The 58294-nt window shown below is 35.7% G+C and overlaps 3 protein-coding genes across 4 annotated transcripts; 2 read left to right on the top strand and 1 right to left on the bottom strand.

The window, feature by feature from the left end:
- Positions 1-2929: 2929 nt before the first annotated feature.
- On the bottom strand, positions 2930-6799 carry IQD21 (IQ-domain 21). The gene is made up of 5 exons (XM_039049332.2): positions 6467-6799; positions 6209-6312; positions 4407-4703; positions 3775-4146; positions 2930-3674 (listed from the first exon to the last, which is right to left on the bottom strand). The coding sequence occupies exons 2-5, from the start codon at positions 6299-6301 to the stop codon at positions 3045-3047; spliced, it is 1392 nt and encodes a 463-aa protein (XP_038905260.1). The 5' UTR covers positions 6302-6312; positions 6467-6799; the 3' UTR covers positions 2930-3044.
- A 10566-nt stretch (positions 6800-17365) lies between these two features.
- Positions 17366-21511, top strand: LOC120070655 (protein DEFECTIVE IN MERISTEM SILENCING 3-like). Of its 2 annotated transcripts, none has more exons than XM_039022499.2 (8): positions 17366-17554; positions 17996-18220; positions 18310-18424; positions 18510-18753; positions 19689-19880; positions 20007-20327; positions 20460-20676; positions 21149-21511. In XM_039022499.2, the coding sequence occupies exons 2-8, from the start codon at positions 18125-18127 to the stop codon at positions 21188-21190; spliced, it is 1227 nt and encodes a 408-aa protein (XP_038878427.1). In that variant the 5' UTR covers positions 17366-17554; positions 17996-18124; the 3' UTR covers positions 21191-21511. The 2 variants fall into 2 exon arrangements, with proteins under 2 accessions (XP_038878427.1, XP_038878420.1); XM_039022492.2 differs by having other exon boundaries at positions 17506-17841.
- A 1456-nt stretch (positions 21512-22967) lies between these two features.
- LOC120071824 (tyrosine sulfotransferase-like protein) lies at positions 22968-25123 on the top strand. Its single transcript, XM_039024214.2, has 2 exons — positions 22968-23229; positions 24509-25123. Exon 2 carries the CDS (start codon positions 24526-24528, stop codon positions 24916-24918), a length of 393 nt encoding a protein of 130 aa, XP_038880142.1. The 5' UTR covers positions 22968-23229; positions 24509-24525; the 3' UTR covers positions 24919-25123.
- The last annotated feature ends 33171 nt before the right edge of the window (positions 25124-58294 follow it).

The following is a 58294-nucleotide window of genomic DNA, read 5'->3' as shown; positions in this document are numbered from 1 at the left end:
CTAAAGGAATTAAATGTGTCATAGTTTTTTACGTACGAAGTAAGTATATGTTCGCAATGTTTTGACATGGAGCATATTTTTTCAAACTTTATGATTGAAATCTGATTGGTTGAAGGTTGTTAACCTATTGAATGATGAGACAATCAACCTATATCACCAGAGTTATGAATTGAGAGTTGTCTACTTTTCTCATTTTCGTTGTTATCATAATGTTATGGTGCACTCTCTGGTCAGAAAGACTTTGAATGAATAAGAATTTTTCTTTCTCCTTACCCTAAGTGGCTCCCCACTCTAGTGACTTTAAGACGTTATTTGGTAGGCCGTTTGTGTTTGTTATCTATTTCGGTCACTTTCTTTTCTTAAAAAAAATAAATAAAATAAACTAGTGGTTTAGGTACCGATTACCATAAAAGGTTGATGGTTCACTCCTCACCTCACGATTGTTAAACTCAAACAAAAAGAATTTTAGGTAAAATCATTGTTTAAATCTGAATATGTGTTGTATCATAAAAGAGATAAAGAAGTTGATCTTTTTTTATTATTATTAGTTTAGCAACATGTGAGAGTTGATATCATTTTGAAGATTCCTTTGAATTTAAAACTTGTGATATAGTGATATGGCATTATAAGAAATCTGTAATGTATCTAGTCAAGAGTGGATATAAATGATTTCAGAAATCCAGAATATGTGTTCATTCCTCCGATTCAAATATTTGGAAGTTTAAAGTGCCTACTAAAATACGGCATTACTTGTGAAGAGCCGGAAGAATATTCTTCCTACAAAGCTTGATCTATTGAAGAAGAGAATGGAGATTACTCCCTAGTGTCCATTATACTCTGTTGATTTTGAAAGCATTGACCATATATTATTTATTTGTTCTCGGGCTAGGTCCATCTAGAAAACTTTATCTTCTTGTAATCTTCTCTTTTCTGACTTCAATGGTAGCTTTGTAGATAGATGGCTTGAGATTAGTTCACGATGTAAGGATGATGAATTAAGTCTATTTGTCATTGGTTGTTGGACTATTTGATCTAATCGAAATAATTTTATTCATAAGGAGAAGCTGGCTCCATGTGAAGTTAAATGTAAATGGATTCTCCAATATTGAGCAAAATATCTTTTTGCTCGAAGTAGGAAGTTCTCAAATTATGATAATTTCTTGAATCTACATGTCAAATCATCTTCTCGTCAGATACCTCCTTATCAAGGATGGTTCAAAGTCAATATCGATGCATCTTGGAAATCTCCTCAAATTCTTATTGGTTTTGGCATTTCAATTCGAAATTCACCAGGGGTATTAATAACTATAGAAGCTGTCATATTGGATATGCTTTTTCCAGAGGTCTTAGTTGAAATTAGAGCGATTTTTAAAGGCATCAAAACTGTAAATTGATCATTCCCCTTCAGAAACTTGCAGTAAAATCTGATTGTAAAAGAGCCATTGATTTAATTTTGAAGAAACATGAAATGTGGGGTGAGGAAGCTTACTGGTTGGAGGAAATCTGGGTGCTTTCTAAATCTTTTGCTAAAATCTCTTTTATCCATGTAAGTAGAGATTGTAATAGAGTTGCAGATGAAATAGCTAAGGGTGCTAGAGATAATGTTTTTTCGGTTTATGGATGTTGATTTTTCTTCTTTAATTCTTTATTTGGTTGTAAAGAATTTGTATTCATTATTTGTCCATGTGACTTAATAAAATTCCTTTTTTTTTTTTTCCAAAAAACGCAACATGTGTAAGTTGAAATGATTTGAACCTCTAACCTTTTCGTCAAAACTCGAGGATATGTATTTAAATCACTTAAATTATATTCCGTTAAAGAATAATTAAACATGGTAGCTTCAAGAATGCAATAAACATTTTATTTATTGAAATATGTTGAAATTAGTCATATCAATAAGGAAGAAAAATCTATAAAATTACCATAGAGGATGGAAAAGCAATCCTTGTATATATCAACATAGTTGCACACACAAAATAACAAGCAACCTAAAAACCACTAATGCTAGGGTGGGGAACAACTCTTATACTCTCAACTATATTTATAAATGGATATTTAGAAAGAAAAGAAAAATAAAGGAATACTTGATTCCTCCTTAAGAATAAACAAAGAATAATTGTCCTAAAAAGAGAAAAATGTATATATATATAAAAGCTAGAAGCAAAAGAAAAAACAAACAGACCAACTACTATTTAACAAAAAAAAATATCGTTCCATATCAAAGAGCAATTTAGGAGAGAATGCCAAAGTCATAATAACAAGGGTTGTTTTGTTTTCCTCTGAAAAAATTGTGACAAAAATACTGAAAATTAACAATATTCTAACAAAAATAATATCTATAATGAGACCATAATTTCACCATCAAAATTTTCTTTCTCGATGACCTCTAGCACATCAGATTCCACCTCCAACTTTATCACTCTCAAGCCCTCGAACAGGGCTTCGAGTTCCGGTAGTTAAATTTTGTTGGTATCGAAACTACATGTCGGATTGGAGTTTGGATGGTGTCCTCTTACAGCTCAGCGACACTAAAGCAGTGGTCGATGGAGGGGCCTTAAAATGGGGACAACTTTCAACGTTTTGGGCTACTTCTTGTCGGATATGGCCCATGTCGGCCCATCACCATGTGGGTTTAGGATTGGGTCCACCAACATGCCTTTGCCCAGCTCCTGGCCCAGTATAATGATAATATCTACAAAACTCAACCTTTTATTAAAAAAAATTACAATTTCAAAATTATTTCCTGTCACATTATTATTATTATTATTTTATCTATAACTAATTTGGAAAATACCTTCGATATGACATGAGTCAGATTCACATGTGGAAAGTTTAAGGAAAAGTGGCTTTTTATAAACCATACTGATATTTATTTTAATTATCTTCTGATTTGTTCCCAACTTAAAGACAAAAATTATAATAAAAAATATTTGGGCCATTAAAATTATGTTATCAAATTTAAAGACAAAAATTAATAAATAGCAATGTATGAACAAGCAAAGTTTGATAATCACTTATTAAACAAACAAGAGTATTGAACTCAATTAAGCAAAACCAGCCCTCCAATTATTGACACCAAGGGGTGGGAGTGCCCAATCTTCACCTCCTGGGTTGTCTGGGCCACAGCCCATCATCTGTATAGGAGACAAGCGAGGCCCATTATTGTTCATTGGGCTTGGGCTTCTTTGGCCTTGATAGGTAATGGTTCCTCCACCCGAACTCGATGAGTCACAACCCGACCCAAAAACCGATCCCCTTCTTATTGATTTGTTCCATTTCGGTCCTTGGTGTTTGACTAGGCCTTGGCTTCTCACCTTGGCCTTCGCGGACTGGGTTGGAGCCATGTAGCTTGGAACATTTTTGGAGATCGATTGTCGAGACGAGTATGGCCCTACTCGTCCTAAATCGATAGAGTCCAAATTTAGTTGGGCCAAAGCAATGGGGTTCATTTCTACGGTCTTTTCCGACATGTCGTCTGTAGCTGTGGTGGTGGTAGTGGGTGTAATATAAGACTCACGTATTGTGGAATGACGAACATTATATGGTTGAGAAGACATCCAATGCTCAAGCCAATTCCAACCGTATTCAACTTTGTCGTGCCTAAACCTTGAATCATTCATATCTTCGCCCAATTGTAAAATTCCTTCTTCTTCTTGTCTTCGTTGATGTTGTTGCTATAGAAAGAACACATCTAAGATATCAAAAGCTCAAATGAAAAAGAAATATATATATATATATATATATATATATATATATTTATGTTTATAGACAAACCTGACATGAATATGCATAAGCAAGAGCTCTTTCCCTTTTCATTAAGGCATCGCGTTTTCTTGAAGAATTTTCTTTGATTTTCTCTATACTTAACACCCTACCATCCCAACCTTCCATCTCATATTTCTTTAGGTTGTTTTTCAATAACTTTTCTTCTTCGTCTTCTTCTTCGTCGTCATCTTCATCTTCTACGAGTCTTTTATGATAGCTTTGGTTGGCCAATTGCAACCTACGGGCACGAACTCTTGCTTGTACCCGCACCAACGCTTGCATACAACGCATTGTCATTTGTGCTTGTTTTCGAACATTGTGGCCTCGGACCAATGCTTGTAACCTCACTAAACCCTTTAAAGCACGGAGGGCTCGTCGAGCCTATAACAACATATAATGCATGCTCCCTCACATTATATATATATATATATATATTTTAGTTCAACCAACACGTGAAAGTAAGTGGGTTTTAAGATATAATGTCTTAACCAATTAAGTTATGTTTGAATTATGTTGGAATGACTACTATTACTAGTAAATATCATCACTTCAAAAGATAAATAAAAATATTTTATTTTATCAAGTTACTCAAATATTTTCTTAATAAAGTTATAGAATTTAAAAAATCCCATCACACTTACCAAGTAGCCTCTGTAATTAGCTTGAATAAGAGTTGCTGCTCTATCTTCTCTAGATTGCCACCCATAGCCAGCCAAACGAACTACCTTTGCTGCTGCCTCAGCTGCTGCAACTGCAGCTTCTGCGGCCGCCGCAGTCGCTGCTGCAACGACAATAGCATGATCTCGACCTTCGATCCTTGGTGTTGATTGAACGCTCTCGCCATTCGTTATTTCTGTCGAAATCTCTGTGGAAAATTGTTCAAATGATATAACCTCAGGAGCATTGTTCTGCCATTTTTCCACATTCACACTTTCCTTCTGCAAAATTTTGTTCAGATAGGTTTTTAATCATCTGGGTAAATTACACTTTTTGACCAAAATAAAGCATTTATGAAATATTGGACACTTATTGTTCAAATTTAAAACTTATGGAAATTTGACATTAAACTCAAACTTCAAGACCATAAATATGATTTATTCTTTTTTATTTAAACAAATGCCTTAAAAAAATGTTAACATATTATCATACAATATGTATATAACGTTGTAGTTCAACAATATACAATATGTAAGAGGAGAGAAGTAAACTTCTAACCTCTTGATCGAAAATAGTTTATATATTTATATTGGTTGAGTTTTGCTATATCCCATAAAATCGAAAATTTATACTTTATGTAAATTGAGCAATTATAAATTTTCATTCTATATATAAACAAAAAAAAAAGTGGGTTAGTTGAAAAAATTAAAGCTCTCTCATGTTACTCTAAAAAAGTTCACATTTTTTCTCATGGTTTTTTCTCCAAACCTCGTAAAAAGCAAATTACAAAAGTGGAGATCGAAGGAAAAAAGTAACATTTAAAGGGTATTTGAAGCGCTTAGTGGATTAACAATGATACGTAGGTTATAATAGTTTGTGTTTTGAGTATGCAGACTATTTTAATGGATGTAAGAAATAATAAACATTATAATAAAGAGGGATTTAAAACAGTAATGCTAGAATTAATTGTATGTTAAATAGTTGAAAACAACCTATTATAATTTGAGTCCATATATGAAATGGATTATAATAATTTACACCACCCACTTGAAATTGGGATCCAAACACCCGCTTACTCAGATATATGTATATATGTATCTATATATATTCTTAAAACACAAAATTGCTTCAAAGAAAAGAGACAAAATGTGTATGGAAGATGATGGAGATCTACCACCAACATGCACATGATGGGTGAAGATAAATGATGTGATAGCTAATCGTTGAAGGTTTGACAACACATTCTATATGTTATTTACATTTTGGGTCCTTCACTATTATTTTGGTCCTTCTACTTATGGGGGACCAAAAACACTACCTTTCTTTTTCTTCCCTTCTTTCGTATTCATGCATGGCTGTAAATTTAGAAAAAAAAAAAAAAATCAATATTATTCTCTCTATTCTTGTTGCCCTTTTCCACTAACCCTTTATTCTCAAAAACCTTTTCTTCATCAACAATCAAAATTGCATCTTTTTCTTCAAGCAAAAGAAAAGCACAAACTACAAAATCACTACTCTCACAAAAGTTGCTAGTACATAAATATATATTTACTCCCTTTAGTCACCATTTTTTACCCTTTTAATTAGATGATCATGGTATATTATTTACTTATTTCATAACCTCCAGACTGTACTTATGTATCAATCTAGTGATCATGAAAAGAGATAACCAAGGTTGAAATTATTACAAAATTTCCGAATGTTAAATAATGTAGGGCCAAATAGAGATTTATATTAATCAACGAGTAATGAGAAAATGAAGGAAGGGGGGTTGGAAAAAACAAACCTTCTTGATCAACTCAGGAGAGTAGTCTTTGGAAGGAGTAGATTTGAAGACTTTCTTCACAGTGGAGAACCAGCCAGTTCCTTTCTTCCCCATTTTTGACACTCCTTCAAAAATCCCAAAGTAACAAAAAGAAAAAAAGCTTCAATTAAATGAAACTACTTGAAGAACATGGATTGTAATAATTCACAAAATGCATTTTTTTTTCTTTCTAAAGATCACCCAAATGAAGAAGGAATAAAATTAGAGGGATGATGAGACCTTAATAAAATAAAGAGAGAGAGAGAGAGTTTGGGATTAGGGCATTGAAATGTTTGGATTTTGAAGAAAGGAAAGGAAAAAAGGGAAGAAGAGAAGAAGAAGAGAAGAAGAAGAAGTGGTAGCTGAATTAAAGGCAAAGAGCAAAGAGAGAGAGAGAATAAATTAGAAAGAAAGAAAATGGAAGGAGAGGGCAAGGGAAGTTGCGGTTTAATGTTAAAGGGAATCACGAGGGAGAACACAACAGTTGAGGGTTTCTTTCTCTCATATACGTGAACAACACGATACCTTTCCCTCTTTGAGTTGGTGGATGCTTTTAATGTCAACACACATATCACTTACATAAATGCATACACACACATATATCAAAGCCTACAAATTATTCGAAGAGATCGCTATAAGGTGAGTGACAGTTTTATATGTATATATGAAACAATAACGGTAAAAATAACAAGTTTATATTAGTCGTTATTATGGAGTGTATAGATTCATCTCTGTTGATGTTTGGATCTTGCACGCTTCGTTGTCATCGCGTGCCTTTGACCTCCAGCTTGCTTCTCCTAGTCTGGTTTTGCTTTTCGAGCTGACGTGCGTGACAGATCTTCTCATCGATGTGGTGTCAAGCTTACCGCACTCTGGCTTAAGTACATCGAGTGTATAGTTCAGTTAAGTGTACAAAAGTAAGGTCATTTGGAGATAATTACTTACTTTCTCCCTTTGAAATCGTCGGTCGGAGCTATTTATATAATGCTCTTCCTCTTATATTTGTAGTACTTACGTGTAACTCTGGCAATGTTAGGATAGCTTATGGTGCTCGAGGCAACAAGATGCCAAACCGAGCCCATCTCGACTATTTTTTTATCGATATATATATTTTCAACTCGACTGTTCCTCCATACCTCCTCTTAATTTTCCTTGGGCTTCGATTCACCTATGAGCTTTGGACCTTGCTTGGGGCAACCCTCAACAATCTTACATTGTGATAATCTTATTTGTTGGGTGTGAATGCGATCAAAGCCCCACATTGGTTAAATAAGGGAATGATCATGAGTTTATAAGGGAGGATAACTATCTCCAATGTATGAAGCCTTTTGGGGTGGTTCCAAAAAATAAGTAGTTATGTTCAAAGTATACTTCCATTTCTAGTTGAGATTCGTTGTCCCCAGTATAATTCAATAATTTTCTAAATACTCTTCATTTAAAAAGTTAAAAGAAAGGAAGAGAGTTAGGAATAATGATAATGATGTTACACTTGCACAAACTTGGAGCAAAATATATCTTAGTTAGGGTTAGGCTTTTTCTTTTTAAAATCCAAATTAATAGACTAATAGTCCAACCAAAACCATCTATTTTGTTGGGCTAATTTTCAACTTGATCCTCCAAACAACAGATATAGGTAGTTTAAATTAATTAAATAATAAAAAAAAATACTTGAGTGCATCTCATCTAAGAGATCGATCAATCATGAATTGACACATGGCAAATATTTTTTTTAATTTGTTTAATGTTTCTGTTTTCTTTAGAATAATTGACTCAATTTGGACAAGATTTCTCTTTAATTTTTCCTGATATCTTACTAAAACGTTTATAGGTTAGATTAGTAAAATGCACATATATGATTAGTAGAAAATAGCCTTAGAGGAATTAATTGTGTTACAATATTATGTGTAAACCATGCTATTATCAACACACACCTATTTTCCTATAATATTTGTTTCTTCATTTTTTTTTTTACCAAAGGTATGCAATAGTAATAATTAATAAACATATAATCAGAATTTAGAAAAGAAAAATTAATAATGCAATGATATGCTTCTTTAATTTCTTTCCAATCATTGGTATATTATTGTTGTTGTTCTTATTATAGGTAATAACTGCAGTTATAATCTACATGCATCTCTTTTTTGACAAAGAAAACATAAAAATAATTCAATTTTTTTTAAAATGGCTACATGACAAAATCTTATTGGATAGTTCTTTAGGTGCATCCAAGTTTTTTTCTATTATTATTAGTTTGAGTTCAATAATTGCCTATAAAGGAGGGTGAGAGGATTTTCAAACTCGATCATATGAGGAATGCCTAATAAACCTTCAATTATGTTTGTATTGATTTCTTATTTATCTATAATTAGGATTTTTGCAAATTAATTAATAAAACTTAGGTTTTTTTTATTTGCTAACTTTCATAAGTAAAAAAACATGCGGATGATATTAATGTCAATTGATTAAATACTAAAATGCACATACGAATTTGAGTTGTTTTAGATTAAAAGAACGAGTATGCCAATTTTATACTTAAAAATAATAAAGATTTGCTTTTTAATTTTCTCTATATATATATATAAATATAAGAGATAGATATTTCAACAATTTCATAGGTATTTATTTCAATATATTCCATTTGAAATCCATTTAAATGTAACACACAAAAACCTTGTTTATTTTACAAGCAATGAAGAATATGAAGTGAGAGAGAAAATGAAAGTATGGAATAAACAAAATCTTCTCTCTATAATTTCTTAAACTATAACCCATCACCTAATTCAGTTGCAAACACACACACCTATTAATTGTAAGTTGGAATGTCATTATGCACTTAGAGGGAGAGATGTCTTTTCTAACTTAAATAAAACACTTTCTTAAATTTAAAAAGAAAAAAAAAATTGGCTGCCTTCCATATTTAATCTTCAAGTTCTCACATGACGAACCTTTTTTTAAGGAAAGATATTTTTTATTTTTGATTTCTTTTTTGTTATTGAAAAAGATGTATGGAGATAGTTGTAATCCTAACTGCATCCAAATATTACTTTTTTCTTAAATAAAATTAGTATTTTATCCAAGATCGAAACTAATTTCAATTCTCTTTTGTTAAAAAGAAGAAAAACAAATTACGTGGGCATACAACTTGAGCTTAAGAATTGAAGTGTTTAATTTTGAAAATAAGTCATTTTGAAAAAAAAAATGAAGTGTTTGACAACCACTCAAAATAGTTTTTTAAACACTTTTAAATATGGATTTTAAATAATTTTTGTCAAAAGTGTGAACAAAAATGATTAAAAAAAAAAAAAACAATTTGTTCTAGCCAATTCAAGCATGCCTCAAAAGTATATGTTCGAGACTAATTTTGAAATTGTAGTTAAAATCACTATATTGTTATTTCTAAAAATTCCTTCGAGATATGTCTTTTATAATTTAAAATCAATTTAATCTTTGGTTTTACATTTTCAAATGTAATTTTTATATAATTAAAATCCATTTAAAATGATTAAAAACATTATTTTAAAGTAATTGTGAAGATAACAAAAGTGATAGTATTTTAACTATAGTTTGAAAATCACTATAAACATTATTCTAAAAGGTGTTTGAGAAACAATAATCTAATGTTATTATGGTACAATATATAAATATATATAAAATAGATTTATGGATCCATAAATAAGTTAATTAGGCTAATTATGAAACATATTATGTGGACAACCTTATTTTCCAACAATGAAGGATTTGGTTTGTGCCTATAAAAGTTGAAAGTGTTGTCAACTGTTCTCCAAATATGCTAATAATGAGGAAATTATACAAATTGTTTGGTTCCATTCCATCAAATAAATCAGTCCCATCTCCATCTTTGAGCTGTGAAGAATTCCATTAATTATATATCACACAATCTTACTTTATTGTCGGCCCCTACATATCATATATAATGGAACATGACAAAATTTCAAAATTACTATATCCATTATTTCTTACCACAAAAAGCATTCAACAATTTGCGAGTTTCACGAAATAAATTAATAAATCATTTAAATATGTACCAATAATAAATGAGGCTATTATGTAGTATAATTGTACTAGTCTTTTTTTTACATGGAACATAATATATAGGGTGTTTGGCAAAAAAATTTCTTGTATTACTGTGGTATATACTACACTCATTCATCATTTGACACGTCATAAAATAATTTATTAATTTATTAATTATTTATTTTGTGGATTCCACATAATTCTTAAATGTTACTCTTGTGGCAAGCAATGAACAGAGATAATATAAAAAAAAAATGTCATAATACCGTAATACTAGACATTTTCTTGTGTTTGGCATTACAAATCAATGCTGAGTAACTTAATTTCATAAACTTCAATAGTTCTATTGAAGTTTTGTGTTGGGAATGATTTGTCATAAAATTAGCCTTTTGCTTTTATCACACCTTGAAAGATTTACCGGTGTTTAATCCCCCAAGATCTAAAAAATATATTTCATTATTTAAATTAGGTTTGAAATATTTTCCGTATTTAATTTAGATCTAAAATCTTTTATATATATATATATATATATAATTCAAATATGAAACTTTTTTTTTGTATTTTTTAGATCGAAAAAAACATTTTTGTGGGGGTTCTTATAAACTGTTACCTAAGTTTTTTAGAAGGAGTAGAGTTTTTGGCATGGTCGTTCTCTCTTTTTTTCATTCTTCTAGTATGAGCAAATTTTCTAATTGATTTCAATTCTTCTCCTAAGAGTGCACATCTGATAAAAATGTTGTGTTAATCTTGGAGAGCAACTGATAAGAAATGATTTAGCACCGAGATTGTGTTGCAATTTGCTTGCAAGGCAGTAATCATTTCACAACACAATATTTGATTTGTTCGACACTCTGTATACAGTTTGTACATTTATCGAGGAACTCCATTTTTCCCTCTTTCTCTTCTCCTTCCTTCCAATGTTTCTAACGACTCCACCCATTGGCCACCACTGACGATCAATTCTGACGACGTGTTCCAATTACCACCTCCCACAATAAACTACGACACCCAACTCTGGCAACAACCATCATCAGGCATCTATGACATCTCGCTCTGATAACATGCTCAAACAACCACCTCTGCTGACTACCTCTGGTGAATACCGCTTTTGGCAATCATCTCCAGTGACCACGTATAATGTCCAACATCGTGATATCACTTCCAACGGCTAACTTCGATATTCACCTTTGGTGATCAACTCCATCAATCATTTCCAGCAACTAACTCTAATGGTCAACTCAATCAATATTATATTAAAGAACAAAAAAAATGATTCGTGAAAGTGTTTCTAAATATAAAATTGAAATTATTAGTTCACGATGTTTAACAATAGAAACACTATGAGCATTTAACCAAATCAAACAAACTTGTGTATAAAAACACTGCTGATAAAATGTAATCAAACACATTCATGTTTTTATTTTAAATAATTTTTATTAAAAAAATTTTAATGCAAATGACTGGTAAACATTTTTTTTCTAGGCGATCCAAACAAACTTTAGTTATTTTCTCTTATATATACCCAATGATAAACTTTGATCGCATTCTCGATACTAACATATATGCATGATAAACCCTAACTTATAATTTGACATAAGATGCCATAAAAAACCCTAAACCCCTTAATGACCTACTATTTAAAATTTTATGCAGACTACACTCACTACAAGAAATAATGGATACAATAGCTAACGAAAAAGACTATAAAAGACATTTCATAACCTTTTTCGAAGGTTCTGACAGCCCATGTTATTAAAAGTCGGAGACTTTTTATAGCCTTTTTGTAGAGCTATAATGGATGCTATAATAGAGTATGGAGATATAGCATATACATGGCTACGAAAACATTCAATAGCATTAGTCATTAAAGCTATCTTTAACATATAATAGCTTGCTCTCAATGCTATCTTTATTATATAATAGCCTTTTTTTAATGCTTTATTTGACATATGATAACTTCGTTTAAGGTTATTATATCATATATATAGCTTTAATCTGATGTTAAATCAAACAACATTGAAATTATGTCCATTTACATTACAAACATGTGTTTTAAGTTAAATAGACATGAAATAATTCACAATGTATGCATTAAATACAATGACTTCCTTTCATTATTGAAGTTTAGTAATCAATTTACATTAGAAACTAAAAAAATTATTCAATAATACAAAAAATACATCAAATGTAATTTTTCAACCATACAAGGTTCACAAAATACAAAATTCATCAAGTTTTAAGGATTATAGCATCATGGAATTGAACTTCCATCTTTGATCTTCATCTACCTACATAAAAAGTGAATTAGCATTAGATTGGTTCCCAAAACCACAATCGAATGTCAAAACTATATAAAAATTACATAATTGTCATTATGACTCTTAAAACCACCTAAAAATATGTGGTTTATTAATAATCGACAAAGTTACATAAACACAATTATTAAGCCTTTAATTACCTCTAAATTCATGAGCTTATAATTCATTTTAGCTATTCTCAGTGTCAAGAAATATATAAAAGTATTGGTCGGGAAGGATAAGTTGACATTAAACTTCATACATCATTAAAATAATAAATGATACTAATTAGGTAATAATAATATAAGCAATGGTCATGAACTCTAAACATACGAAAATAGTAGTAAAATAGAAACAGAGGCACAATGAATAAATATGTTAAAAACAAATTCAGAACAATATGCAAACTATGGAGATATTTTACAATTCTAATAATAGATTGAAATCAATAAAAGAGTAGTGTGTAACTTGTTTACCCATTAAGAAAAAAATAAGCAAAAAATAAGCATGAAAAACATGCTAAAATAATACTTTCCTACTTGCGGTTCATTGACAAAAAGATTTTATTCTTGTCTATAGTCACGAACCTACAAATAATATTCATGGTAAAAACAAAGTAATAAACAATGAAGGCGAGAAAGTGTAGAACAAGAGAGAATAAAATGAAATTGTTATCAAAAGAATAAGAAAATGATAATTCAAAATATTCTAAAAGATGTTTTTAACTGAAATTTGAGCATTTTATGTTATTACCCGCTTTAAAAGTTTCTCCCTTTCGAATCGGGCGAGCATCGAGTGGGGGAACATCGAATGGGTTTTGTTTTGCGGCAGATCTGAGTGAGCATCGAGTTCTTCACAGTGGAGGAGTTCTGGACCGGATTGAGGACTGGATCAAGACTTGGATCGAGTTTGATCGAGGATCGAGTTTTGGACCGGTTTGATCAAGGATCGAGTTCTGGACCGGATCAAGGATCAAATTCGGGACCGAGTCGAGTTCTTCACAGTGAAGATCGAGGATCGAGTTTTGGACCGGATCGATGATCAAATTCTAGCATAAAATTTTATGTTATGTAGAGCTCATTCTCTCCATCATTGTAGTTCACTTTATGGCCCATCCCGCCCTTGAGTTTCAACCTCGATAAAAAGTTAATAAAATGAAGACATTTTGCTGCAACCCTCAAAACATTATATCACAAGAACCCCGAACTCTTGTTATGTTTAACATCATCAAAAGAAAGAAATGAACTAGGAGAAGTGGAAGAAATTTTCCTTTGAAACTAATCGAAAATTAAGTTTTACCACAATTTGAAAAGTTCTAAAGATGTCCAGCTGAAATAGGCACCACGCCTATGAATCTAGAGGTATAGTTCCATGAATAATATACAAAAATCAAACAAAGAACAGAGCATTTAAGATACAAATATCTTATTTATCTATTAAAAAAAAAACCCCAATCAATCGTATTGTAGAAGAAGAGCCACCGATCTTTGCCTTTAGTGAGATTTGGATCGAGGTTTCTTGAAAATCAAGGCGATGACGAGGGTGTTGTCGTCGCTTTGCACTGCTTCTTCTGCGATTTTGCCAGGAAATTTGGGAGCATCAGAGTCTGGCCAAGTTTCCAACAATGAAAGTTTGGGTTTTTAGAGGAAAAAGAGTTTGGTTTTTGTGTGAAGAGATAAGGAAAGGAAAGGGAAGATGAGAAGGGAAAAAAAAAAACTCTTGTACGTATTGAATGAGTTTTGCACGCATTGCTTCCGAAATTTTGAACCCTCCCAAATTTCATTTTTAACAATTGAGCACCTTTTTTTGTGTGTGAGATTTCATAGCCTGTTTTCTGAAAGGTTATCTACCAAAGCTATGATAACTCCTAGTTCTTGTAGTGACTCATACATTTTACTAATGTGAAAGTATAATGGTAATTTAATTATGTTGTTTGTATGAAACAATAGTATTTTGAGTACTCAAGTACAATAGCTACATGTTAAAAAAAAAAAAAAAAAAAAAAAAAAAAAGAAGAAGAAGAAGAAGAAGAAGAAAAAGAAAAAAAAAAAATGTGTGTAATTGAAGAGTTAAACAAAAAATTAAGTAAACGAAACAACCTCCATAAAATCATACCGTTTTAGATTATAAAAAAACTACACCATATACCCCTAATTTAATAACTCAATCTTAAACCCTAAATATAAACTTCCTAACTCACGATTAACACTCTGCACCCCAAACACAAACCTTCTAACTCCTAATGAAACAACTTTACACCTCAAATACAAATTTCGTAACTTCACAGATAAATTAACTCCAAACTTCATAATTCAATTTCTAAGTTTCCTATGTAATATTATGTCAAATTTTATCCCATTTATGCAAAAACCTTTTAGTTATCCACTCCAAATGGAGCAAACCAAGAATTGTACTTAGAAAAGGGCCACTTCATTTGGGCTATTAAATCAAACAAGGATGGGCCACATTTTCTGTTGGGACTGCCTCCTAAAATCTGCTAGGTGGCCCCTTTTTTTCCTCTCTTTTTCAAAGGACCTTTTCGAGTAATACTTTTTCCTTCCATCAAATGTTAAACAAAATTTACTCGTCGAAAATACAATGTTAAGATAATTTTTAGTCTATTTTAAACCTAAACATGTTGATTAGAAAGGACATACTGAGTTAGAAAACAGTTTACATTTGACACTTTTTTTTTCCGCAAGGTTCCATTTGTCACAACTGAAATACTTTGATGTCAATGATTTATTCCATGTGTGATTATAGAACATATGATATGATTAGTAACAGTAAGTAATATAATACTTTTATTATATGTCATATAATTTTAATAATATTGGAGTAGAGATGTTCATTTGCGTTCATTTTCTCCACAGTGATCCACTCGTAACAGGGTGGAGAATAGGGGAAGAGTGAGAAAAAAAATCTCGTAAGTTAAATGGGACAACTTTTGTTGTCTCTGGCCCATTTTCTGTCCCCGCTTCCTTTGTTTTTTTATTTATTATAATAATTGTTGTCATGTTATTTTTAGTATTAGAATATTTAAATTTAGATTATGTAGATGAATAATTCGTTATGTAATTATTTCCTTCTACTGAAAAATTTGAGTACTTTTTATTTAAATTAAAATCGTTTAGAGGAATTAATCATACTAAAAAAATTTGTGATAAATTGAACTGTTGAATTAAAACTTTTCAGTAATAGTTGTTTAAGTTAATTGATTTTTAAAATTAAAAAAATGGAGAAATTTTTCCTATGAAACTCAATTCTCACAAAATTTTCCATTTAATTTTGCGGAGATGAAGAATGAAATAGAAAATGAAGAAATTATCATCAACTCCTATCCCAATGAACATTTCTATATTAAAGTGTCATTTTGTTGATTATCAAAATTTGTGACTTGACTTATTTTAGTCTATGTACTTGCAAATATACAAAATTAGTAAATGTAATTTAAGGAAAAAATAAATTGCTTTAAGGGGCACTTGCAAACTTATCAATCATGCACTTATAAAACTTGATATATTTATGCACTATGCACTTAAATAGTAATTATTATTTTTTTTTTTTTGGACAAATATGTGGAATAGGAAAATCAAACATTTGACTTTGAGATTGATGATATAAGTATTGTACCAATTAAGCTATACTCATTTTAGCAAATATAACTCACCTAAGTTAATATAAAGTCGGTGATTTAAATCTTCCTACCCATATATATTATTGAATAAGAAGAAAAGTTTTTAAAATCCACTTAGCACATGGTTGAATTTGTATTATCATCTCCAAGGTATGGGGTTTGATCCTCTATCTCACAATGTTGTAATAATATAAAAATAAAAGGGAAAATTAGTTTTTTTATCCCTAGGCTTTGAGTCTAGTTTCTGTTTAGTTCATAGATTTCAAAATGTTACAAATGTAGTTATTAAGTTTTGAGTTTGGTTTTAATTTAGTCTCTAACTTTAAAAAACTAAGGGGGCGTTTGAGACAAGAGTTATCATCAAAATATAATAATTATCTCTTGCTACAGTAAAAATAAACCCTAATTTGCTACAATATTTACTATTTACTACAATTTCTACTATTTTACATTCATCATTTTTTATTACTTGCTATAGTGTTTACTATTTAATTCTTAAACTAAAATAGTTAACACTTCAAACACATACTATTATAACCTAAATTAAAATAATGTACACCCCAAATACAAACTATCATAACCCAACTATAATAACTTAAGACTATAATAAGTAAGTCATTGTCCCAAACGCCCCCTAAAAATTTTACTCTTAACTTTTGAGTTTTGTTTTATCTTTGTCCTTATGTTTCAAGATGTACACTTTTAATCTCAAGTTCACTAAATACTCATTTTTCGTCTTTAGAGTTAATATCTGTTAATAAATTAAAAGAATTATAATGAGTTCTTAAAATTAAATTTAAAATTTCACTTCATAATTTTTTAAATTAATTAATAGGCAATAACTTCAATAATTTCAAATAAATAATTAATGAAAAATCGAAGTTATCTATCTAGGAATTAAAATAAAACAAAATTCAAGTGTCAAGTTTAAAATTATAATATTTTTAAATTCAATGACTAAATTAGTATCAACTCTAAATATGTTACCTTGTATTTCTTTTTCCAAGTAAAAGAAATAAATAAATAGCACATTAACTTTCACATGCAATCCAACCAAAAGTAATTACAGACACATGAATCTAACTTTATTTATTTATTTATTATTTAATATAAATTCACCTTCTCATAGCTTTTTCCTTTTATATAAATTTTAGATTACTTTCCAAAATAGGTTTTCTCATTCTCAAATTTATTTCAATTGTACTTTAAACATGGAAACTTCGCCGAATCAACACCTGCAAAAGGTGATTACAAATTTTTGGGTAGTTCAATCTATCCTCGATAGAAAAAAAATGCGGCCTTTATGGGACGACAAAGAATACGTCTTCTGTATTCTGTTCGCTTCAAAGCTCTTATCAGGTATTTATTTATATTTTTATGTACAAATAAATAAATACAACACCTTTAAAATTTTAAATTGAATTAAAACATAATATTTTGTCACTAAATTTATTTCGCTAAACCCAAGGAGGTGGAAGGACACTGACGACATTTCAAAATCCTCAAAAAGGAAATGATGAGATTAGTGGACAAATAGGTGTTTTCACTATAAAAATTTTGAAAAATGTGAGTCTTCAATTCTATATTTTGTGTTGGATTTGAGAATAGAAACCGGATTCAGAGCTTTCGCAACAAACCCACATCAGGTTCCTCTTTATCTCTCATTCAAATCAAAGTATTTTGCTCTGAAATTGTTATGTTCATTTGGAAAAGTTTCTAGATTTGCAATATCATCTTTGTTTTAGAACTCAGAGTGAAAGAAAAGAAATAAGGGAAGAGATTCTTTTTTGGGTTTTGCAGCTGCAACTTCAAAGAAAAAGGATTTTTGCTGAAAATGTGAAGAAGAAGAAGAAGAAGAAGAAGAAACAGAACTGAAGTTTGCTTTTGTCTTATACCCTTTTCTTATTTCCACTCTTTTATTCTGTTCTGATGAAACTGGATCAGCTTGACAATTCTAAAGTACCTAAAGATGAAATGCAAGATGGAGGGCTTTCCCTTGAAGATCCAGTTAACCTTCATTCCAAGGTTCCCGCAAGTTACTTTAACATGTTTGTTGAATTTTTAAGTTGAATGAGAAAATTTACAAAGTTGTTGTGTTCATCTGGTTCATGCAGAAACTTCAAGATGATTTGCAAACAATGGGGATGAAAATCCAGCTGCATGAGGACAACATAAGATTTCTAAGGACTTTGAAAGACAAATTAGTTGATTCCATCATTGATTTGCAAGGTATTCTCTTTTTTCCTTCCTGAACAAATAGATTTTCAAGACATTTTTATGTCATTTCCATCACTTAGATAAGTTTTTATTACAGTTATCCTAGGAAAGTACCATGCTTCCAATACACCTAAGATTGAGAATAAGGATGTTTCTGATACTCAAAGTGAAGATGAGCCATCAGATCAGGAACAGATATTACAACAGGAAAACACTGCTGCTAGCATCTTGTGCCAACTGAAAACTAATCCAAAGATGCTGGCCTCTGATCCTACACTGAGTGATGATGTGCTAGGTGTTGTTGCTGAACTAGGAAATGTAGATGACAATACCCTTAGCAGGTACCTTTCGCTTCCAATTACATTTGCTTCTCATCTTTCAAGTAATCATATAGTCTCATGTTAATTTGCACCGATATGCATGGGTATAAAATCGATAAAAAAAAGAAAATAGAAAGAAAACGTAAAGAGTAGAGAAATTGAACGTGGTTCACTAGTATGTTAGCTACGTCCACGGGCAGGAAGACCCCGTGTTTGGTTGTTTGGAGTGCCATATAACAAATTCAAGCATTCTAACATGCATAGTTTTGTTTTTCTTGGAAAGTGAATGTCAATGATAATGGCATTAGCCTTGGGGATGGGATCATCTAGGGTGTATGATGGTAGAACCAAACATGAGATTGGAGCACACTAGCTAATTCATTTTAGGTTATGTTATTATTTTAGTCTATGGTTTTCGTTTGAAAGGTATTAGAAGTATCGATTACTTGTCCCATTGTCTTGGTTAAATCCCTCGAAATGTCCATCATTACTTGAAGTTAGAATATTTGACATGTGCTTTGGACGTGGTACTGAGACGATGAGCTCTAATTTTCAGTGTATGGTACATCCAAGAAAGTTATTAACAACGATGTTACATGAGATTTAACCAAACTACAAGGGCCAAATTGAAAACTTAGCACGAACCACATGGTCTGTAATTGTATAACCTTCATTTTGTTATTGACATTTTGCCACTTTCTTTTAGTAAGTTCCCAAGTCGAATTTGAGCTTAAAGTTAGGTGTTCCATGACACAAGATTTTAGTTTGTTATTTGAAATAGATTAGCGGATATGGATAGTTTAATGAGATATGGATATTTGGTTTTGTTCATTTTATTGATCTTTAGGAGAATAATTCAAATTTGAAGATAGTTAACAAAGAACGTGGCCACAGTATACTTTCATCTACATGGTTTTTTTATCCTCTCCTTTTTCTGTTTCTGGTTTGGAGTACAGTCTTTTATCGGAGTACCTAGGAACAGAGACCATGTTGGCTATTGTCTGCAAGACGTACAATGGAGTCAAATCTCTTGAAAAGTATGACACGGAAGGATGCATAAATAAAACATCTGGCCTTCACGGATTTGGCACTTCACTTGGGAAGACTTTAGAGGGACGATTCAATGTCATCTCTCTCGAAACATTAAGGTATTTGTTTTTGACATGGTGTAGTTGTTTGGACATTCTCGACTCTGGCACATAAATATTGTGGAACTCCTCTTCTCTTATCGAGAACTCAACACACTTGTTTTTTTTTTTTTTTTTTGCCTGCAGACCATATCCGGGTGAATTTGTGGCCGATGATCCGCAAAAAAGGCTTGATATTCCAAAGCCAAAATTGCCTAATGGGGACTGTCCGGCTGGTTTTCTTGGTTATGCTGTTAATATGATAAACATAAACAGAGCATACTTGTTTTTTCTCACAGCAAGTGGATATGGTCTTAGAGAGACTCTATTTTATTCTCTTTTTTCTTGCTTGCAAATCTATAAAACTAGGGCAGAAATGTTACAAGCTGTTCCTTGCATAACCGATGGAGCACTTTCTTTGGATGGTGGGATTATCAAGAGAAGTGGACTGTTCTGTCTTGGCAATAGGTACGAAGTGCTTCTTGATGACTTCAATGATTGCTTGGTTATGGATTTGAATCTCTAACCTTGGTCATTGTCCGAACACTTGGGGTTTCTCTGTTTATGATTATTTACTTTTATGCCTGCTAACTGTGTTAGGGACGACGCGAAGGTGAGCTTTTCCAAGACCTCAACAAATTCAAGCCTACCTGACCGTTACACAGAATCTGAAAGACAGATGAAAGAAATGAAATGGAAAAAGGAAAAAATACTTGAAGATATGAGGAGAGAACAAGCGTTGCTAGATAGCTTGAAGCTCAACTTCGAAAAGAAGAAGGCGGAGTTTGTGCAGTTCCTAGCTGAAGCTGCTGCTCGTGTAAGTTCCAAACCAACCTAACAAACACGATGAACTATGAAAAATGGCTTTAACTTCAAGTTGCAACAACCTAGCTTCTGTCTTTTGATTTTCTTTGGCATTATTTACTTCTCTTTTTTTTTTTTTTTTTTTTTTTTTTTTTTCTGTTTACTTGTACCGGAATCTTATTCCTGTGACACGGCGTCATTAAACTGTTGAATGAATTAGTCTGAAATTCGGAATAAACTCCGTTCTGTTCAAACAGTCACTAACTCTCTTTGCCTTGAATGATCTGATGTCCTAGAATAAGTTCTGATATAAGACATACAATACGCTATTGTCTCTTCTGAACTTGTATGAGTGTCTTACAAAGTCAGTTTCTTGCTGCTAATGCATCTACAAGTCCAATGTGGCTGCTACTGTCATGTATTCTTTAGTCGTCTAATTTGTAGATTGTTCATTAAATCAAGTCATATTTCTTACATAATGGCAGCAACAAACTCCAGTTGCAATGGGGAGATCAACCGGTAAGTGATGCTAGACGGAGGAGGATCGGCCAACCATCGAAGGGACAATGCTCGTTGTTGTCGTTCACATTCTGCTTGATGCATTGGTTTATAGTATGATATGCATCAGTATTGGAAGGTGATAGCTTTTTCAGGGAAGGAAGGAAATGGGAATATTTTGCAATACCAATTTTGTGTTGTGTATCAAGCTTCCTTTGACAGCTCTATGATGGTTGCCATTTCTTTCACCTCTTGCTATGCTCTATTCTTCTGTTTTATGGGCTATGTATGTACATTAAACCAAAATTAATTTTGTTGGAGATAGAAATGGAGGATGCATTTTGTATGTCCGACTTTGACCCTCGCTTCAAAGTTCGAATCTCGACCAAGGTCGAGAGTATATGCCTGTTGTTTTCAGTTTCAACTTGATATGTCTAACCATTCATACGTGAAATATACATGATGTTACAATTAAACATTAAGCTCTAAGCTATATATTTATAGAATTCTTCAATTCAATTTTCAAATTTGTAGAAGTTATAACAATAAACTCTATAGTTTTTGGCATATGTGAATGAGGATCAAAATGTTGTCACTGTGGGGTGTGAAGGAGGGACGAGATAGAGGAGGAAATTAGAGCTCGTTGGCGCGCAAGTTTGGAAACAAAAAGTTTAGGGGCTTATTTCCAAACAGTTTAGGGGCTTATTTGAGGGGTTTTGAAGCTTATTTGAGGGGTTTTGAAGCATGAGAATCACAAATGCCTATATTAAATTGTGTTTTGGATCGCATGTTACTTATATTTGGGATTGGGTAATCTGCAATTTTTTATTTTTTCCCTACTTTTCTTGTTTTACGAACAGTAAAATCTTTAGTGTACGGTGTACCCATGAGAATATTGTAAGAATGTATTAGTTATTTTTTTCCTAACAAATTTAGTTTTTGTTAACAAAGTAACAAAGTAAAATATTGAAGTTTAGTTTAATTCCTAACTAATTTAATTTTTGCTTCCATTTTGTAATTTTTATTTTTTTTATAACAAATTTAGGTTTTGAAAGTAGAAAGTTTGAAATTTAGTTTATTAACACAATTATAACAAATTTAGTTTTGCTTGAAATTTTTAATTTATCTCCCTTCCCTTTTTTGTCATGGAATGAATTTTAACCTTGAGGTTTGCATTTAATAGCATTTTTAGTCTATTCGATAGTTTTTACTTTTTGTGCGTTAAAATGAAGGGGAATGAAGGAGAAATTGAAAGGAAGGGGGAGGAAGAAAGAAGGAAAGAAAAGAATCGGTTGTTGGTGATTATCGGTGAAGTGACTAGTGATGGTCGAGCAAGGAGCAGAGAATTTGATGACCCACAACCAGCATGATCAATGTGATGCTTCAATGGTTGGAGCTGGAGCTCATAGATTGAAAAGTTATTTCTTTTTTAATTTAAATGAGTAAGATGGGAGGATGGGAGGAGGGAGGAAGAAGAAGGAAAAAAAAACCAATAGTTAGTGATCGGTTGTGGGCGGCAAGTGACAAAGAAGATTCGACAATCCACGACTAGCATAAATCGATACCACGCTTTTGTTATTATTTGTAAATTTTGTGAACGTGATGATAGTCAAAAGGTTACAGGTAATCGATAGTAATTGTTGACAGATAATGATGATCAGTCAATCATAGATGGTGACAACAGCTGGTCGCTGATGATCACAATGATTGATTATTTATGGTCATGAGCGGTCGACAATCATTGATAAAGAGTTTTTTCTCAAACTCGTAACATTCAAATGCCTAAACATGGGAGCCCCTGATCCCATACTTATGGACCAAACATCTCTAATTCTTCAAAGGGGGAAAATAATAATTTCGGAGGAAAAAAAAAAAAAAAGCCTAAATGGCTACAACATTCTCTTCTTTACTTTCTGCCTTTTTGCGAACTAAACCTAAACTCATCCAAACATCACGAACGTTGCATCCGCGCATTCCTTCTCAGTCCACACCGCAAACGACAGCAACCATCTCTCCTCTCCTCCGTCTTCCTCGCCGTCAGCCCACCTCGCCGCCGCTGTTCTCCTAGGTTAGTTGATTTCAGTAACTCATTTCCATGCCTTTGCGATTGAATTGCAATGGGCCTGAATAGGCTATCTCTGGGAACTATCAACATTGGATCTGAATCTGTAGACACTACAAATATACTGCATCTGAACTTGTAATCGGAATATATCACCACTCATTTTAAATTAGCAATCTTATGCTGGCATATTTCCCAATTTCTGGGTAATGTTACTATTTACTCGTGAAATGACATTGCAAGGATAAGTCTTGTAATTGGATATTGTTGGACTGTGGACTTGCGATGACAAGTGTTTCTGCCATTGTTATTTGTTGGACATCATTGAAGCTTATGTATATTATGTCTGTAGAGTTTGCTCTCTTGATTATGTTTGCTTCTTATCAAAGTATTCAAGAAAAAAGTAACACGACATAGTTCATACATATCTTTTAGGGTTTAATCTGAATTTTGTTCACTGGCTTAATGTGGGTGTCAAAAGCTAGTCAATAGTCAATTTAAACAGTCTTTTAGCACGTTACAAATCATGCCAAGCAGATAATAAGACTAACCAGCAAAATAACTCAATGGAGGTTCTGTCCATTGACCCGAGTGAGCTTCCCCCCACAAAATTGAACCGATCAACTAAATTGCTCTCCTGCTTTCATTTTTTGTCAAGTTAACAATCTGAACTCTGTTAGTTCTCAACTTCATGTTATATTTATGATTTGTCTAACCAAATGAATGTAGTCTAAGTAACAGTTTATGTATCAGTGTTGTTAAATCACTAATTGACCCGAAAGCTTAAGCGTGACCCAAAAACTTAAGCTGATGGGTGAAGACAAATTTAATATTATATCATCTAATACTCTCCCTCATCTATGGGCTTGAAATATATAGAAGACCTAATGAATGGAAAACAATATTAATTGGGGAGGAAATAACATTACAGGGGTTTGAATAGAAGACTTCTTGGACCACTTGCATTTGATACTCTATGTTAACTCACTGACTGACCAAAAAGTTTAAGTTGAAGGGTGAACACAAATTTAATATTATATCATCTAACAAGTTTGAAATGATAAGTTTAGCTCTAATCCTCTTTAAGGGTTTGCAGTATCTCTTATGTAGCTCTGTTATGGAGTCGTAGTACATATGGAAATGGTTAATTATTGGGGAACTTGATGCCTCGATATTTTTTTCCTTTTTCAACCAAAATTTCTACATTTTAGTTACTTTTGATGCTTTATTTTTCTACGCTGGATAAATAGGTTATATGATTTCTCGTTTGGTCTCTTACAAGCAGAAACATTTGAAGAAAGAATGGCAGGCAAGGCTGCCAAATCTGTGGTGAAGGCCATCAGCGAGTATCAGTATCCATGGCAGGAGAAGTTGGCGAAATACAAGAATGAGTTATCTAAAGGAGTTTGGGGTTACTGGGAACTAGGGGCATGGAAGCCACTGGGCATAAGTGCACGTCACCGTGCCAGACTTCGCAAGGAAGTACTTCTTGCCGGGCAGGATTGGCCATATGATCCAGAGAGGAAAGAGATGAGAACCAAGAGGAAAGGGCACAAATGTGATCGTATAGCGGCAGAAAAACGTGAAAACACTGCCAGGTTGATGGAGAAAATGCCAGATATGTTGCTTGCATATAAGAAGCGCCGGTGGGAGAAGAAGATGAAGGAAGAAGAGAAGAAGAAGCAGCAGGACTGATATGGCTTTGTTACTTAGATCCTGACAATTATATGGTTGGTTTCTTGCTAGTTTCTCATGCATGGGGATATTGCTTTTGTTATCAGTATATCACTTTGTAGTCTTTAATAAACTTTGATTTCATATTTTTGGTTATCCTTCACATCATGAAGCAAATTGATGTTTGTATTGAAATACGATAACAAAATGAGGAAGAATTAGAGCACTCCCGTAGTTTTTTTTTTTACAAAATACTTTGAAGTGAATGAACAAGATATTGAGGAATTGTCTATATGTAAAATCATAATTATTGATAAGGACTTTTTCTACCTAATCTACATAAAAAGGGAATCTTTTGTTATAAGTGATGTGGATACTTCAAGAATCGAAAGTCGAGTAACTACTACATTCCTATCTTGACTCTTTGCTAACTCAATTACAGTGTTTTGGAGATTTGAAGTTTGGTAATAATTTTGTTTGCCGAGCAGACAATGAAAAATAGAAATTTCATTGATGTTCATGAAACTACAAATGAAAAATAGGAAATCAGTTATCTTTTTTCCTTTTTCCCTCTCCAGAATTATGTATTCAAGTTTGGATTTTTTAAAAATATAATGAAAATGAAACAAAGTGTCATCCACAAAAATAATTGGGCACTTCTTAATACTGTGTGAGAACATCATTTGAATCGGAATAAAAAAAAAGTGTATTACTAATTTACTATTGGAATAAAAATAAATTTAAATTAATTTGATCTAATAAAAGAGGTAAAAAGTGGAACTTTTCATGTATAGAAAAAATGTCAAACTATTTATAGAAAATAGTAAAAAAAAAATATTGATAGACAATCACATAGATACTAATAGATTAAAATTTTATTATTTTGGGTAAACACTTTCCTTTCATTTTTAATTCTCCTAAAAAGAACTTCTAGAAAAAGGAAAATCAAGGAGAAAGTATAATATGCGGTGGAAGTAGTTGCCAAAATTGTAAAGGTTTAACATGGAAAAATTACTGATAAGTATGACAAATTTTTCTAAGTATATTTTAAGGCATATCAATATTTATATGTTTTTCATCTAATGGTTCAATTTTAATTTGTCATGACACAAATTTTCACATTTCTTATTTTCTTATTTTATTGTATTTTTGTGATTAGAATGAAATGTAAAAAGTTGGTTGTTATGCACTTAAGTATTGTCCATTATGTTTTATCATAACCTATATTATTGATATTTATAATTGTTTCAAGGGAAAAAAGAACGTAGATAAATGTTAGGACCTACTTGATAGAGAATATGAAAACAAAAACTTGAAAACAATGGATTCAATGAAAACAAAGTTGTATATTTTGTTTTTGATATTTGTTTGGTACAATTTCAGCAATTGAATTCTAATTTAAACAATCATTTAAAATGAGTCTAATACTATATATTTATAAATCATAAAATTAGTTGTAATTATCCACTAATATTTAGTTGAAAATAAATTATTATTAATTAATTTATGAATATGATTTATATTAAAAACTTATATATTATTATTTTGTAATATTATATAATTTATAATACATTAAGTAATACATACTATATTTAAAAAAAAATGAATTGAATTTACATATTGTATTTCTAAATGTTTTTATCTTTATTTAATATAATTTTGCATTTAAAATTTTAAAATTGAAAATCTGATACAATAAAATAATAAAAATATTATTTTCAGAATTTGCACTGTTTTGATCAAAGAATATGAAAAACAGTTTTCAGAAACAAAATTTGAGTTGTCTGTTGAACATATATGTGTTGAACTTAATGAAACTAAAAACATGAAATATAATCCAAATTCTAAACCAAACATATTCTAAATCACCAATAGAATTATTGTTGATAAAATATATAATTGATATAAAAAATATAAAAGTACCATTCATGTAATGCTGGTAATTTTATTTTGTTACCTCCAAATTAAAGGAGCCTATCCTAAGGCACCATGAAATGTCTAGGATGCAAGGACTTGCATGCACTAGTGTCCAAAAACACATAAGAATATGAGGGAGTTAGGTTACACTATCCTTTTGACCAACGAGGCAAGATCAACCAGCTCTCTAGTATTTGAAGGTCAATCTCAAGTCCCATCAGGGAATAAGAAATCATCTACCTTAACATACAGGAAGCTATACGCTTCCAGTTGTAGTACTAAACTGTTAGATGATAGAGCCCCTTTATTTTAGCCAAGAGTCATACCAAATCAAACATCGTCACCCATCAGTAATAGAAAATCGAACCGAGAATTATCAGCATGCTATGAATAAGATATAACAAGGGAGAGAATGCCATACCAGTTGAAGACAGTCTTCAAACTTCGAAACTCAACGCAGCGGAAACCTCCATGTGATCTACCAACCCCAGCAAAAGTGTCGACTGCAGCAGCACGCACAACTGCAAGATCACGACGCAACAGGGAACGACACCACCAAAAAAGAGCCCCAAGTATTCTCGGAGTGAGAATCCAAAGCGTGGTCTTTGGTGAATTTGGTAGAGGAAGGAGGAAGCACAGATTGTGTAGGTGATAAGCAAGTGGGAGGGAAAAAGACGCTATCGCATAGCAAAATGCTTATCGTTTAGGAGATACTACACAATCGTGTAGGTTTTACTGAATGATCGTTTAGGAAATGGTATACGATCGTTTAGCAAACTCGGCATACTATACAATCGTTTAGGGAAGCTATCCAATCTTGTAGGAACTAGCGTGCGAACGTGTAGGTGCGAGATAGACGATCGTTTAGGCGGAGAGTGACTATCGTATAGGCTCTCGAGATACTTAAGTGATCATTTATGATTCACCAGCACGCTCTCTTTATTTCTTTTTTGGACGGGCGATTGAACGAATGATTCAAAATAAAACAATTTCATTTTTATTTCATCGGTTACAATAACCGACACATTCCCACTAACCCACATCCGAACGTGACTTAATTATCATATAATTAATCAATTAATTAATAATAAATATAATCATATGATATTTTTATCCTATAGTTTGATATCACATATCTACTATAGTATTTTCTCCTATATTTGATATAAATCATATTTATATCTAATTTCCTCCAAAATAATGTATCTCATACATTTAGCCAGTTATATCATATATAATTAACCAGTCCAATTATATCATATATAATCGAACTTTCTCTTGTCAATTTGAACATTTCAAATTAACCCAAACACTGGTTCTCGACTTTATCCAAGCTACCCAGGGGACCTAATGGACATGTGGCTCGAAGTTCCAACGGTCCGTGAATAGCTGACTAAAATATTTAGCCACGAGATCTACCATCCGTTAACTGTCAGGCATTCCACTAAAAACCAACAGCTAAACTCTTCTTACCACAGATATATTTCTGTGTCCATCGGATATAACCAATCATGAGTACGATGACCCTTCACAAATGCTCGTAAGTATAGTTGGGCCAAATTACCGTTTTGCCCCTATAGTTACATCCCACTCCTTAAGTACCACTGATTTCTTTAATGAACAATACAACATAGTCCAACTATATGAGAACACCTCTCAGGCCAAGAGAATGTGTGTGGCGCCACATCGTTTAAGCCCCGGAATCAGTCCTTAAGGGAGTTATCTATCTACTTACCTCTGCCTCGGGGAAGGAATGAATTCCATCTTATGTAGCTGAGTTCCCAGCTCCCAAATCAGACGAATCCCCAAAATGGTAGGTTTGAATCGGCGACCTGGCCACTCGCACCCATACTAATCAAAAGATCGTCCTTAATGGTAGGAGTTCCCAACTCACTCAGGATTGAGGTCATGTTACCTATGGTCATCCTAGTGAAGTCTCTTTCATGAATAGTGTTATATAACGAGAAGTTAACACTTCGTTATTAGGTCTTATACAAACTCTTTGTATAGGACACCCCTGCTCGCATGTCCCCAACACGAATTATCAGGATTAGACCATCTGTGACAAGTCACAACACTTGTGACCATTCCACAAAGCGGACCGCATCCGTAGTGTTACCAAGATAAGGTTTCCCTCCTATACCCATATACTACAGACCATTTTGGTTATCACTCAAGACATGATCCACTTGTATGTCACCACATACATGCTTGAGTCACATACAGATAACCAAGGATTTTATGTTTATTTGTTTGTGGTAAAGCAAATAAAATAAGCAACCGAGCAAAATACAAGATGTGAAGTAAATATCATATATTATACAACACAAGCGTTCGTACAAACTATTTACAAACTACAGGACACGAGACTTTAGGGCATCAACCCCAATAATCTCCCACTTGTCCTAAAATGAAGTGGGGTGTACAATAAACTAGTACAAAATAATAAACTAGGGCATAAAATCCCAGTACAAGAAAATCTCCCACTTGCCCTAGTCCATCCGCGAGTGATCCTGTAGACCCATGCTCTGTAGGTAACCCTCAAACACTGTATCTGTGAGAGCCTTCGTAAATGGTTCAGCAACATTAAAATGGCCTGGGTTAGATGGATCCGTCTCATCTCCTCAACCTCTTGAGGTGTCTTAGGTCACATGTCCTTAGACAAAGTGACTTCATGCCTGAATGGCAGTAGACCCCTCTTGGAGTCCTGCATCGAGTACTTGAGCAACATCTTGTCAATGTACGATGCCTGAGACAGTGCTAACATTTTGTTCTTACGATCCCAAAAGATCTGTATACCTAGAACACACTGAGCCTTTCCTAAATCTTTTAATTGGAATTGGGTTGCTAGCTAGTCCTTAACTGTAGTCAGTAGACCTACATCATTCTCAATGATTAGAATATCGTCTACATACATCACTAAGAAGACTACTGAAGCGTTGATGATCTTCTTGTAGATACAAGGTTCATCAACGTTTTAGTCAAAGCCATACGACTTGATCACAGTATCAAACCGTATGTTCTAAGATCGAGACGCCACTTTCAGTCCATAAATGGATCGATTCAATTTGCAAACCTTTTGCTCTTGACCTTGGCCTATGAATCCCTCGAGTTTCACCATATAAATGGTCTCCTCAAGATTGCCATTTAGAAAGGCCATCTTGACGTCCATTTGCTAGATCTCATAATTATAATAAGTTGCAATGGACAGGAGGATGCATATCGACTTTAACATAGCAACAGGCGAGAAAGTCTCCTCATAGTCGATTCCTTCTACCTGGGTATAACCCTTTGCCACAAGTCGAGCCTTGAAGGTCTGTACCTTCCCATCAGCACCCCGTTTGCGCTTGTAGATCCATTTACAACCTATAGGTCTTACCCCATCAGGCTGATCTACAAGATCCCATACTGAGTTGACGTACATCGACTCCATCTCGAGATCCATAGCCTTGACCCATTCATCCCGGTCAACATCCTCCATTGCCTTCTTATAAGACAACGGATCCTCAACGTCGCCATCTGCTATCACAACAAGGATTTTCGTGAAACCTAGATAGTGAACGGGTGGGTTTGCAACCTTCCCATTACGTCAAGGTTCCCTCAACTCTTGAGGTGGAACCGACTTACTGGATGAACTCCCATCAATAACTCTTGCTAATGTAACAGGCTCTTCAACAACTCTTGTTGAAGTTTTAGTAGTTTCATTGGAAAGCTCACGCAGCATGACTTTGCTTTGTGGACTATGCTCCCTTATTTGATCTTCCTCTAGGAAAGTAGCATTTGTTGAAACAAACACCCTATTTTTCGTAGGATCATAAAAATAACCCCCTCGTGTACCTTTCGGGTAGCCTACAAAGAGGCATAACCTCGATCGTGGTTCCAACTTCTTGAGATTAGTCTCACATGTACAGGGCAACTCCAAATGCGGAAGTGACGTAAACTAGCTTTACGCCTGTTCCATAACTCCAGAGGTGTTCTTGCAACACTCTTAGAGGGAACACAGTTGAGTATGTATACCGCAGTCTCCACTGCGAAACCCCAAAACGAGTCCGATAAGGAAGCGTAACTCATCATCAAGCGAACCATGTCTAACAAGGTTCTATTTCTCCTCTCCGCTACACCATTCTACTGAGGTGTACCCGACGCTGAGAGTTGGAAAACGATTCCATGTTCTATCAAACCTGGTATATTGAGTCCAAAAACTCTCCACCTCGATCCGATCAAAGTGTTTTAATCCGCCTATCTAATGCATTTTTAACTTCAGCCTTGAACTCTTTGAACTTTTCAAAGGATTTAGACTTCCGTTGCATAATATAAACATACCCGTACCTTGAGTAATCATCAGTGAAATTGATAAAATACTCATAGCCACCTCAGGCTCGCACATTCATAGGACCACAAAGGTCAGAATGTACTAATTCAAGAGGTTCCTTGGCTCTATAACCTTTTGCAGTAAAAGGTCATTTAGTTATCTTACCCTCAAGGAAAGATTCACACATTGGTAAAGAATTTTCTTCTAACTCACTTAGAAGTCCATTCTTCACCAATCTCTCAATCCTACTAAGATTTATGTGCCCTAAACGAAGATGCCAAAGTTGGAAATTTTCTTTTGGAGAAATTCGTCGACGTTTTGATTGAGTTACAGTAGTTCTGAACAATTGATTATTATGGAGGGAATTAATGGCTAACGACCTTAGCACATATAAATTCGATTCCAGATTTGCTATGCAAATAACAACACCATCTTTATGAATAAACGCTTTATCCACATTAAAAGAGATAGTATATTTACATTGTAATAAACACTTTACAGAAATAAGGTTCCTCTTTAGTTCGGGAATAATATATACATTATTTAAAATAAGAAACATATTATGTAAAGCTAACTGGAGTCCTCCCACTGCCACAGCTGAGACAACGTGCCCGGTGCCTACTCGCATCGTCATCTCACCAGCCTTCAGGTGTCGCCAAGTTCTAATCTCCTGAAAAGAAGAACAAACATGGTTAGTGGCGCTCGAATCAATTATCCAGGTAGAATCATCATTCTCCACTAAACAAGTTTCAAGCACAAGTAAATCATATTTACCTTTATCGGCCTTGGCCTTAGCCTTGGCTGTTTTCTTCTCTTTCAGATACCGAGGACAGTTCCTCTTCCAGTGTCTATCTTCGTTGCAGTGGAAACACTTTCCTTTAGCAACTTGTGGATGTCTACTTGGGGCGACAGACGATGGGTTAGCAGGCGCCTTCCCTTTTCCCTTACCACCCTTCTTCTTCTTCACCTTTGCAAAGTTAGAAGTAAAAGGTGCAGACTTCGTTCCTGAGGTCGAACCTCTATGGAACGTCCTAGAGAATGAAGCAACATTTGCCTCACCCTTCTGCCTCTCCTTACTTTTCAGTAAAGATTGGTATGTCTTTAACTCGTTGAGGAGAGTTGTAAGGTTATATTTCACTTTGTTAAGAATCACATTGCTAACAAAGTGCAGGAAGATCTTCGGCAAAGAATGTAGGATTATGCTAACATGGTTGCCCTCATCGATGGTAGACCCATTCAACTCCACCACATTAAAGTGGACCATCATATTTAGCATATGTTCATGAACAGAGGTGCCTTCTTCCATTTTGGAGTTGAATATGTATTTAAGAGCCTCATGCATAAGCTGTTCAGACGATTGTCCAAACATCCACCGTAAGGACTCCATGATCTCACGCGCTGAGAGCATAGGCTCATGTTTCTTGGCCAAGATTTCAGAACGACTTGCCCAGATGTAGGCTCGAGCCTTCTCATTCTTTATTGTCCATTGTTCGCATGCCTTCTGAACATTTCGAGCGGCATTCGGAGCTGGAATAGGAGGAAAAGCCTCCATGAGAGCGAACATGAAATCCTCCATGATTAGGATCTTCGTGATCATGTGTTTCCATGTTGCGAAATTATTGCCAGTAAGTTTTTCGGCGCTTAGCAATGCTAACGTGGCTGTTGCCATTTTGAAAATGTTGCTAAAAATACGAACAAAATTTTATTAGATTTTTGCTAAACCACTTTTAAACCAATCAGTTTTGCAAAACAATTTTAAGTACCCTAAGTTATAGACTTCTATTTTGAAATGTTGCCCCAGTGAGGTAATACAAACATCACCGGTGAGGTGATCTGTTGCCCTTTCGCTGGGATGGGACATTCTCAACCATTAGGCAGAACCAACTCTTGGAACTAAACCTAACAGCCACCATTTTTTGGTTCAGAATCGTTAACCTTTAACAATTCCGTGTAAGTTTAACCCCTCGCTTTCAGTGCCAAAGTCCCGCCCTAATGAGCCCACCATAGGGAAGAAGCATATTAGGACAAGAGACTATGTTACCCTATCCTCTTACAGGAGATCAAATAAAGAAATGCGCAAAACTACCATCCTTTAGGAGGACACTCCCAGGGTGCCTCGAGGCGATGCGCAGTAACTTTATTCAACCTAACGAGGGAGACCGAGGGATATGCTGTCGCACTTCCCGCTCCCATTTACTATGAACACTCTCTCCATCCACCTTGATATTGACCTACCCAAACACCATCCGTTAGGGGGACACACCAAATGTATCGCGAGACCGAGGGTAGATCTCACAGTGTGAACTATTTAGGAGAAACGTGAAAGGTTTAAGTTAAGCATTTCATGCCCCAAGTACCTCTCACTGAATGTTCTACCTAGGGATTCATTAACCTAGACAATCCGGCTACTGATTTTAGTCTAAGTCATCTATGAAATATGAACAAGTTCAAGTAGTCACATTTAAACACTTTAATGGGCTGTCTTTAACTTGCATGCATGCATAAAATCTATCTAATTCACCTTTCCAGGTAAGTTCCTAAGTTCCCAGGTAAGGGTGTTACGTTTCCGTCAACTTAAATGCCCCAGCCTAGACAGAACTTGTCTTAGACAAAAGGTCCCTTATAGATAAATTTGCTACACTTTAACCTTTTATTAGACAATTTAATCATATTAAATTGATTAAAAAATTAAATCCTTAGGGTTGCTAATCGTATTAGAACCGTGATCTTAGGTTTATGTGATCCAAGTTTTAAACACTTTAAAACCATGAATTAAACCTAAGTGAGCATGCATATCTTTCTTATTTCTTTTAATTCTAATTTCTCTTTAACTTTTAAAAAGAAACAACTAAAACCATTGCACACAACGAGGTGTTTATAACATTTATAAAGTAACCTATGTGTCATGCTTCATGCAATTTCCGGTCATTACTATATATAATTTTTATATAATTTGTAACAACCAAGCAAACATGCTATCATTCACCCTTATACTATAACAATTATAATATAAAGATGATGCATGTCAATGCTTTTTATGCATGCATAATAATAACTCTCATATTATATGATGCATGAGCATGCTCTTACATAATTAAATCATTCTTCTCTAAATTATAACAATTACAATAAATAGATGATGCATGAACATTGCATAGCCTAAGGTGGGATTTACTATATGTGCATACCATATTACATATAAAAATCATACATCGCATGTAATAAATAAAGGATTAACGGACCGGGATGAGCCTTTACAAAAAATCGAATTGAAATAACCCTATCTATTACATTTTTCATCAAGCAAACCGGTTCACAGGCGAACCGGGTCTTGAATTGCCAGGAGGTCTTCATCGTATAGTAAACGCCTTAGGTAGACGATCGTTCAGCACACACTAGACGATAGAAGCATAATTAAACGATCGTGTGTAGACGCCTTAGGTAGTCAATGCATTTCTGGAGGACGAGCGCACTGTATTTCTACTGGCACAACACTTTGACATAGTGGGTTTTTGCTAAGGACGGGCGAAAAATACATACGAGCGCAACACACCCCTCAACGCAATGCATTTGTGAAAGATGAACGCAAAGTGTATCTTGTTATTACAAGATGCCCCCATCCTCGCAATGCATATCAGATGTGTTATATTAATATTATATTTATTTATTTATTATTATTAGTATTTTTTTTAATCAACGCAAGTCACTAGGACTTTGTAGTATTTACTTTCTTCTTATTAATCATTCACGAAAATTAAGAATAACACAATTAATACAGAAAAGTAAGGGAATTGAACAAAGCACTAAAATTGACGCAATTGAATTAAATGAAAAGTAAATTCATAACGCAATGAAAGCTAGTTTAAAGAAACAATAAATGACGAAATTCATGAAGTAATAAAGGAAGCAATTAAGAAAAAAATTAAACTAGAATTTAGAAATATGGATTGAAAGACGATTTTCCATGATTATCGCAATCCACACCTCTGCAGGCGGTCAAGCTTGCCTGTGCAATGTCATCAAGGACATTGTTCACCTCCTTACCTCATCCCGGAGTGTGTATGGGAAGAGATACAATCTAATTCCTTCTTGAGTCATACCAGGTATGGAGAATGGGTTGCACATTTCTTTCTGATGTGTTCCTGCGCGAAAAATACACTTGATCTCTGGGTCAGTTTAGAATTTCTGGATCAATTCTAGTACTCATAAACCGCCAGCCTGCCCTTCGCGTTAAACAGACAGTACAAAGAGATCTGTCCTATAAAATACTACAAAAGTATTCAACACTAACCGTTACCAATACTACGTCTAAATATATGCGTTGTTAATGATATGCTTGTAGTATGCGATGGAGTAATGCGTGTCACAAGTTTCCTTGCGCTGAAACCAAGTATAATTCCAATGCCAGTTTCTCAAAATAATCCGAGGTCGAACATAGGGATTGTTTTCGTTAATGCGTTACTTATGTGATACATGCGACCGGTTGTTACAATGAATAAAGAATTTGCTTTATACAGAAATGTAAATTGCGGTGAAAGTAAAGATGCGTTAATAAAATAAATCCTAAACTAATATGATACACGATACAAGATACATGATACATGATACTGAGGTCGAAAACTGACTGTGAAGTTGTACAAAGATTCGATGTATGCGATGGCAAGTCTTTATGAATGAATCAGAAAGAGAAAGAGCAAATAGTAAAAACAACGCAAGTTTGTCAATTGCGTTAAAGATGCAACTAAGGTTCCTCTTTCCCTTGGCGTACATCTCTCAGTGATCGGCCGCGTTCCCATATCTCTATGGTGAAACAAGGATGAACGTGATGAACGCAAGGTTGTTTCCATCTCTGGAAATACTTCTTGCTTTAGTTAACGCATTCTTCAAACCTTCTCTTGATAGGCGAAATAACATCTTCACTTCTGCTCTCACAGGTGAAGATGCCGTCGAGCATGCTTTAGCTAAACTTAATTATTCCCTTAACATAATTAACTTACTCGTTTAATTCTTGCTATTTACCCATGGGATTAATAATACGTCATGGAGAAAATGGATTATGGATGTACGAAAAGAGACAGAGAGATGACAATGGAAGTTATCATAACATTAAATACTAAAATTAAGCATCTGATACATGGTGTGAATGAAAGATTAGAAAAGGTGATTACAGATGATGAAATAGAGATTAGAAACAAATACATAAGAAGTGTCAACGTCTTGACACAGATCCTAGATGGAGGTTGTGTTTGCCGGCGTGTGGAAGTAATAGAGAGGAAAGCTTCCATCTCAGGCTTGCTTTCCTGATAGAATTGACCTTCGCACAGAGCTTTAGCTACGGGAATTGGAAGGATTCTCTGCTCGGAAACTCACCTCTGGCCTTGTCTCGTGGTTCACCTTGATCTACTCTGTAAGTCGCTTCAGACCAGTCTCTCTCTCAGAATCAGTATATGCACGTCTCTATGTATTCATATATATCTTTCAGTGAATTTGCAGAAGCTATTTATAGGTGAGGCTTGGCTCTTTGACTTTGTGGTCCCCACTGTATGGTTATGGTAGTTCCTGAAATGGCGGAGTGACTATTCCTTCTGTCACGCAATCAATCCGTCAGAAATACACAACTGAAAGCTGTACATTTATCAGAATCCTCCGTAAATTCATTGCTCTTTACATCTTCGATCTATCGCCGCATGCGGTGTTATTTTTTATTACCGCATGCGATTGAAATTGCGTTGATCGCTAGAGCTCTTGATCGATTGTCGCATGCGCCGTCATTGCGTTGATCATCTCTTCATTCTCGATTGATGGGCGCAATGCGACATAGATGCGTTGTTTATTTTGCTTTTGAGCCATGAATGCATGCGGTGACTGATTTCCTGCAAAACACAAACTAAAACATTATATTCTACCATGGCAATGGTGTTAATGGGTGTATTGACGACTTTTTATAATTTTCGCATTTCTTAGCCAATTTCTATACTATCGACGCAACTTTTCTTTCTTTTAGCCGCAATATCTAAATAAAACAGTATAAATCGCTTGTATTTCTATAAATTATCAAGTTCCCAACTTCCAAATCAGGCGAATCCCCAAAATGGTAGGTTTAAATTGGCGACCTGACCACTCGCACTCATACAAATCAAAAGATCGCCCTTAATGGCAGAAGTTCCCAACTCACTCAGGATTGAGGTCATGTTACCGATGGTCATCCTAGTGAAGTGAAGTCTCTATCATGAACGATGTTATATAACGAGACGTTAATACTTCGTGGTCAGGTCTTAACAAACTCTTTGTATAGGATGCCCTCACTCCCATGTCCCCATCACGAATGATCAGGATCAGACCATCTGTGACAAGCCACAACATTTGTGACCATTCCACAAAGTGGGCCGCTTCCGTAGCATTACTAGGATAAGGTTTCCCTCATATATCCATATACTACAGACCATTTTTGTTATCACTCAAGACATGATCCATTTGTATGTCACCACATACATGCTTGAGTCACACACAAATAACCAGGGATTTTATGTTTATTAGTTTGTAGTAAAGCAAATAAAACAAGCAACTGAGCAAAAATACAAGATGTGAAGTTGATATCATATATTAACAACACAAGCGTTCGTACAAAATGTTTACAAACTACAGGACACGAGACTTTAAGGCATCAACCCCAACACCTCAGACCATTCTAAATGTAAGATATAGCCCATTAGCACGATGACAAGGACTTGCCTCCATCGAGTCTTCGCATAAAGACCCATATCGAATCACATTAAACCACATTAACTTCATGACAACAGTGACATTCCAAGAAGGAATATGACAAATGGCTAGACAACCATTACAATATGAAAGACAGACATCCAACACTTTTGCCTCTTCAACAATGTCGAACTTCCTTCTCAAAAGATAGGAACGAAACCTACTATCAAATTCTTAGCTTGTAAAATAAACATACTAGCCTAATAAACTTGAAAATTTTTTAAGACCGAAAAAATGGGGGGGGGGGGGGGGGTTTTGTACGGATGGCCTCATTTGGGAGGCCCAAATGAAAAATGACTACCTGTAGAGAAAGTAAAGGAAAGTGGTCTTCTGCTTACGACATAAGCATGTGCTTTTACAGATTTGCCTCTGAGATGCACCATGCGTGCCTGCCAATACAAATTTACTCGATCCTCGATGGCTCGTCACAGGTTCCTCGATGTACAGTCACTCGATAGCCAACTTCATGGTCACTCGATACTGCTGTAACCGACACGTGTATACTCAATCATATTCTCATCATACTCGATACTCAATTACTTTATATTCGATTTTTTGAATTCTCCATGGAACCTGCTTTGTAGTTAATGCTCATGTACGAACATACACAAATTGAGAAATTTTCTGACAATTTTTCAAATCAATTTCTTGAAATGTGAAGTAGTTTTTTTATTAACTAAGAACAAACAAAACTGAAACACAAAAGAGAAAATCGAGATCACTTTCCCTTCAAAAAACCTACTTCACAAATCCTATATTTCTTGATGGAGATCAAGTTATAAAGGCATTGAGATCATTTCACTATATTGTCTCACACCTCAAGTAAGTAAATATGCCTTTTCTTGCTCAGCTTTTTGTACTTTTCCAATGATGTGCGAGACATATGAACGTAGCAAAGAGAATGAGTGAGTGTGAGTTTGTGAATGTGCACTGATGCATGCAAGTAACTCCCAGTGGAATGGAGATTAGGGGAGAGAGCAATGAAATAGTATGCATCAAGTTGAGAATAACGAGTATCAATGACAAGCATCGAGCATCGAATAGCGAGTATAACGATTATTTAACAGTTACCTATTTTCCTAACCGCTCACTTTTTGTATTGTTTTTCTTGAAGGATGGAGAAGTATATATTCTTATGTTATGGTGGTATATGGGACGACACAGAAGAATGTTATACTGGAGGTTGTTTGAAGGAACTCCGTTTATAGAGAACCTTTGAGTGGAAGCGGATCGTCCAAATCCCATTATGATTGAACTCAAACATTTACAGTCAAACAGAAAAGACTATGTATCATAAACTAAATTACAACATGCTTTGAAATGAAGACAAAAGATCAAGAGATTATACCTTTGAAGAATCCGTTTTCAAGTAATCCCTCGATCAAACTTGTTCATGAACACAGCGAACAAATCACGAACTCCCTTGAACAAGTAGCAAACAGCAACTCGATCCTTGAACCAACAGGACACTACCACTTGATGACCTTTGTATTTTCGGTATGAAAATCCAAGAGTGGTGGGCTCTAGCTAATTTTGGTTAAAGGGAAAGTTTAGTGTTTGAAGGAAGAAAACGATCAAGTAGAGAACAACACAGTAGTGTAGACGACAAAATCTATCGCATAGATAAGTTACTCAATCGTTTATATAACAAGGCTATCATATAGTTTCTTAAACAATCGTGTAGATATTCGATTGTGTACCCGATAGTATATCTGATGTCTCACGGAATAATTAGAAAACCATTTTTTTTATCCCACTTTTTCCATAAAACCAAATAACTACCCACTAAGGGTGGTTATTGAGAACAAAATTTAATTATCAAATAATTAATAAATATAAATAAATATGATAACTAACTTATCATATTATATTTATAACCTATTTGCATCATATACAATATATAAACCATAGTTTTTTTTCTCTATTCTATGGAAATTAATATGAATCACATTTATAATAAATTTAATAACTATGAATCTAATTCATAGAAAATATATTTGAATCATATTCAAATATTTAGTTCCTCCAATTAAACAATAATGTATCAAATACATTATATTAATTATATCATATATAATTGAATTAATTGAATTATATCATATATAATCAAATTTTCTCTTATTAATTTGAACATTTTTAATTAACCCAAAAACTTATTCTCAACTTAAATCCATTGAGCTACCAAGGGGATCTTATGGACCAGTAGCTTGAAGCTCCAATGGTATGTGAATAACTGGTTAAACTCTTTAATCGCATTATTCCCCATCTGTTAATTGTCGGGTACTCCACTAAAGACTGATAGCTGCACTTTTTGCATTAAAGATATATTTCTATGTCCATTGGATATAAACAATCAATAGTGCGATGACCCTTCACAAATTGCTCGTAAGTACAGTTGGGCCAATTTACTGTTTTGGCCCTGTAGTAACATCTAACTCCTTAAGTACCACTGATCCCTTTAATGAATAATAGATCATAGTCCTACTATGAAGAAACTCCTTTCGGGCCAAGAGAGGATGTGGTGCACATTATTCAAGACTCGAAATCAGCCCTTAAGGGAGCAATTTATCTATTTATCTCTACTTCGGGAAAAGAGTGAATTCCATCTTGTGTAGTAGAGTTTTTAGCTCCCCAATTAGACGAATCCCCAAAATGGTAGGCTTGTTGAGTCGGCGATCTGGCCACTCTCACCCATGCAAATCAAAGGACTGCTTTCATAGGCAGGAGTCCACAACTCATTCAAGATTAAGGTCATGTTACCTATGGTCATCCTAGTAAAATGAAAGCCTCAATTATGAATGGTGTTATATAACGAAACTAAACATTTCGTGGTTTGGTCTTATACTAACTCCTTTGTATAGAATATCCCCACTCGCATGTCTAATACATGAATGATTAGAATCATATCATTTGTAGTACTTTACAACATTTGTAACACCTATAAAGCGGACCATACTCATATTGTCACAAGGATAAGGTATCCAGTCTTATCCATATACTACAGACCATTTAGGTTATCACTTAAACACAATCCACTTGTATGGCTCTTGATTCTTTAAGTGATCGTTTAGGAAACACCGGCGTGCTCTCTTGCGAATTCTTTTGGACAACTACGACCAAAATAAAAACTATTTTCATTTTAACTCATCGATTACAATAACCAACGTTTCCCTACTAACCCATGTTCGAACGTGAATTTTGGATTAATTATCATATAATTAACCAACTAATTAATTAATAAACATAATCATATTATATTTTTATCCTATAGTTTGATATCACATATCTACTATAGTATTTTCTCCTCTACTTGATATAAATCATATTTATATCTAATTTCTTCCAAAATAATGTATCTCATACATTTATCCAATTATATCATATATAATCCAACTTTCTCTTGTCAATTTGAACATTTCAAATTAACCCAAACACTAGTTCTCAACTTTATCCAAGCCACCCAGAGGACCTAATGGACCTGTAGCTCGAAGCTCCAACAGTCCGTGAATAGCTGACTAAATTCTTTAGCCATGAGATCCACCATCCGTTAACTGTCAGGCATTCCACCAAAGACCAACAACTGAACTCTTGGCCCGAAAGGTGTTCACACATAGTTGGACTATATTGTATTGTTCATTAGAGGAATCAATGGTACCTAAGGAGTGAGATGTAACTACAAGGGCAAAACGGTAAGATTGGTCATATACGATGGACACAGGTGTACTTACGAGCATCTATGAAGGATTATTGTATGCATGATTGGTTATATCCGATGGACACAGAAATATATCTGTGGTACGAAGAGTTCAGCTGTCGGTTTTTAGTAGAATGCCTGATAGTTAACGAATGGTGGATCTTAAAAGTTTTGTCAGCTATTCACGTACTGTTGGAGCTTCGAGCCATAGGTCCATAAGGTCCCCTTGGTAGCTTGGATAAAGTTAAGAATAAGTTTTTGGGTTAGTTTGAAATGTTCAAATTGACAAGAAGGAGTTCGATTATATATGATATACTTGAACTGGTTAATTATATATGATGTGATTGGCTAAATGTATGAGATATATTATTTTGGAGGAAATTGGATATAAATATAATTTATATCAAGTAGAGGAGAAAACACTATAGTAGATATATGATATCAAACTATAGGTTAAGAATATAATATGATATATTAATTAATCAATTAAATGGGCGGTTATATGATAATTGGCCGAGTTTTTCTCCAGATTCGTGCGATAGTGGGAAGTTCGATTCAGTTCTAGTAACTGAAGAATAAAAATGAAAATAGTTTTCATTTTGCGAGACACATGAAAGAGATCCGAAAAATTGCTCACGGTGTGAAAGTATACGATCGCTTAGCGTTGAGAGCCTATACGATAACGCCCGTCTTCCTAAACGATCGAACACCTGCGTACTAAACGATCGCCCACGATTTCTAAACGATCGCTTACGTTTACTACACGAACGTTTACCTTTTGATACACGAACGCTTAGCTAAACCTACACGATTGTGTATCACGATCTAAACGATCAAGCACACTCGACGATACAATAGTCATCCCTTTCTCCCACGAAGGAGGAAACACCGATCGCATAGACGACTGGGCAAGTGGGAGATGGCGGAGACCTATCACATAGGCCGATGCCCAATCGTTTAAATAAAGCTAAGCGATCGTCTAGCAAATGCTATGCGATTGTTTAGTTCATCGTTTAGCTCTGTCTGTCGCCTACAGACACTACACGATCGTTTACTTTGGGCAAGCAATCGTCTAGCAAAACTATGCGATCGTTTAGTAAATACTACACAATCATTTAGCTCGCCACTGCACGATCGTTTAGTTCACCCAGCCGTCGTTTAGTAAATCTGTATTTACTTGACGACTACGTGAGTTTCTTTTGTGCGAGAGAGAAAACTCAAAATCTTTTTACAAAACTTTTGTAAAACATCTTTTCAAAATAGGAAAATCATTTTCCTTTTAAATTCACGGTTACCATGATTCAGTAACCACCCACTACTTTGGTTATTTAAAAGAAAAAGGATTAATTATCTAATGATGAATATTATTATAAACACAAATGATAACCAACTTATCATACTATATTTATAACCTATAGTTTTAATATTTCATCTCATGAAACATATAAACCATAGTTCTTTTTCTATTCCATGGTACTTCATGTAAATCTCATTTATATCAATCCTCTACTAGGTGTATCTCATACATCAAACCGATTATATCATATATAATCAAAATACCTCTTGTCAATTTGAACATTTCAAACAAACATCAATAACTTATCCTCAACTGAATTCATTGAGCTACCAAGGGGACCTCATGGACTGGTAGCTCGAAGCTCCAACGGTACATGAATAACTGATTAAACTCTTTAGTCACGGGATCCACCATCCGTTAACTGCCAGGCACTCCACTAAAGATCGACAGCTGAACTCTCCTTACCACAGATATATTATGTGTCCATCTTAACCAATAAGTAATGCGACAACCTTTCATAGATCGCTCGTAAGTACAGCTGGGCCAATAACCATTATGCCCCTATAGTTACATCTATCTCCTTAAGTACCACTGATCCCTCTAATGAACATAACTATGACTGAGTCTTCTCTTTCAAAGAGAAGTTGTGGCCACTATGTTCAAGCTCCAGAATCAGCCCTTAAGGGAGAAATCTCTCTATTTATCCCTGCTTCAAAAAAGGAGTGAATTCCATCTTGTGGATTGAGTTCCCAGCTCCCAGATCAGCAAATCCCCAAAAAAGGTAGGCATGTTGAGTTGGCAATCTGACCACTCTCACCCATACTAATCAAAGGACCACCCTCAAAGGCAGAAGTTCCCAAAACACTCAGGATTGAGGTCGTGTCACCTATGGTCGTTTAGGTGAGATGTAAGTCTCTAGTATCAACGGCGTTATATATAGAGTCTAATCATTTCATGGTTCAGGTCTTATACAAACTCTTTGTATAGGATACCTTTGCTCGCATGACTCCACATGAATGGCCAGGATCTACCATCTGTAGTAGTTTACAATACTTGCAAACCTCTACAAAGTGGGTCGTATCCGTAGTGTTACCAGGATCAGTGTTGATTATTTTTTTAGGGAACGACTTTATTTTATTTTATTTATTGAGGATAGATGGGGCTGTACATGAATTCATGCATTAGACATGGCTTATGCGTCTGAGGTCATGCGTCGGAATGAAGATGCGTTAGACCAATATACAATGAACCACGCGTTCCTACCACAAATGTTTTTACGCCACGCCAAGTATAACGCAAATGCAAGTTTCTCGGATAATCCGAGGTCGAATACAGGTACTTGTCAGTCAATAATTCTTGTGAAGCAATGCATTTGAGGCGATGAAAAGAAAAATAAAAAGAAGTTTAATAGATGTACACACTATTCCTACTCCTAACTAAACAGATTGAGCAATAGAAGACGTGCAATGAGAATAAGTAGAGACACGAAAACCATTAACACATAGTAATGTTTATTATATTATATCGCCCGAGTAATCCCAGCTCATTGCACTAACGCGTAGCATACCTCTCGGTGGTCTGCCGCATGACTATATCTCTATAGTGCATGGTTGTGTCGAGCATAAGATTGTGCCTATCTATAGGAACAATGCGAACCTTGCTTTAGTGCATTCCATCTCTTACCTTCTCAGGCAGTTAGACGCGGTTATTTAACTTATAGACAAGCAATACAATATCTCATAGACAGGCGTTGCTATAGCCTTTCGCCAAGCAAAAAGGATTAACTCACTATACTCGCACAACGCACACTTCTCGGTGGGTTGCTTTATGCGTCCTATCTCTTGGTTACACGATTAAGCATGCGATTGTCTTTAATAAATAAACGCTGAAGATAAACTATGATAAAGATGAAGATGATGAAGAAGACGGCAATGAAGGAGTTAAGATTTGCATTGATCCCAAAATATCTTAATAACTTAAGCTAAAATGTAATACAACACAGAGATTAGAAGAGAAAGGAAGGACTCTGCTTCAAGACTGCCGGTGGTGCCATGGTTGAATGGTGGAGATGTCTCTCTCAAGCTCTATCTCCGGCGAATGCTCCGATCGTCACTCGGTTTGGGTTGTGGAGATGAAGAATTCTCACTGAAAATCTCTTTCAAGCTCTCATCTGTGATTACAAACTTCTGCCTCGAGGCAGAAATTCGGATGTCTTAAAATGAAGGTCTCAAGGGCTATTTATAAAGTTTGGACGCCGACAGCTATAATGATGACGGTATGGCTCACTGCTGCTTTTGTCGCGGTATGGGTAATGTCACATCTCCTTATCTTGTTGATACTCTCAAGGTATGCGTCCGAGCTTGATTCAGCTGAAGTATCAACGCATTCCACCCATCTTGCAATCGTTTTTCTATTATGGTCGTCATTCCGTGGCCGTAATTTCCAATTTGATCACCACATTTGCTTGATCATTGCAACTTCTATGCGTTGGGCGCATACGATCCAACTTTCAACGCATGCGTTTGTCTTTGCGATCGCCTGGCTTCAACGCATGCGTTTTTCTGTGATTGCTTATTTCAAACGCATGCATTTGATTCCTGCGATAGCTACAAAAATAGACATTTTGGCATGGAGTAACACATAATATTGGGGTCAGTGAGGATTTAGGTGCTAATTGACGCAAAACTCAATTTTTCGCAAATTCTAAGTATTATCATCGCGTTTTCTACTTATTAACCCTCTTAATTCTAAATAAAAGGCTTATAATAACTAGCATTTCTGCCAGTTATCAATCAGGTATCCCACCTTAATCCTTATACTACAGACCTATTTAGGTTATCACTTAAGGCATGATCCACTTGTATATCACATATACATGCTTAAGTTCACATAAGATAACCAAGGAGCTTTGTTTATTGGACATGAGTAAATGGCAAAATTAAATAACACTTATTTTATTCATTGAACAATGTGTATCTTTACAAAACAAAGAGACTCCGGGAGAATTAAGACACCAATCCCAACAATCTCCCACTTGTCCTAATGACTCGGGAGACTAATGTACAATATACAATATACAGTATCATCTCCCACTTTCCCTAGACAAGATGCCACATGTCCCGCAGACCCAGAGTCTCAAGGTGACCCTCGAACACTTTAGCCGTGAGGGCCTTTGAAAAGGGATCAGCAACGTTGTGCTCCGATGCGATCTTCACGACTATCACATTACCGCGATGCACAATCTCCCTGATAAGGTGATATTTCCATTCTATGTGCTTACCCCGACGATGACTCCAAGGTTCCTTCGAATTTACCACAGGCTCGATGTTATCACAATACAGTGTGATAGGCAAATCTATATTTGGAACAACTTCCAAATCTGAAAGGAACTTCCTCAGCCAAATAGCCTCTTTAGCTGCTTCACAAGCCGCTATGTATTCAGCTTCCATAGTGGAGTCTGCGATGCATCCTTGCTTGATGCTTCGCAGACTATAGCCCCTCCATTCAAAGTAAACACTAACCCCGATGTCGATTTGCAAGAATCTCGATCGGTCTAAAAGCCAAAGTTCGTGTATCCTATAAGGATCAGATCCTTATCTCCATACACAAGCATGTAGTCCCTTGTTCTCCGAAGGTACTCGAGGATCATCTTGACCACCATCTAGTGATCAAATCCTGAATTGGACTGATACTGACTGACAATCCTTACTGCTTAGCAAATATTGGGTGTGGTACACAACATTGCATACATCAAGCTTCCTACAGCAGAAGCATAGGGAATCCGTCTCATCTTCTCAACCTCTTGAGGTGTCTTAGGACATTGATCTTTAAACAGAACGATTTCATGCCTGAAGGGTAATAAACCCCTTTTGGAATCCTGCATCCTGTACCTGATTAACATTTAATCAATGTACGATGCCTGAGACAGAGCTAACCATTTTTTCTTGCGATCCCGAATGATCTGGATCCCAAGAACATACTATGCCTCACCCAAATATTTCATTTAGAACTTGGTAGCTAGCCAACCTTTAATGTCAGTTAGATACCCTACATCATTCCCAATGATTAGGTTATCATCTACATACAGTACCAGGAAAGCTACTAAGCTGTTGATAATCTTCTTGTAAACACAAGGCTCATCAACGTTTTGGTCAAAGCCAAACGACTTGACAACAGTGTCAAATATGATGTTCCAAGATATAGGTGCTTGTTTTAGCCCATAAATGGACCTATTAAGCTTGCAAACTCTTTGCTCTTAATCTGACTATGAACCCTTCTGGTTGAGTCATATAGATGGTCTACGCAAGATTACCATTAAGAAAGGCAGTCTTGACGTCCATTTGCCAAATTTCATTATCATAAAATGTGGCTATGGACAGGAGAATCTAGATAGACTTCAGCATGACAACAGGTGAGAAAGTTTCCTCATAGTCAACTCCCTAAACTTGGGTATAACCCTTTCCATCTTCACCTCTCTTTCACTTAAAGATCCACTTATACCCAATAGGTCTTACCCCATTAGGTGGATCAACAAGCTCCCAGATATTATTGAAGTACATAGACTTCATTTCCTGGTTCATGGCCTTAACCCATTCATCTTTGTCAATATCCTCCATTGCTTTCTTAAATGACAACAGATCCTCAACCTCATCATTTTGGGCTTCAATTAAACCCATGTAGCGATCCGGTGGGTTCATAACCACTACGTTGAGGTAGTCTCAACTTTTGAGCTAGTTGACTAGACATTCCGACCTCAACAACTCTTGTTGATTTGTCAGCCTGTTCAACAACTCTTGTTGAACCCTCAACAGTCTCGGTTTCACTAGAGATCTCACGTAAAACGAGTTCTTCGTGGCTTATGTTCCCTCATGTGATCTTCTTCCAAGAAGATAGCATTAGTGGAAACAAACACTTTGTTCTCACTCGAATCATAGAAATATCCTCCTCTCGTTTCCTTGGGGTAGCTTACAAAGGGGCAAACCGTCGAACGCGATTCCAACTTCTTTGGGTTAGTAGCTAGCACATGTGCTGGACAACCCTAAATTCTGAAGTGGCATAAACTACCTTTACGGCCTCTCCATAATTCAAAAGGTGTTTCAGAAACACTTTTCGAGGGAACGTTGTTCAGGATATAACTTGCAGTCTGCACTGCATAACCCTAAAACAAGTCTGGAAGATGAGCATAACTCATCATAGACCAAACCATGTCCAACAAGGTCCTATTTCTTCTTTTAGATACACCATTCTGTTGAGGTGTACCAGGGGCCGAGAGTTGACGCAATCCCATGTTCTATCATATAGTTCTGGAATTGGAGGTCCATATACTCTCCATCACGATTAGATCGTAGTGATTTTATCTTCTTACCTAACAAGTTTTCAACCTCAGCCTTATATTCCTTGAACTTGTCAAGGATTTCAGACTTACGTTGCATTAGGAAGAGATACCCAAACCTTGAATAATAATCTATGAAAGAGATGAAATATTCATACCTACCTCGAGCTCTAACATTCATCACCACAAAGGTCTGAATGTACAAGCTTCAAAGCTTCCTTGGCTCTGTAACCTTTTCAGTAAAAGGTCGTTTGGTCATTTTGCCTTCAAGGCATGATTCACATACTGGCAAGGAGTTTTCTTCTAAACTCTTTAGAAGTCCACTTTGCACCACGACTGAAAAATGCGTTCAATTCAGATCTATAATTTGGAATATCAGAGAACCTGGCTCTGATACCAATTGAAGGAAATCGGAACTAAGATTTTCATGAGCAGCAGAACAAGATTATTCCAAATCATAATCATAAATGAATATAACATTTACAATCGACTTCAAACAAACGATTATAAAATTCATATAGAAATTACAACATGAAAAATATAAATGCACAAAGAGTAAATTGTACGAACAATCGAAGAAGCGTCTCCACGCTCTATTGCGCGACCACTCGAACAACATCGACTACGAACGCTCGATCTACACGACCGCAACACAACACGAACACTTTGTGCTCATCCTCAACGAATGCCTCGGTCACAAACTCCTCCGCAACACGAACGACCTCCACAGCTCCACGAACAGCCTCCAGAAAATCTTGACGGTGTCGAGTTGAGTCTGACACCACCAATAAGGCTACCTTGGTATTCTCGGTGTGAGAATCCAGAGGGTGGGCTCTGTTCGAACTTGGTATGAGGCAGATGAAGAAGGAAACACTGATCGCGTACACAACTAGACAAGTGGGAGATGGCAGAGACCTATCGTATAGGTTATCACTCCCCCTCTCAAATTACCCTTTTAATCTGGAAGAGGATATGGCCGTGATAGTTACCAGCCCTACCGCCAACACCCACCACCCAAGCCTTCTAATCTAAATACCAACCTGCTGAAAACATTAGTAATATATGGATACAACAAACCTCCCTTAAGGTTCTACAAAGATTACATAAATACATGCATACGGCCAAGACATTACTTTTACAGAAAAATATTCATAGATGGCCTAAACGTTCCTAAAGAAGCCCTAGTCCCTCTCGAAACATGTGTACATAAAAAGGTCATTAACCTAAGTCTTCTTAATAAGCTGAGTCTTTCAGTGGCAAGCAGCAGAAATCAACCTTGATGAAACTAACCGCTACTTGAGAAGGGAAAACACAGAGGTTCCGTAAGCTTAAAGCCCAGTGAGTGACTATAACATCGTATAACATTATGCATTACATTACTATAAACATGTAAATATATTAATGAGTGTTTCAAGCAATTATCACTAAATGTAGATTTACACCATTCTTAGATATCGCCAAACATCATTATTTCCTAGTTGAGAACGAGCCTAAATGCTCTAGCTCCAAACGTTTATTATCGACCAAGAGACCCATATTTCGGCCTCTCATTCAGATCTTCCTACGTACACGTGGCCATACTAAGTACCATCATATCTTAGGTACATCTGCTCAGATACCTTCTCAAATTTGTCCTTCAGTATCGAGCTACTAAGATACCTTCTCAAATGTCATTCGGTATCAAATTGGCCAGATACTTTCTCAAATGTCCTTTGGTATCAAATCGGCCAGGTACCTTCTCAAATGTCCTGCGGTACCAAATTGGTTAGATACCTTCTCAAATGTCATTCGGTATCAAATGTTTATTTTATAACATCAAATTAAGTTCCATTGTCTAGTATTTACACAAGAATTGTTCCATTGCCACTCACTTACACAAGAACTCATTCTCCCATAGCCTTCCTCTAGGAAGCATATATCAAAATAAGAACATAGCTTTTGTAATGGTTATACGACATACCTTGGCCTGTGTTACACACATACAAGCCGGAAACATGCAGTAAGTTATTCTCCCACCATTTTTGTGGACGTATAATTTTGTCATTAATGTCACTGTGCTTTACTTGATCATATATGCATGAGTATTGGAAACCTTAAGTTTACTTAGTCACTCACCGCTCGTCAGGCCCTTAATGGTTTGTACGCTTTCCCTAGCTCTTCTTGGCCTGAAAAGATATAATTCCCAATTAAACTACTTAGAATTCTTAGTAAAATACCTCAATTAATTCATTTATTGAGAGAACTTTCATCAACATAGACAGCTTTACTGACGAGATCCCACTGAGCGAGGTCAGCGAGATCCCCCTGAGCAATGCTAGCGAGATCCTTTAGAGCGAGATCAGACTTTTCCTGGAAAATTTCATCCTAGCGAGATTTCCTTCTAGAGCGAGATTGGCGAGATTCTCTAGAGCGATACCAGGGAGATTTCCTCTATAGGCGAAATCCTCATCCCCACATCTCGCCATAACTCCCACAGTGAACTGGTTGTTTGTTCAACTCAAGCTGCTATCTGCTTATGCACCGTTTTCCTGTTACAAATTTAAAAATTCATAACTCGAAATTCAGAGCTCTTTTCAAGAAACTTCCTTCTACAAACCTGTTTAGAATTGAGTTAATTTCTTACCTTAAAATTTCAGCCAAGAATTCCTTCTAGTTTGGTCTAGAACTTCCAATCTTCACCTCGAGCCCTGATTAACCCAAGATTCTGCCTCCTCTGTTCTTTCTTCACTTCTTGTTCTTCTCCTTGTGCAAACTTCCTCTGGCAAGATAACCTCGCAAACTAGCTTCTCTCAGTTTTTGAATGGCACTGATTTTACTAAAATTTGCTCATGTCAATTGCCAAAATCATGCTTTTGAATTTCTTCTTCCAAAAACTTCCCACCGCCTCCAGAGTTCAAGGATTAACTGCCACGTCACCCTTCATTTAGTATGTTTTTTCTTCCCTTCCATCATAACTCCTATAGACAGACATGAATTTCTACTTAATAAATATATAGTATGACATTCCTTTGGCTAAACATGCTTATCTAAGAAACCTAGAGTTCGGGGTTTACAAACATTCCCCCCTTAAAAGAAATTTCGTCCTCGAAATTTACCTGATATGTCATTTGAAAAGTTGAGGATATCTCTTCCTCATTTGCTCTTTAGGTTCCCAGGTAGCTTCCTCGATTCCATGATTACGCCATATCACCTTCATCTTATTTTTGAGCACCTGGTCTTTCCTATCCAAGATCTCGATGGCCTCCTCCTCGTAAGATAAATCTTCTTTGAGCTATACCGGTTGTGTTGCTAGTATGTGCATGGGATCAGGCACGTATTTCCTTAGTATTGACACATGAAATACGTCGTGAATACGAGCTAGCCCCATCGGCAACTGCAGCTTATAAGCTGTTGGACCAACCGTTCCACAATCTCATATGGTTCGATGTATCGTGGACTTAACTTCCCTTTTCTCCCAAACCGAAGAATTTCTTTCCATGGGGATAGCCGGAGAAATACCCGTTTTCCGACTTCAAATTCTAGTTCTCTTCTTTGCTTATCGGTGTAGCTCTTCTGTCTATCGCGAGCCGCCTTAAGATTATCCCTGATAAGTTTCACATTCTCTGTTGTTTGTTGAACTAATTCTGAACCTAATAATTGTCGTTCTCCGACTTCATTCCAGCATACTAGGGTCCTGCAAGGTCGGCCGTACAATGCTTCATAGGGAGCCATTCTAATACTATAATTGTAGCTATTGTTGTAGGCAAATTCAATCAACAATAGGTGTGTATCCTAACTTCCTTTGAATTGTAATACACAAGCTCTTAACATATCTTCCAGTGTCTGTATAGTTCTTTCCGACTGTCCATCTGTTTGCAGATGAAAAGTCGTACTGAAATGCAATTTAGTGCCCATAGCCTTTTGTAAACTAGGCCAAAATTTTGAAGTAAACCTCGAGTCCTGATCCGACACTATCAACATTGGGGATCCATATTGATAATTATCCTATCCACATAAATCTTAGCTAGACGGTCTAGTGTAAAAGTAACTTTTACTGGTATGAACTTGGCCGTCTTGGTTAGTCTATCGACTATTACCCAAATGCCATAAAATCCTGAGGGTGTCTTAGGCAATCCAAATATAAAGTCCATTGTCACATGCTCCTATTTCCATTCAGGCACTGGAAGTGGATTGAGTAATCCTGCTGGTCTTTGTCTCTCAGGTTTTACTTGTTGACAGACTATACATCGGTCCACATATTCTGCTATGTCTCTCTTCATCCCAGGCCACCAGTAAGATTTCTTCAAAGTTCTATACATCTTTGTGTTACCTGGATGCATGGCATAAGCGGAACTATGTGTTTCCTCTAGAATGGCTTGTTTAAGCTGTAGCTTGTTAGACACACACATTCTCCCCTCCTTTTCTAGTACACTGTCTGTTCCCAGTTGAAAGTCAACCCTGATGCCCTTACTTACATCATCAGCAATCTTCTGAAAATTAGGGTCTTCCAACTTATCCCGCTTAAGGTTTTCTACTAAGGTCAACCTTATCTGAAATGTAGCTATCATTCCTCCGAACGATTCCACTGATAAGGCGGTTCTGGAATTCCTAAACTCCTGCAATAGCAGTCCTCTTATTGAACCAATAATGGCCTTGGGTCCCGAGGATTTCCTACTTAGTACATCTGCCACAACATTAGCCTTACTAGGGTGGTACTCGATGGAACAGTCGTAATCTTTAATCAATTCAATCCATCTTCGTTGTCTTAAATTCAACTCTTTTTAATCAAAGATATATTTTAAGCTTTTGTATCTGTAAATATCCTGCAATGCTCTCCAAATAAGTAATGTCTCCACAACTTCAGAGCCAAAACAACTGCTACCAACTCCAGATCATGCGTGGGATAAATGCCCTCGTGTTTCTTAAGTTGACGAGAGGCATATGCAATCACCTTCCCATCCTGCATCAACACACATCCCAATCCTTATCGGGATGCGTCACAATAAATCTAAAATTCCTTACCTGGAATAGGCAAGGTAAGCACTGATGCTGGTACTAGTCTCCGTTTCAACTCCTGGAAACTATGTTCACACTCTAACGACCATTGCAAACCTCATGCCTTTCTTAGTCAAGTTCGTCAACGGAAGAGCTATCTTAGAGAAACCCTCCACAAATCTCCGATAATAACCTGTCAAACCCAGGAAACTGCATATCTCTGAAACAGTCGTGGGTTGTTCCCAATTAACTATTGCTTCCGTCTTCTAGGCATCTACACTAATGCCCTCTTCTAAAACAAATGCCTAAGAAATACCACCTGATCTAACCAAAAATCACATTTACTGAATTTAGCATACAAGTGCCTATCTCGCAACGTTTCCAATACTATCCTTAGATGGGTTGTATGATCCTCCCTACTACCAGAATACACCAGTATATCATCAATGAATACTCTCACGAACTGGTCCAAGTAGGGATGAAATATCTTGTTCATAAGATCCATGAATACCGCAGGGGCATTTGTTAATCCAAATGGCATTACTAAAAATTCATAATGTCCATATCTTGTTCTAAATGCGGTTTTAGGAATGTCAGTTTCTCTCACTCTCAGCTGATGATAACCCGATCTCAGGTCTATCTTTGAAAACACCGTGGCTTCTCTTAGCTGATCAAACAAATTATCAATGCATGGTAACGGATATTTGTTTTAATCGTTACCTTATTTAGCTGCCTATAGTCGATACACAATCTAAGTGTACCATCTTTCTTCCTCACAAACAATACCGGAGCTCTCCAAGGCGATACGCTAGGTCGAATGTATCTCTTGTCAATTAACTCTTGCAGTTGAACCTTTAATTCTTTCAACTCAGTTGGCACCATTCTATAAGGTACCTGCGTTATAGGAGTTGTTCCTGGAACTAAGTCAATAGTAAACTCCATCTCCCTGTCAGGGGGTAATCCCGATAGTTCTTCAGGGAATATATCCTGAAACTCATTTACCACTAGGACATCTTCTGGGTTCAGCTTTTTCCCTTGAACAACCACTACATGAGCCAGATAGGCTTTACATCCCTTGCTTAATAGCTTTCGAGCTTTCACTGTCGATATCAAATTCCTCGCGACTAATCGTTTGCTTCCTGTCAGCATTGCATCCTGGCCATTTGATTTCCTGAGCACCACCTTCTTCTTGTAACAGTCTACTGAAGCATGATACTTACTTAGAAAATCCATTCCCAGGATAGCATCAAACTCTAACAATTCTAAAGGAAGTAAATTAGCATACAAGTTCTGACCATTGATTAGTACCTCACAATGATTATAGCATCTATCTACTATTATCACATCTCTCAAAGGGGTAGAGATAAATAACTCTTCAGGCATAGGTTCAACCAACCTATCTATACTAGGTGCATACATGCTAGATATAAATGAATGTGTGGCACCAGGATCAAATAAAACATAAGCAGACTGTCCACATAACATAACATTACTGGTCACAACATCTGGAGACTCCGCTGCCTCTTGGTGTATCACGGCATACACTCGCCCCTGCTATTGGGGTCGACCTACGACATTCTTCTGCTTGGCACCAGACCCTTCAACCCGATTTCTAGAACTCTTTGATTGGTTAACTTTCTGGGAGGTCGGCTGTTGTGCTGTTAGAACGTCCTTGTTCATCTGGGGACAATCCCTCTTAAAATGCCCTGTTTGTCCGCATTGGAAACATGCACCTTTGCCACTATAGCATGCCCTAAAATACCTCTTGCCACAACTAAGGCATGTCGGTCTCCTGTCTATGATGGCTACCGACTCACCAGCTCGGCATCTTTGATCAGCTAACTGCACTGGCCGAGGGTCTCTTTTTCCTTTTCTTGGATCACTGCCAACTAGTTCCCCCGAAATGGCTTCCACTAGTCTGGGTTGCAACTGGAGATCAGAATCCCCTGTCTCTAGGCCCTACTACGGCCTCACTGCCTCTTGGCAACTGCTCAACATCTGCCAAACTCCGCTCGACTCGTATTGCTGTTTCTACTAACTGGTTAAAATCTAGCCAATTAACCGTAGACGTCATCAGAGTTCTAATTTCTTTCCTCAAACCTTGTTCAAATTTCCTGCATCTATCTCTTTCCTCAGTAATAATCGGCAGAGCATACTGTGACAACTCTGTAAACTTCTGCTCATATTCTGCCACCGACATCGTTCCCTATGTTAATCTGAGGAACTCATCCCTTTTTGCATCTCGGAACGAGCTGGGGTAATACTTATCTTCAAAGGCCTTCTTGAACTCATGCCATAACATCGCATCTGTACTGGCTCGTCTAGCAGATATCACTTACCACCATTTCTCTGCTCCTTTCTGTAGTAGAAAGGTGGCTAATCCTACTTTCCTGTCCTCTAGATAACTCATAACATTGAAATATTTTTCAACTACATTGAGCCATAACTCAGCTTCAGACGGATCTGTTGTACCTTCAAATGTCACAGACCCTAGGGCTTTAAACCTCTCAATACCATATTTCTTCTCTGGGTCAACTCGTACAGAGCCCATACTGGCTGCTAATCTCTGCACTATCCTATCAAAAACTACATCTTCTAGCCGAGAATTTGCCTTTGCCTAGGGGGTACTAGACTCTCCCTCAGACATCATTTCCTGACCTACTGAATCATTCACCTTCTTTTTGCCACCCGGTGGGTTCTCTCCAACCTTCGGGCCCCTATTGGTAGGGTCAGAATTCCTGCCACCTGTCTACTTACTCGGTCTGCCACATTGCCTCGGCATTTCACCTAAATCAATGTACACATGTTAAGGACTCACACTTAGAGACTTAGACTTATGCATGAACTTCCCCTCTCATTCCCAAAATCTTATGCTCTGATACCAACTTGTCATACCCCCACCCAGATTACCCTTTTAATTTGGAAGAAGATATGACCGTGGTAGTTACTAGCCCTACTGCCAGAACCCACCACCCAAGTTTTCTAATCTAAATACCAACCTGCTGAAAACATTAGTAATATATGCATACAAAAAACCGCCTTTAAGGTTCTACAAAGATTACATAAATACATGCATACAGCCAAGACATTACTTTTACAGAAAAATATTCATAGATGGCCCAAACGTTCTTAAAGAAGCCCTAGTTCCTCTCGAAACATGTGTACATAAACAGGTCATCAACCTAAGTCTTCTTAATAAGCCGAGTCTTTCAGTGGCAAGCAGCAGCAGAATCAACCTTGAGAAAACTGACCGCTACCTGAGAAGGGAAAACACAGAGGTTCTGTGAGCTTAAAGCCCAATGAGTGACTATAACATCGTATAACATTATGCATTACATTACTACAAACATGTAAATATATTAATGAGTGTTTCAAGCAATTGTCACTAAATGTAACTTTACATCATTCTTAGATATCGTCAAACATCATTATTTCCTAGTTGAGAATGAGCCTAAATACTCTAGCTCCCAATGTTTATTACCGACCAAGAGACCCATATTTTGGCCTCTCATTCATATCTGCCTACGTGCACGTGGCCATACTAAGTACCATCATATCTTTGGTACTTCTGCTCAGGTACCTTCTCAAATTTGTCCTTTAGTATCGAGCTACTGAGATACCTTCTCAAATGTCCTTCGGTATCAAATTGGCCAGATACCTTCTCAAATATCCTTCAGTATCAAATTGGCCAGGTACCTTCTCAAATGTCTTTCGATACCAAATTGGTTAGATATCTTCTCAAATGTCTTTCGGTATTAAATGTGTATTTTGTAACATCAAATTAAGTTCCATTGCCTATTATTTACACAAGAACTGTTCCATTGCCACTTATTTACACAAGAACTCATTCTCCCATAGCCTTCCTCTAGGAAGCATATATCAAAATAAGAACATAGCTTTTGTAATGGTTATATGACATACCTTGGCCTATGTTACACACATACAAGCCAGAAACATGCATTAAGTTATTCTCCCACCAATGTTGCTTGAGGAAGTATAATTTCATCATTAATATCACTGTGCTTTACTTGATCATATATGCATGAGTATTGGAAACCTTAAGTTTACTTAGTCACTCACCGTTCGTCAGGCTTTTAATGGTTTGTACGCTTCCCCTAGCTCTTCTTGGCCTGAAAAGATATAATTCCCGATTAAACTACTTAGAATTCTTAGTAAAATACCTCAATTAATTCATTTATTGAGAGAACTTTCATCAACATAGATAGCTTTACTGGCAAGATGCCCCTGAACGAGGTCAGCGAGATCCTCCTGAGCGATGCTAGCGAGATCCCCCTAAGCGATGCTAGTGAGATCCTCTAGAGCGATGCTAGCGAGATCCTCTAGAGCAATACTAGCGAGATCCTCTAGAGCGAGATCAGGCTTTTCCTAGCAAATTTCATCATAGCGATACTCACCCCAATTCCTAGCGAGATTTCCTTCTAGAGCGAGATTGGTGAGATTCTCTAGAGCGATACCAGCGAGATTTCCTCTATAAGGGAGATCCTCATCCCCCATCTCGCTATAACTCCCACGGTGAATTGGTTGTTCGTTCAACCCAAGCAGCTGTCTGCTTATGCACCGTTTCCCTGTTTCAACTTTAAAAATTCATAACTCGAAAGTCAAAGCTCTTTTCAAGAAACTTCCTTCTACAAACTTGTTTAGAATTGAGTTAACTTTCGTACCTTAAAATATCAGCTAAGAATTCCTTCTAGTTTGGCCTGGAACTTTCAATCTTCACCTCGGGCCCTGATTAACCCAAGATTCTGCCTCCTCTGTTCTTTCTTCACTTATTGTTCTTCTCCTTGTGCAAACTTCCTCCGGTAAGACAACCTCACAAACTAACTTCCCTCAGTTTTTGAGTGGCACTAATTTTACTAAAATTTGCTCATATCAATTATCGAAACCATGCTTTTGAAGTTCTTCTTCCAAAAACTTCCCACCGCCTTCAAAGTTCAAGGATTAACTGCCACATCACCCCTCATTTAGTATGTTTTTCCTTCCCTTCCATCGTAACTTCTACAGACAAACATGATAATAAATATATAATATGACATTCCTTTGGCTAAACATGCTTATCTAGGAAACCTAGAGTTCGGGGTTTACATAGGT

Source organism: Benincasa hispida, chromosome 1 (genome assembly GCF_027475165.1).
Source record: "Benincasa hispida cultivar pf3 chromosome 1, pf3_genome.v1.1, whole genome shotgun sequence".
Lineage (NCBI taxonomy): Eukaryota > Viridiplantae > Streptophyta > Magnoliopsida > Cucurbitales > Cucurbitaceae > Benincasa > Benincasa hispida.
This window is presented reverse-complemented; position numbering and strand designations above follow the sequence as displayed.

What these genes read in the sequence shown, in the direction of transcription:
- LOC120070655 (XM_039022499.2), top strand. Translation starts at nt 18,125, where the DNA reads ATGAAACTGGATCAGCTTGACAATTCTAAAGTACCTAAAGATGAAATG. An exon ending in CAGTTAACCTTCATTCCAAG is followed by an intron (nt 18,221 to 18,309) that starts GTTCCCGCAAGT and finishes TGGTTCATGCAG; the next exon opens with AAACTTCAAGATGATTTGCA. An exon ending in TAGCTGAAGCTGCTGCTCGT is followed by an intron (nt 20,677 to 21,148) that starts GTAAGTTCCAAA and finishes ACATAATGGCAG; the next exon opens with CAACAAACTCCAGTTGCAAT.
- IQD21 (XM_039049332.2), bottom strand. Translation starts at nt 6,301, where the DNA reads ATGGGGAAGAAAGGAACTGGCTGGTTCTCCACTGTGAAGAAAGTCTTC. An exon ending in CTAATTACAGAGGCTACTTG is followed by an intron (nt 4,147 to 4,406) that starts GTAAGTGTGATG and finishes ATGTTGTTATAG; the next exon opens with GCTCGACGAGCCCTCCGTGC. An exon ending in CTTATGCATATTCATGTCAG is followed by an intron (nt 3,675 to 3,774) that starts GTTTGTCTATAA and finishes TTCTTTCTATAG; the next exon opens with CAACAACATCAACGAAGACA.
- LOC120071824 (XM_039024214.2), top strand. Translation starts at nt 24,526, where the DNA reads ATGGCAGGCAAGGCTGCCAAATCTGTGGTGAAGGCCATCAGCGAGTAT.